Source organism: Rhinatrema bivittatum, chromosome 7 (assembly GCF_901001135.1).
Source record: "Rhinatrema bivittatum chromosome 7, aRhiBiv1.1, whole genome shotgun sequence".
In the NCBI taxonomy this organism is placed as follows: domain Eukaryota; kingdom Metazoa; phylum Chordata; class Amphibia; order Gymnophiona; family Rhinatrematidae; genus Rhinatrema; species Rhinatrema bivittatum.
The window spans coordinates 262,955,146-263,027,234 of record NC_042621.1 but is presented as its reverse complement, the minus strand read 5'-3'; the positions used below and the strand labels follow the sequence as shown (position 1 = coordinate 263,027,234).

The 72,089-nt window shown below is 45.4% G+C and overlaps 1 protein-coding gene across 1 annotated transcript; it reads right to left on the bottom strand.

Moving 5' to 3' along the window:
• Positions 1–18,233: 18,233 nt before the first annotated feature.
• LOC115095879 (neurotensin receptor type 1-like) lies at positions 18,234–37,218 on the bottom strand. Its single transcript, XM_029610171.1, has 2 exons — positions 36,177–37,218; positions 18,234–18,796 (listed from the first exon to the last, which is right to left on the bottom strand). Exons 1-2 carry the CDS (start codon positions 37,081–37,083, stop codon positions 18,339–18,341), a joined length of 1,365 nt encoding a protein of 454 aa, XP_029466031.1. The 5' UTR covers positions 37,084–37,218; the 3' UTR covers positions 18,234–18,338.
• Between the last annotated feature and the right edge of the window lie 34,871 nt (positions 37,219–72,089).

Here is a 72,089-nt window from a genome sequence, read left to right as displayed (position 1 = left end):
TGTGTGTGTGTGTACTTGGGGGTGTGTGTGTATGTGGGGGGTGCATGGGGGGCGTGAGAGAAAGCATGCGTGAGAGTGCTTGGGTGGGACAGAGCACACCTGAGGGTACTTGGGGGGGGGGGGGGGGACAGAGCATGCGTGCGGGTGCTTGAGTGTGGGTGCCAGAAAGAGGGATCCTTTGTGAGGAGATTGTGAAGGATTCTGTATATGCGTGAGAGATTGGGAGCTGGTGTGTGTGAAAAAGGGATTGTGTGTATATGTGAGGGTGCTTGTTTGTTTGTGAGAGAGGGAACCTGTTTACACAGGCACTGTCTGCCCCTGCTGCGGCTGCCTCACACTCATACCTGGGAACTCTCCATATTTGGCCTGGAGTCTCCAGAATTCTGAACAAATTAACAGGTCTCTGGGCCAACATCCGAAAACTCTGGGTGCCCTGCTGCAGAAAGGCAGAAGAGAAAGGGCCTGGAGCAGCACGTGCTCGAAGGAGGAGCATCAGCACCCGTGCCCCCCGGAAGAAAACGTGAAGCCCGGTGCTGTGCGGCAAGAAAGCCGAGCAGGAGTGTCACCCTCCTCAGTGGGAAACAAGAAACTGAAGGTGCAGGAGGAGGAGCAACAGTGTCAGGCCGCACGCTGAAAATAAACAAGGGCAGAGCAGGCCGACGCTACTGGTGGAGAGAGAGGAGGAAGTGGAGTGCATTTCCCGTGGACCTGGGGAAAGAGGAGGCTCCTGCCGCTAATGAGAATCGAGGTGAGAAGAGACAATGAGAGTGAGTGTGTGTATGGAGGAGGGAGAGAAGTGAATGAGTGTCTATGTGTCTATGCACGTATGGGTGTGTGTGGAAAAGTGAGGGGGGGGGGGGGCAAGGCGGGCACCATCTCATCCCTCATCTCAGGCAGCAGATTGCCTTGAGCTGTCTCTGTGAAAGAATAATGTGCATGAACTGAGAGAGGGACCTTGGGGTCATAGCTCTGGTGATCTGAAAGCGGCAAAGCAATGAGACAAGCCAGAAGAATGCTGGGCTGCATAGAGAGAGGAAAAGGAGGTGATAATGCCCATGTACAGGTCCTTGGTGAGGCCCCACCTGGAGTAATATGCTCAGTTCTGGAGACTGTAACTCAAAAAGATAGAAACAAGATGGAGAAGGTCCAGAGAAGGGCGACCAAAATGGTGTGGGGTCTGTATTGGAAGAGTTATGAGGAGAGGCTGAAGGACCTGAATATGTACACCCTGCAAGAGAGGAGGTGCAGGGGAGATGTGATACAGGCCTTCAGATACCTCAAAGGTTTCAATGATGCACAATCCTCGAACCTTTTCCATTGGAAAGCAAAAGTAGAATTAGGGATCATGAAATTAAACTCCAGGGCGGATAACTCAGAATCAATATCAGGAAATATTTATTCACAGAGAGGTTGGTGGACACCTGGAATGTCCTTCTGGAAGAGGCGGTGAAGACGAAAATAGTAAATGAATTTAAAAAGGTAAGGGACAAACGCTGTGGATCCCTAAAGGCTAGAGCTGGAAATGAAGAAAAGAGTGGAAGTAACATACATGAAGCAGCTGCTACTACCCTTAACAGAAGGAATGGGGATCACTACTCTTAACCAATTAAGTTTCATGGTTTTGATGCAACTGAAATATTGAGCTGAGCTCCGCTTCGACAAACTGGGGGAAAAAAAGGGAATTGGATTCAGATGACAGCGCGTGCTGGGCCCTGACTTTTATGGTCCCGGATAATGATATGTTGACATTAAGAAAAAAGCACAGGACTGCTTCCGTGGCCAAGTCCAAAAGCAAAGCACGTTCAAGCAGCATTGTTTGAATTATCAAGAAGACAGCTCACCCTGTAAAAATGTTGCTAGTAGTAATTTTGTATGTGTAGGTCAGTTGCTTGGTTTTGATTGTTAATATTACTATCCTTATAGGTAGATTTTAAAAGCGTTGCTTGTGCAAAAACGGCCCCATACATGCGTATTTAGGCCGCATGTAGGCAATGTGAATTTTAAGAAGTTGGGAAGTATGTGTGTCACTTTACTACTAGTCCTGATAAGGCATAAGTCTGGAGATTTTGGGTCAGAAGGATCCTGAATATTGGGGGGGGGGGGGGGGGCACTCTGTCAGAGAGACGATCTGACACTCTATATATCTCCCATTGTAAGAGGGGCACTTTCAACTCAGGGTGGGTTTGTTTGTTTGTTTTTATCGGGGAGGCGGTGTTACACTGGTCTGCCTAGGGCACAAGGGTCTGTAGATCCTTATAACACTGCCTCCCCCAAAGCCCACCCTGACTTGAAAGTGTTCCTTTTACAGTGGGAGATATATGGAGTGTCAGATTATCTCTCTGTCTCTCTCCACCATTTGGTCTTTTTTGGCAAGGCTTCTGCAGAGCATAAGAATAGCATGAGCAACTGAACAGTGATCTTGAAGGGATTTATATAGTGAGTGCACTCACCTTTTATTTCAAAATATGGAAAAATATGAGAAATAAAATACATAAAGGAAAAAAGGATTCCTAGAAATGAGACTAAAGAAGGAAGCGAGAGCCCCAACTAATGGGAAATCTGATATTTTTGAAGAATGTAGGCAGAGGAAGAACCCAGGCAGTACTCTCAATAACCATCCTTCCTGGCATAGAGTGTGATGGCCCTAAAAGGAAAAAGCATCATTACTTGTTAAAAAAAACAAAACAAAAAAAACCTGAAAAAGTACCTTTGTATTTTAAAAAAAAAAAAAAATGTTTAGTGTTATTCATTTCATCCTATAACAAGTAATTCCAGGACTTGAGAAAAGACATGGAAACATTGCCATACGTTGGGTGTAAAAGCGGAAATACCCCTTTTATTCCAGAACAAAAGTATCTTTATGTCTGAGCAAAGTTAGCAAATAAAGCAACTTGGATTAGTTTACCAGGTAGCCTGAACCTTGACCTGAAATTGTTCTGTGATTTGGCCTCTGTTGAACTCCGCCCCCTTGCACCCAAAACAACACAATGAAATCAACCCTTTGAGAGCATCCCAGAGCCGCTGAAGAAAAGGCACGGCTTTTTGTTTGCCTTCCAGGCAATCAGCAGGAGTTACTGCAGAAACTCTTTGGCATTCTAACAGTGCTGCCAGGAAGAAAATATAGCGAATCCTGTAAGGATACTCAAATGTGATTGCTACCCCAGGACACGGGTTGACTCCTCTCATCTGATCTTTTAACAAGAAGGGCTTTATTTATTACCTCATTCCACACACGCGTACAGGCTCCTGGAGCGTAGACGTACCGCTGCCCCCTTTTAAGTTGGGTACATTTTAGCTCTTCCCGATGTGAGGATTTATAAGTTCAGAAACCCTTTTATTGTCATTGCTTGATTGTGCGGAACTAATAGTATGGAAGAGAGCCGAGTCTTATTCAGGCAGGTGTTGTGCAAGTGCCTGCACAGCTCACTGACATCCCAATCCCCTCCCCCATTTCTCAGCCACATCGTCTGCCTGGTGAGTCCTAGAGTTCTGCTGAGCAGAGGCCAAATTGGACAGTGGTTTCCAGATATGTTTCCTAGGCAGTAGAGCTAGCACAGAAAAGAAGGGAGTCAGTATTGAAATGGCTTGGCTGGCTTAAATTTCCCAAGCTAAACTATTGATTTGCACCTGCAGTCAAGTGCAAAAACATTGAGGGCAAACTTGAACCAGCTGGATTTCAGCCTGGTTCAAGTTTCTTGGGAAAATCGGATTTTCCCCAAATCCACTAGGGAAATCTGAAACAGGTCAGCAAAAAAAAAAAAAATTGGAATCGGAGCCAAAAAAATCGAATGACATCTGCTACCGGTATTCCAAAAAGCTGGAGCAACTTTCCAAAGATTCAGCACAAAATAATTTAAAAAAATGATCAGCTTAAATCTACTGTTAAGTATGAAAATTGTTCAAGCTTACACATCTAATTCTCAAATCCAAAAAATGTATGAGCAATCCAGGGATATTCCATTGAACCTGTTTTTGAAGGACCTTTGCTGGGATGCACATTTCCGCATGCCAGCAAAAGTGACTCCTTACTCTGCCTCCTTAGTATTTGTATATGTTTCTATATTGCAATGCCGTCTGGTGTCATTTTGTGATATTGCACAGCTTAGATTCTTGGTATGTTATTCTGATTGGTTATTGTTTGAATGTTTCTGAGCTCCTTATTGGTTGTATTCCTGTATTGCTTTTTTCTGTCTCTGTTCTCTTGCCGCTTCATATTGGTTCCTTGCCCCAAGGAATGCCCGGGACAGTTCATTTCCTACAGAGATTTTCAGTTTCCAATGGTTCTTGGCAATCTAACTGCTCCGCCTAAATTCTTCTCTACAGATTTCTTGCTTAGATCATCACTTTTAAACTTATTTATTCCTATCCCACTACTCTTAACTAGTATCTACAGCTTCTACTATAGACGCAGAGACTTAACAGCTGAACCAGGCATTACTCTCTTCAGGGGCAGCGGAACCCCTTTTCTGTTGAAGGCGGGGGGGGGGCGCATCCCCTTCAAGCTCCACCCTAAACTCCACCCCAAGCTCCGCCCACATTCCTACTGCCAAGTTTTTACTTTACATTTGCTGTTAATTATTCTGTCATATTCTTTGCATTAATCAGGGCATATAATTAATTCCCAGACCAATTAACTGCTCGAAGCTAGAAAACCAGACATAATTGTAAAGGAGACAATAACAAAAACAGCATTACTAATAGAAATGTCAGTGCTAAGTGACTATTTGTCATCACAGACCAGCCCCCAACATACACCCACACAGCCCTGTAACAATGAAACATAGAAACATAGAAACATAGAAATGATGGCAGAAGAAGACCGAATGGCCCATCCAGTCTGCCCAGCAAGCCTCACACATTTTTTCTCTCATTCTTATCTGTTACTCTTAGCTCCTTGTTCTATTCCCCTTCCACCCCCACCATTAATGTAGAGAGCAGTGATGGAGCTGCATGCAAGTGAAATATCTAGCTTGATTAGTTAGGGGTAGTAGGGGCAGTAACCGCCGCGATAAGCAAGCTACACCCATGCTTATTTGTTTTACCTAGACTATGTTTACAGCTCTTGTTGGTTTTTTTTTTCTTCTCCCCTGCTGTAGAAGCAGAGAGCCATGCTGGATATGCATTGAAAGTGAAGTATCAGGCACATTTGGTTTGGGGTAGTAACCGACGTAACAAGCCAGCTACTCCTCGCTTTGTGATTGCGAATCCTTTTTTTCTTCACCCCTGTCGTTGAAGCTATGCAGGATATGCGTGAAGCATCAGTTTTTTGTTTTTGTTTTTTTTTTCCCCCTGCCGTTGTTTGTTGTTTGTTTATTTTTTTTTTTTTTTCCCCTGCCGTTGAAGCAGAGAGCTATGCTGGAAATGCGTGATGTATCAGTCTTTCTCCCATGCCGATGCAGCAGAGAATGCATGGAAAGTGAAGTATCAGGCACATTTGGTTTGGGGTAGTATCCGCCGTAACAAGCCAGCTACTCCCCGCGTTTTGAGTGCGAACCCTTTTTCTTCTCCCTTGCCGTTGTAGCAGAGAGCTCTGCTGGATGTGTGAAGTATCAGTTATTCTTCTCCCCTGTCATTGAAGCAGAGAGCTATGCTGTATATGCATTGAAAGTGAAGTATCAGGCATATTTGGTTTGGGGTAGTAACCGCCGTAACAAGCCAGCTACTCCCCTCTTTGTGAGTGCAAATCCTTTTTTCCATTACCTCTTGCTGTTGAAGCTTAGAGCGATGTAGGAGTCACAGTAAGCATGTGTATGTTTATTTAATAAGGGTATTGTGTCAATAGCCATCATTCTGGCGAGTCACCCACTCTTCATTGGCGGCCTCTTGACTTTATGGATCCGCAGTGTTTATCCCACGCCCCTTTGAAGTCTTTCACAGTTCTGGTCTTCACCACTTCCTCCGGAAGGGCATTCCAGGCATCCACCACCCTCTCCGTGAAGAAATACTTCCTGACATTGGTTCTGAATCTTCCTCCCTGGAGCCTCAAATCGTGACCCCTGGTTCTGCTGATTAGAATAGGATATTTTCCCCCTACTCCTCATCATAGAAAACATTATGATGTCATTTAAGTAACAGAAACAAATTCCCTCCACTACCAGGCACATTGTGAAATAACAGAAAATCCTGGGGGGGCCAGGGGAAAAACAAAACTCTGCACATATGTAGCAAACCTGCCGTACTACAGCAGCCCTGACTCACAAGACTCCAAAAGCAACAACTCTACCTATGATTTGGCAGCATTGCAAATATTGCACCGGCCCCTAGAACACCAATGGTCCTCCTGTTGGGAAAACAAAATGAGCAAGACCCCTGCAGATCCCTACACACAAAAAAACCCACAACATGGTAGCAGAATACCTCACCTTATTCATACATTCAAAATGACCCTCAACAAACACAAAAGAAGTGATCAGAAATTAAAATACAAATATGCAGGCAAAAACTAGAACGATAACCTCAAGAAGCCAGGCTCTGGAGCACTGGAAACAGACATGCAGTTCCTCCTAGACTAGGAGAGAGCCCACTCATTCTTCTTGTGGGGAGTGAGGGCTGGTATGTAACATAACTCCCCTCACAAGAAAAATGTCAAAGTCTTGGCACCACCCACATAATATGATATTATTTTGGGCCTGCTGAGCCTTTGTCATTTTTTTTTTTTTTTGTGGGAGATGGGTAGGAGGGAGAGGGTTGGGAGCAGGGAATCGGAAGGGAGAGGAGGGGGATAGGACAAGGGGTGAGAGAAGGGAGAGGGAGTAGAGATGGGGGAGGGAAGTGGGGTTCTGAAGGGAGCAGGAGGACAGTGACATACCTAAAGGGCGGATACTTCCTTTGGCACCCTATATATCATTTTAAAATTTAGACACACAGAAAAAATACTATAAAGTCTGCAAGTAGATTTTTAAATAGTACACCAAGTACAATACTGTCATAAACACATTGGAAATATGTGTGGCAGGACCTCTGGTCAGCCACTGACTCTCTCCTCCAGTGGTGTGCCCTCCAAGTTAGGCCCTGGAAAGAGAGAGAAGCAGAAGGATTTTTGCAGAATTTTCATAGCTCTGACCTGTGATATTGCCGGTCTGCATGAGGAGAGAGAGAGGGAATATGACACTTTATATCTCCCACTGTAAGAGGGACACTTTTAACTCAGGGTGGAATTGGGGGGAGGGGCGGTATTACATTGGTCTGCCTAAGGCACAAGGGTCTTTAGACCCTTGTAATACACCCCCCCCTCCCAAACCCACCCTGAGTTGAAAGTGCCCCTCTTACAGTGGGAGATATATAAAGTGTCATATTAGATATAAAATTAAGCGTATTTTTGCTTGTGCCAAAACACGAGTTAATGGGCGCATGCACGTTCCTTTTAAAATTTACCTGTGAGTTTTTAACCACCAAAAGGGAAGGAAGTTGTTTTCTGCCACCCTTCCTTGCCCTAAGCTGCAAGCTGTAAAGACTGCTTTCAGTGGCCGGCATTTCCTCCAGGAAGACTGCTTCTGTCTTTTGAAGAGGAAATGGAGGGAGAAAAGAGGAGAAGGACATCTGGAGACCCACAACGGAGTTTCCACCTCAGGACACAGGACACTGCCAGGTACAGGATTCTTCGTGGACCTCAGGTACTGGGTAGGGTATCTATCACGGTTAAGACCCCCCGCCCCCCCCCCAGGGCACTTATGGAGGATAAGCCAGTCTCAAGCCCCTGCCTGGAGGGACACATCCACAGAGGTAGAGATCAAATAAATCCTGTCTCATGTAACTCTGAGGAACCTGGTTGTAACTGGACATTTCATTTGTTGCACCTCTTGATTATTTTGAACTCAATCCAAGTAAACTTTAATTTGAACACCCATCCAGAGAGTCCTGCCTGGTTTTTTAAGTGTACCTGTCCCGAAGAGCCAGGGTAACTACGGAACCCTGTCTGGGCCAAGAAGGTTTTCCTTCACCCCCACAGAAAGGACCCACCACTTAGGGAAATAATGTGGGGTAAGAGACTGAGGAGCTAGCCACGGTTAATAAATTCTTTGACGGCCCTTTGGAATTGCACACATTCCCCGGGAAAAGGTTACATAAGAAAAATGCAGGGAAACAAAGTAGAATAGACGCCCGATGTCCGAACAGAATCTTTATTCTATAGAGACGTGATATTAAAATAAGCCCGACTCTGGCCGAGTTTCGCCCCTTGTTGTTTTCTTGGTCCATCACTTATAAGAAAAATGCAGGACATTAATAATTCAGTAAACAGGTACTACTACATATGTAGCTAAAGATGTTATACAAAAGTTTTTAAAGTTACATAGGCCCTTTCTTCAGATGTTAGAGAAATTCAAATCTAAAGATGGGTCCTACATTGTCTCAATAACTTTACGTACAATACTTTTGGATAATATTTACATAGCTCCAATAAAAGCTATCGGAGCCTGCTAAGTATATAGTTTACCCCAAGAGGCAAATCTGCTGTATCAAGCCTCAAACAGCAACAACCCTACTCAGGAAAGAGCAGCATTGCAAATATTACAACAGAAGACCAATACACCTCCTATTGAAAAGAGAAATATAGAATTTACACAAAAACTATACACTCACAGAATCCCTCACCTTGGTCACACATACAACACACAGACAGACCAACAAACAAGAAAATCAAGAAAAATAAAACATCAATCATAGTAAAACCATACTAGTAAATATAATTAATGTTTCAAACCAGTAAATGAAGAGAACATCCAATAATTAAAATCTCATGAAAATGTTTATACATTTATAATATTTCAAAATAGCAGATACATCAAATAACATTCAGTAATGAAACTAATAAGGATTAAAAAATTTGCCGCTTTCCATATCTAGGATTTTTTATTATTATTATAGTTACCCTGAGATTGTCATGGATTAGGAAAAGGGGACCACACAAACTTTATCCTCTCTTTCTCTCACCCACACTTGCTCTCTTACACCCTCTCTCTGTCACACACACCCTCCCTTATCTTTCACACATACCCCCCTTTCTCACTCACACACACACACACAGCCCTTTTCTCATACACACACAGACTCTCATACATACCCTCATTCTCACACACACACATATATACTCACAGGCTCTATCTCACACACATAACCTCTCTTCCTCATACACACAAAGGCTTTCTGGCTCTCATACACATACAAACACACGTGCACAGACTCTGACTATCATATGCATACATACAGGCTCTCTGGCTCTCATACACAAGCACATACAGACACAAACTCTCATACATACCCTTACTCTCACACACACATATATACTCACAGGCTCTATCTCACACATATAACCTCTCTTCCTCACACACACACACAGGCTCTCTAGCTCTCATACACAAGCACATACAGACACAGGCTCTCTGGCTTTCAATCACCCATCCCCTGCATTCTTGCTTATCAGCCCCCAGAAATCTTGTTTCCCAGCCCCCTCTCCCCAGCATTCTTGCTCCTAAGCCTCCTCTCCCCTCTCAGCCTCCAACTCCCCAGCACTTTTCGTCCCAAGCCCCATTTCTCCTCTCAGAGCCCTCAACCTCTAGCAGTCTTGCTCCCCTCTCCCCTTTCAGACACCCCACTTGCTCTCCAGCACCCTTTTCTTTCTCCTTCCCAGTCCCTCCCCTCTCCAGCAGTCTTGCTCAACAGCCCCCTCCCAGACCCCCTACTTCCCAGCAATCTTGCTCCCCAGCCACCTTTCTCCACTCCCCTCCAGATCCCCTTCTTCCCAGAAATTGTTCCCCAGTCCCCAGCAATCTTGTTCCCCCTCCCACACCACCTCACCCCACAATCCCCTCACTCACCACAGGTGGCCAATGCATTATTTTCTTTCGGCTGGCGTTGCTGCAACCCCCCTCACTCACCCTCCATGCTTCAAACATTCAGAGGATCGCGGCCTAGCAGCGCGGGCTGCTTCTTCCTCCTCAGCTGTTGGCACCTGATGACGTCATTCAGGCACCGACACTCGGGATGGAGGAAGCAGCCCATGCTGCAAGGCTGCAAACCTTTGATGCTTCAGGCACAGGGAGGGCAGGTGAGGGGATCGCGGCTACTCCGTGGGGATGAGCAGCAGAGAGAATAATGCACCCTTCCAATGCCATCAATGAGGCTTCTCCTGTTGTTGGCAAAAAACCGGGGTGGGCATGGCCCCTGCAGCCCCTGCCCCCTTTTCCGATGCCTATGGCTGCCTGTATGGCTATTGTTAATATCCTGCCATCCACAAGAGTTTGAATCGTTCAACTTTCTAATAAATGTTATTTGGTGTTCAAGAATTGAGTTCTCTGGTATTTGAAGCTGGGAAAGGAAAAAGATTTAACTGTTTAGCAATTCGAACTAATTCGTTTTCTCTTATGAGCTGACTGTGTCAATGTCTTTTTATGTTTTTTTATGAATGTTCTTTTGTTAAACCGCTTAGAAATTTTGATTTGCGGTATACAAGTTTTAAAAATAAATATATAAGCAAAGGTATACGAATTGCGAGAACAAATACACTCCTGACATTTCCTGCATATTGACCTATCACTGCAGGCACCAGCGGGCTGACTCTTTAAACTTGCCTAAAGCCTGGAAATGTATTTTCAAAGAGCCGCTGGAAATGAATGCCCTGACCGGAGAAATTTCCCTGAGCAACAAACAGTCGGTGCAGCCTTGCGGGATAGGAATGTCCATTGCTATTTTTTATTTGGTTCACCAAAACCAGAGCAGACCAGTAAGGACCATACAGTTACACAGACAGGGACTCGGAGGTTACATGCAATATAGTCTACAGCATGCCATGCACATAGCCCATGATTACAAAGTTGGTACTAGCACACTGTACATGTTGTAAATAACTGGAGCCTGCTGCAGTGACTGGCTTTTGAGCAGGTGCCCTACGAGGGCCTCAGCAATAGAGATGACTTGCTGAATTGGAAGCTGTTAAGATGCCATAACAACCTGTGTGCTTGCTTAAGTTATAGCAGTGCTTTACAAGGCTCAGCTTTTGCTCCTGACCTATCCCAAAGGAACACTTAGCAGTGCTTGAAAAGTGAAAATGAATTTAGATGAGGACTGGAGTCAGTGGTGGATATAGCTTCTTTCTGGTTAGTGCCTTGGAATGGCTTCATTTCGTGCACAGTAGTAGAAAAATGAAGTGCTAAGATCTGAATAATACTAAATATCTACTTATAAGAAATTGGTATCAGACACTTCCTGGGCAGTACAGAATAATCTGTTGTCTCTTGCCTGCTTTGGGCTTCAGACAGTATCAGCAGGCAGCACACTGAGTCAAGTAATTTACCAGTTTTATTTCTTATTTTTTAGTATAATCAAACCCCCAAAATGTGTAGCAATATTTATCTTCAAAATGTCACCACAGTTTCCCCACAATTTCATAGCATAGTGCTCCCACTTGAATATGCCGGACGAGGCCGATGTTTCGACAATCTCGTTATTTTCATCAGGGGTCAGCTAAAAATATCTGAAAATAAATCCAAAAAACTCCTTCATTTTTCTGCTATTGTGTATCATAGGAGGTGTTCTGCTTATGGGTGTTGAGATTTGGGTCATGTACACCATGATCAGAACAAATCTCTTAAGCTATGGTACACATTGGCTACGATCTCCATTCAGCTGATCTCCATGCAGGGTTTTTCCCATTTGGGGGTCGGGGGGACAGTTCGAGAAAGCGCACATCATTAGCAATCTCTGCAGATGCTTTAGCAGGCCAATACAATAAATTGAGCATTAAAAAATTGTGCACTGGTTTCCAGTGCACATTTTTTTGTTAACTTTTTATTTATTGACAAAATTGGAATACAAGCAAGGCCACAACATCAGACATAAGTCTCCATCAATTATAAACAAGAGACAACATCACCAAACTGCTCCCCACCAATTACATAGAGTGATGAAATTTCCAGTAGGGGTCCCAGATTATATTGTACAACATTTCTTTACCTTGTATCATATATGTTAATTTTTCAATTAAGCTGATAGCATGAACCTGAATCCTCCACTGTTCCAACGCAGGCACCGACTTCCATTTCAGAGCAATTGAAAAACGCGCCGCATGGAGCAGCTGCTGTACCAACTGTTTCTGGTACCTGGCAAAGCGTTGGCTACCCCAGAGCCCTAAGAGACAGAGCCCTGGGGAGAAAGTCACCGAGCAATCCACTATTTGCTTGATTATGTGATGCCCGCTGCCAAAAGGTAGATTTAAGGACATCCCCACCAAACATGCATATATGAGCCATCTTGCCCACAGCCCCGCCAACACAAAGGTGAAGCCGTGGCATCAAACTTACTAAAAAACATTGGGCTCATTATTAAGCAAACCAACATTTCAGCTCTTTTAACACATAAAGAAGACCTATGTGCTTTACGCCAAGTAAGTCTCCAGGTTGTCGGATCTTATCTGGACCCCCAAATCATCTGCCTAACTCTGCTCAACTTTCAAAATAGGAGAATGATTCAAGTAAGTTTGCATAATCGCCCTATACATTACGGAGCACACTTTTCGCCGAACCAAGCCCCCGGCAAGGACTAACTCGACCGCTGAAGGTCTGGACCATAGCCACCCCTCCCTCTGTTTCTTACACAGGGCTTCAAGCAAATGCTTATAATAAACCCATGTTTGGATGGGAACATCAATCTCAAATGTTCTAAGTTTGTCCTCCTCATACTGATCATTCAGGCATTGCAACTCCGCCTCCCACCAGCGTTTCGCCACAAAGCTATATGTATATGTGGACAGGGCTGGATTCTTCCATTGAGGAGAGAAAGCCAGAGGATGCTTGCCACTGATACCCAGCCCTTTACATAGAGCTCTCCAGGCTTTAACTGTACAAGCAACAGTAGGGCAACAGTGCACAGTTTTAATGCACAGGTTACTTTTTTTTTTAAACTCCTGATGCAGTAAGCTTGTACGTTCGCCATTGGCCGAATGCACATTTTAAGTCAGGAAAGTGAGGGGAGGCATCCTAAGGACAGAAAAGATAGCTGCAGTAATTAGCTTGCTCCTACCCCTTTAAGATAATTAACACCATATTGACTACCTTAAGTGCAATATTTAAATGAAGGGAAAGGGCAAAGAGTTGCAATAGCAAGACAATTTTCAGAGCCCAGAGACATTACTTGTCTCTGGGCGCCTGTTCTTTATCCTGGTAAACTGCAGCAGCTGCTGCCACCGCCGACCCAGATAAGCACCGATCTATCCAGCTATCTGGCAGCGGCAGGTACCAGCTATCTGGCTAAGTGGCAGCAGCTCACCAATAGCCGGAGAGATCAGTGTTTATCTGGGTAAGTGGCAGTGGCTGCCGCCACTTAAGCCAGCTAAAGTCAATGCTTATCCACAAAGTGTATTTGTCAATTAAAAAAAAAAAAAAGTTTTTGTTTTTTAACCTATTTTAAGTGCCAGTGCAATAGTAACTCCATCTCTGACCTGGAGTAAAATTTCCAGAGCTAAGGAAATGCCAGCCAGCCCAACTCATCGCTCTGCATCGGGGAAGTAATTTGTATGGGATTTCCATGCGAGGGCGCTAAGTATTATTACCATTTTAGAACGCTCATTTTGTGAGGGTAAAACTTCTCACTGCATCAGCAGGAAAAGTTTATGCTCACAAAATGAGCGTTGAATTGCGAGCAACGCACCGCAGCTTTCCACATTGGCCCCTTAGCGAGTCTGACTTTAAACAGAAAATATGGTTGGGGTAGTGGGGAGGGGGGTGGGAAAGGGGAGTGTAAAATAGAGCACAGACTTAGTAGATGTGTTGTTATTTTCTCCTGGCCTAAACAGCATCATGGGAACGCCTCTTTTTAACCCGACATCAGGGACGCATGCTGCGGAAGCCCACACGAACTTTGAGCAGAGGAAAACTGTCAGCCAAGTCATTTATGTGGGAAAACAGGGGTTTTACCGACAACAGTGGGCTGTTTGAAACTGACCCCTGCGGTTAAAAGTAGCTGCACTGCTTGCAGTGTGGCCAAAAACAGGGGTGGGGTTAGGCTGGGGGGGGGGAGGGGGATTTAATTTGGAAAGCCTCACATTTTTTAATTTTTTTTTGTGGGTACTTTTGCAGCAGGTGAAAAGCACCCGCTTTCCTGCGGCTGCCTGCATGTTCAAAGGGGAGCTCTGAGGGCGCTACAATTATTGCCCTCTTACAGGCCAATGCAATATCATGCGCATAAAAAACGTGCGCCCAAAGTGGATGCGTGTTTTTCGAATGGGCGCACATCCACCGCTCCTGGGCGCTCAATGCAATATGCAAATGAGCTGCCGCACTAAAAGGGATGCGCAATGGATAATTTGTGCGACCCCAGTGCTCTGCATGGGGCACCCAAGAGAAGTGGCTATGCGTCCACAACAGCCTAGCCAGAGCTCTCTCCCCTCCTCCCCCCCCCCCCCCCCCCCCCGGCAGGGCTGTTCCTGATTGGTCCTTTTTACTGATACTTTGAAAGGACCAATCCCCTTTCAGGACAGCTTTCTGAAAGAGGATTGATCCTTTTACTGACATGTGACAGTGAATGGACCAATCAGCAATAAGTGAAGCAGTGAATAAATTAATATTAAGTGCCCTGTGTGCAGGTTACCAAAACTGACGCTCAATTTATGAGCATCCATTTTATCCCACAGCAGCTAATTTACTGACACAATACGCACGCACAATATACACAGACCTGAGCGTGTTTATTGTGGATGTATATTGTGTGCCCCGAAATTTTTTTTTTTATGTCAAGACTTTTTTTGCAAGGTGCATGGCGCAGTTCTTTTGTTTTTAAGTTGAGCATTTGACACGTGGGAAGACTTTACGCCTGCTACCCAGTAAAATTTAACGGGTTAAAAAGTGCACCTCTGGCACCTGGAGATTTTTTGCATCACGGGATAATAGCTTGATAGCCACATCTACGTGGAATTTACATGTGATGAGTGCTATTAGCTACGTGCAAGTTTGGATGCACTTTTTGGATGCACCTATCCCCATATTGCAACGGAGGTTATGGACGCATGTCCAAAATGAGCATCCAAGCGCTCATTAACCTGTGCGCTAGGCTCAGTGCACGATATTGCATCGGCCTGTAAGTATCTTAGTCCATCTGGCCCTGTGTCTAATTCATTGCGGGTTCTCCTCTTTCTATTTGCATTGTGCCAGAGAAGATATTCTTCTGACGTTCAAAGTCATTTTGTGGAGATTGACTTTTTTGTTTGTATTCCCAAGTTGACGATTTAGTACAAACACTACTCATATCTGGCTTTTTTTTTACAGTTCTGCATAATTTGTACATACAATATTTTTCTGACTTTTTGCCATTTGACCGTACATTGTTGACCAGCACAGATTTTTTTGGGATTTTTGGTATGGGAATGTCTCATTTAATCACAACATCTCCATTCTTGGCAGTTCCATCAGCGTTGCATGTAAAGTGTTTTGCTATGCGGTCTTAGGCCTTCTGACATGAGCATGGTGCATTCACTATTGAGACGGGAGACTATCTCCAGTTCCGTACCACAGAAACGGCATTTCTCTGTTTTTCCCTGGGCTCGACTGGATTGCTATTGGCGATATCTCATCAATAGATTTCATTTTTTCTTTCCTTATCCCGTTTATGTGTCGGGTCTCGGGCTGTATGAGCTGCCGAAGCCACTGTTTTGTATTTGCCACTGCAGATGTGGTCTCTCCACTTGTGTTTCCCTCATTTGCTGGTGGATCTGTTCTTCAGCAAAATTCTTCTGCTCCTTTTTCCTCATGGGTTGTCAGAAACTCACTCTCCCTCAATATGGTTAAAAGTGTGCACGTTGCTGCACAACATGTGCACTTTTCACAGGAGACCTTCCCGGGCGCAGGAATGGATCACCCGGAGCTTGCCTTTTCCACGGAAAAGTAAACGGCAGCAGGCAGGCATTGGCATTTTCACATGCACCTGCGCTGTTTTTCCCCCAGTCCACCATCCGTGCAAATAGAGGTGGGATCTTAGTACCTTACAGTTGATTCTCAAAGGGAAATTATCTGGGTCATTTCCCTGGGAGAAATTAGCTACAAGGTGCACACATATCAAAGTGCACGCACACCTGGCAACGCTGGGAGCTATTCCAAACTCCTCCCCATTGTATATAGTTTATTTCACGGAGGTGCATACCTCCTTCAGCCTCAGCAGGCACATATTCCGATAGATCAGCAGGTGAGCTGGAAGCGTTTTTATGTTCTTACATTCAGCTACTTGAGATATTTCTAGGGCCAATCTGCATGAGAGTGCAGTGATTGCAGGTTGGATAATAGCTTGTATTTTTTTCCCCCCCATGCTGTTAAAGTACTTTTCGGTATTAATGTCAGCCCTCTGGAGTGCTCATTGCTTTCTTTCTCTTTGTTTTGCGTTGGATTGTAGAACCTCCATCCACCCCCACGGTTTCGCAGAGAATCTTCTCGGTCAGGTTGTCGTGTGTCCCTTTCCTCAGTCAGAGAGATGTAGGATTGTCTGCGGGCAGGAGGACTCTGCGACGCTGTGTAGGAGGAAGGAAGCTTCTGTTTGCGGTGACAGGCGAAGGGCCAGCCTTCAGGGAGAAGGGGAGGAAAGGAAGGGGGAGGCTGCTGGGCAGGAGGGGGGGGGGGGGAGGAGGGAGAACGTGAGAAGAGGATGCTAGGGGGAGAGAGGGGGGGGGGCAAAAGAGCAGGGCAGATGGGATATTGGAGTTGGGTAGAGGGTGGGAGGCATTGGGATGGGGATGGGTGTACTGTGCCGGAGTCACCACCACTGCCGGAGTCACCACCACTGCCGAAAGAGGGAGTGCTGTTCTAGAGAAACCACCAGTATGGGGGGGCCGGGGGGGGGGGGGATGGGGGCACCAATTTCAATTTCCGCACAGGGCGTCAGTTAGCCTAGAGCTGACCCTGCTTTCTGTCTTCTTTCGTCTCCTCTTTCACATTCTCATTTTTTCCCTTATTTTCTCATTTTCCAGTTTTCTGTCTTACTGTCTCATATCTGTCTCTTTCAACAACAGCAGTCCACCAAGGTAAAGTAGCCTGGGTGTTAGAGGAGCAGGCTGAAGTCCAGGGAAGGCAGAGTTCAGCTCTCCTTCTGACCTTTGGCAAAGTCCCTTCATCTTCCATTGCCTCACATACTAACTTAGATTGTGAGCCCTCTGAGGCGAGAAAAATCTACCTTACCTGAGCGTAACTTGTCTTGAACTTGAGCTTGGGCTTGGAAAGGTGAAATTATATCTGAAATCCAAGGTGGGGTTAGTTGGATGGGCAGTATCTGAGACAATACCAGAGAAGGGTGACTATTTACTAACCTGCGTTAAAACAGCATGTTAATGTGCCATTTAAATAAAAGCTGCTTCCTGTAGGATGGACTAAACTGTGTGTCACAGTCAAGAAAGTATAGATGTTACCAGCCATGGCAATATGCACTCCTGGCCCCCCGGGTCATGATCTTAAAGTGGCTGTTAACGCTAAGTGATGCCCTGCCCCACCGCAGATGCCCTCTTGAGGCAGCCATGCGCCCAGCTCCAAAACCCTCCCCATGACACAGAATTGTAGTCCTTACCACATTGGCCCCCTCTCTCAGGTTGTAATGAGGCAGGAATGATTCCCAGTCTCTCCTGTCTGCTGCTGTTCTAATTCAAAATGGTGCCAGCTAACCCAAGATCCTTCCCAATGCCCATCATGTGGGTCACCATTTTGGATTACTGTGACAGCAGGGTAGAAGCAATTGGGGTTGGCTCCTACCCACTGTGACCTCAGAGGTAAGTGGTATCCCAGGGGGGAGAAGGGGACCATGAGGGAACTAGTGCTGGGGGAGTCCACAGTTTTTCTGTTTAGTGGATGGGAGATCGGATTTACAGCTAGGGAGCAGGCTTTAGAGTCAGGGGCATGGCAGCCTTCAAGTGTGGAAATGTACTTTGGGGTTATTTGATGTGTGGGAGTCATTATTCATATATGTAGGAGCATGGGAATGGAGGAGCCATGAATTGGGGCTAGCCACTCTTTTAGAGTTCTGGAGGTAGGGCCCCAAGAATATCAGCAGGTGATATTGGCAACACTTACATACATAAATATTCGTGATCACATGCATTAACGTGGTTGTAACACATGTTAAATGCTGAATTCAACATTTAACGTGCATTATCGCAACTTAGCAAGCAAGCTTGTTGTACTTGGCTATAGGGAATGAAATATCATGATAGCCAACGAGTTTTATTGAGCCAGGATTATACAGATGTCATTGAGAATTTTTTGTAGTGTAAATCATCCATCTGGAGACTGCGCTGTTTTAATACTGCATTGTAGCATGCAGAGGCTTTTGCTATCACACGGTATACTGTCACCTACAACTATTACAAAATACAATCTTTAGGGGATGGAGTAGTTGCACTCTATCAAGGTCAAACGCCTCAGAGACAAGAGTTGAGGGTCGCTGGCCCATGCATGTCCTGCAAATTCTTTTTGCTCCCCTTCATTGGAATTCAATGTCCATGTAGACCGAGTACTTGGTGCTGACACTAGGGATGACCCCGCTGATTTTACAGAGGACACCTGAAATTTGTTGTCAACCCCACTGAGAGATTTGTCAATCCAGGGGAAAAGTGGGACCAGGTTTTCCCAGCATGCACTGCGGAAAGAAGTAGAGGAAATGCAAAATAGGATTGGGTCCAGAGCACTGTTGAGGTACCAAAGTGGCAGAGAGAGATAAGTCTTTAGCCAGGTGTACACTATGTAGACATGTGCATTCCAATTATCAATATAAATCTGCATGAGCGATGAAGCAGTGTCTGGAAAATTGCAAAGGAAAAATGCCACCACCACGGCACCTGAAAGGAAAAGAACAAAGCTGTTGATTATCTCCTTAAGTCATGAAATCCAAATCATTCAAACAAAATTCAGCAAGGTTAGGATGCTAAAGGCCAGTATATGTGACAGGTCCATTCAACGGAGAAAAGTCTGTATTTCCAAAACCCAATAGTAGTTTTTGTTGTATTTATCTATAATTGATAGTTTATGTGAAGGGGGGGAAGCTTAGTGAACCAGTCTGTCAATCGATTGTTATTACTACCATAGAAACAGAAGATATTGGCAGAAAAGGAGCTCTTGTTTCAACAGTCTGCCTGTTTTTGCTTCCCTACTTTGCGTCCCCTGGTCTTTATTTGATCTGTGGTCTTCTCCCTCCCTCTGCTACTAAGATACCTTTATGTCTCTCCTATGCTTGCTTGAATTCTGCCATTGTTTTAGTTCCTGTAATGTCCACTGAAAGTCTGATCAACATGTTCACCACCCTCTCAGTGAAAACATGTTTTCTCACAGACCTTTTTAAATTACCCTCCCTTCGGTTTCATATGAAAATCCTTATCCTTGAGCTTTTCCGTCTATGGAAAATGCTTCCTTCTGGTACTTTATAAGGGGCCGATGCAATAAGGGCGCATAGAAAGCGGGTGCTGAACAGTCAGCGCCCGCTCTCTTAATGCATGCATGGTGCCCCAAAGGGGGGGGGGGGTGGGGGCGCCATGCAATATTTAAAATAGGGGGTTGCGGCTGCCTGTCTGCTAGTAATGAAAACGGCCCCCAAGTTTTCATAACCTACCAGTAATAAAAACAGCTGCCAAGTTTATCGGTGGCCATTTTCATTATTGGCAGATGGCCGGTTATGAAAACCGACACCGAGTTTACCGGCGTTGGTCTTCATAACTTGGCGGTCTGCCGAGTTATTTTATTTATTTATTTATTTATTTAAGCATTTTTATATACCAAGTTACGTTGGGAACATCACCCCGGTTTACAGGTAACTTAATGCAGCAAAAGGCTTTACAATAAACAGGTAACCTAATGTAGCAACAGGAGAAAGGGCATAGATAACTATGTAGAAAGGGCAAATATTACAGGCATGGGGGGGATGGCGAATAGTATTATACAAACATACATGAGTTGCAATGGCTTGGTGAGGATATGTACAGGAGGATAAACATGTTCAAGAAAATCCTCTGTGACCTGAAGGGGGAATGTACAAAACAGGGAGGAAGACATTATGGGTTTTAGAGATTATATATTAAAGGTGAAGTTACGAAGGGGTATTTACAGGGGGGCAGAGAGGAAAAAGGGAGGGTAAAGTATGGGTTGGTTCAGGTGTAGGCCTGTTTAAAGAGCCAGGTCTTGAGGTTCTGTTTGAATTTCTTTGGGCACAGTTCCTGGCAAAGACTGGGGAGGCATCTTGTTCCAAAGGGCAGGCCCAGCGATGGAGAGGGCACGTTCTTTGGTAGACTTAAGTTTTGTCAGTTTAGGCAAGGGTATATGCAGCATCGCAGGGTGTTGTGTTCTGGTTGGTCTGTCAAGGGTACAAAATTGGAGGTGCTCTTTGAACCAGGGCATGTCATGGTTGTGAATAGATTTATGAATGATGGTGAGGTATTTGTACATAATCCGTGAAGTGATTAGCAACCAATCTAGGTGTTTGAAGACAGGGGTGATGTGGATCATATCGGTGGGCATCCTGAAGGGGCTGGAGGGCATTTTGTGGGAGGCCTAGGAGGATGGCGCTGCAATAATCAACTTTAGATAAAATAGTGGCTTGGAGGATTGTGCGAAAGTCATTAAGATGAAGCAGAGGTTTCAGTTTTTTTTAGCATGTGAAGCTGAAGAAGCCGTCTTTCAGGGTAGAATAATTATTTTTTTAGGTTGTAGTGGTTGTCAAGGGTGTGACACCAAGGCTGCGAACTTGTTGGGAGAAGGAGGTGGTGGGGGGTGGTGTGTATAGGTATGGGAGGGTTGGAGTTCTTGTAGTGGGGAAAGATGTATAAGAGCTCTGTTTTAGAGGTATTGAGCGTGAAGGTAACATGAATAACCCCAGAACCCCTGTTTCAAATAGTGATATAATCTTATGAAAGATGATACAAACTCACCAGATAGCATACCCGAAATAGATGCAATGAAATAGCAAGTTTTTTTAATGATAAAATTGCGAACCTGAGAACAAAATACCTAAGACACCCAAACAAGAGATTAAAATGTGCAAGAGAGACCTGACACCATGGTCCGAATTTGAGGAAATACAATCAACCAGGTCGAAACCTTGATCAAAAAACATAAATCCCGCCCCTCACCAAATAGATTCTCTACCCATTGTAGAAATCAAAAACTTACTGAAATCACCACCCCAACTTTTGCAAAAATCATAAACTTCTCACTAGAAGAAGGGTACTTACCAGACATACTGAAAGGAGCAATCATCAAACCAATACTCAAGAAGAAAAACTTGGATCCCCAAATACTAGCAAACTACAGACCAATTTCAAACTTACCGCTAATGGCCAAACTAATTGAAAAAAACAGTACAAAAACAGCTATCTGAACACTTAGACAATAACAACATCCTTTACCCATCTCAACACGGCTTCCGCAAACACTACAGCACTGAAACACTCCTACTTGCACTAACAGATAACATACTAAGAGGGTTCGATAGCGGAAAACAGTATATCCTGATACTGCTAGATCTATCAGCCGCCTTTGACACAGTGAACCACAGTATTCTAATTAAAAGGCTTGAAGAAATAGGACTACATGACAAGACACTCACATGGTTCAGATCATTTCTAAATAACAGAGCCTTTCAAGTCCAAATCAAAAACAACCTATCCGATAAAATCACCCTAAAAACTGGTGTCCCACAGGGGTCAGCACTATCTGCTACTCTGTTTAATATATACCTACTGCCACTATGCCACCTTCTTGCTGGACTTGGAATCACACACTACATTTACGCCGATGACATCCAGTTAATCCTACCAATTGATGAAACCATTGAAAAAACAATAGGCTTAGCCCTGATGTACCTGGACATAATAAAGCAACTACTAAACCAAATGGAGCTGATAATCAACATTGACAAGACCGAATTCATACACTTAGAAAGGAAAAGCATGAATATTTCACAAACTCCAATATTTCCCAATCACACCCAAAAAATTGACTTAACTAAGAAAGTTCGCAACCTCGGAGTAATTATTGACAATGAACTAAATCTCAAACAACACATAGCACTAAAGGTAAAGGAAGGATACGCAAAACTACTGACACTCAGAAAACTTAAACCATTACTATCCCTGCCAAACTTTCGCACTGTCCTTCAATCCCTGATATTTGCCAGCACAGACTACTGCAATGCATTTCTACTAGGACTTCCCAACACTACACTAAGACCACTTCAGATTCTACAGAATGCTGCAGCCAGAGTTCTCTCTGGAAAAGGCAAAAGAGATCACATATCCGATACACTTGCCACCCTACATTGGCTACCCATAGAACAAAGAATTCAATTCAAAGCACTATGCCTATTACACAAACTCATCCACGATGAAAAAGCAGAGTGGCTTAACACCACACTTAAAGTACACGTCCCACACAGAAATTTAAGGTCAGCAACAGAGCACTCCTACCTATTCCATCTGTAAAAACAGCAAGACTTACCCAGGTGAGGGAACGTGCTTTATCTCTAGCCGGTCCCACATTATGGAACTCCATGCCCCTTGACCTCAGACTTCAGAGCAATCATAAATTTTTCAAAACACAACTCAAAACCTGGTTCTTCAAAAAAGCCTTCAAAAAGGAGAACGACACAGGCAACTAAAGAGAACAATTTAAGGCTAAGTGGCTCAAAGCACCCAGCGCCTTAATTCCAGCGCTCAATGGAATTAGTTTTCAACTTATTTTAACTGTAGACAACCAGTAAGATGAATCTCTATAAAACACCCAACCACAATCAATGTCGCTTGATATAAACTCTTATATGTTACCGATTTCTAACGGCACCACCCATGTTATTTATGAACTATATTTACTTTGTTATAGGTGCCCATCTGTAAACCGTTATGATGGTGTATTACTTAATGACGGTATATAAAAACTCTTAAATAAATAAAATAAATAAAATTGTCGGAGAGCAGGGAGCTGATGGCTGTGAGGGCTGATTCCCAGGTCTTCATGGCCTTAGGTAAGGTATCAGTTATGGGTATGAGGATCTGAACGTCATCTGCATATATGAAGTGCGGAAGACCGAGCCTGGATAGGAGATGGCAGAGGGGAAGGAGGTATATATTGAAGAGGGTGGAGGACAGTGAGGAACCTTGAGGAACACCTTGCGACAAGTTAATGGGTTTTGATTCACAGAGCCCACTTTTTACTCTGTATTGTCTGTTAGTAAGGTATGATTGAATCCAGCAGAGTGCGGAGTCGGACATGCCGATTTCTCTTAGGTGCTCCATTAGGATGTTATGGTTAACCATGTCAAATGCAGAGGATATGTCCAGGAGGGCCAGGATGTATGATTGGCCTTTGTCAAGGGCTTTCAGAATATGGTCAGAGAGGGAGATGAGGAGGGTTTCGGTGCTGTGGTGTCTGCGGAACCCGTATTGGGAGGGGAAGAGGATGTGGTGATCATCTAGGTAGTTTGTTAGTTGCCTATTGATTATTTTTTCTAGGATTTTTGAAATAAAGGGAAGGTTGGAGATTGGACAATAGTTGGCCGGGTCAGATGGGTCAAGGGAGGGTTTTTTAGAATAGGTTTTATTATGGCTTGTTTAAGTTGGATTGGTACAGTGCCAGATGATATAGAGCTGTTGATGATATTAGCAATAGGCTTGAAGATAATGTTAGGGATGGTGAGGAGGGTTTTGGTGGGGATAGTATCTGAGGGGTGCACTGCAGGATTGATTTTTTTAAGGATGGATTCTAACTCAACGTGTGTGGTGGTCTCGAATGACTTGAGTACTGCAGGGATGTTTACTGCCTGGGATGTGGTGGGGGTGGGCGGAGTGGCGGTGGGGTTAGTAGTAGGGGAGTTAGTGCATGTGGGAGAAGGGGGGAAGCGTGCCATGATTTTTTCTATTTTGTGGAAATATAGGGTAAGCTCTTCGCATTTAGTTTTGTGATCGGTGTCAGGGGAGGGGGTGGGAGTAGTTCTAGTTAATGTAGCGACAAATTCAAAGAGGGCTCAGGCATTAAACTGAAGTTGATGGATCCTTTGGGCGTAAAAATCCCTTTTAGTCTTGTCAATGGCTTCCCGGTAGGTGTGGAGTTGGGATCGGAACATGAATTGTAGGGCTGGGGATTGTTCCTTACGCCATCTTTTTTCTAGTTTCCTGAGATTGTGTTTCATGGTTTTAAGCTCTGGGGTGTACCAGGGTTTCTTTTTAATATTTGCAGGGTTAATTTCTTGGGATTGAGTAGGGCAGACAGTATTAGCTACAGTGTTGGTGAGTTGATACCATGAGGAAAGAGCGGACTTGGCGTCAGTAAGGTCTAGTTTGGAAAGTTCACAGGAAAGGGCTGCGATGAGGTCATCTGTTTTGCATGGTCTACGGAAATTAATTGTTTTCTTGGAGAGTGTGGACGTGAGAGTGTTTTTTATGGAGCAGGTAGTTTCAATGTGGAAATGGTTGGACCAGGGGATGGGTTTGCAAGTGAGGGGGTCGGGTTGGATCAGGGAGTTGGTAAAGATGAGATCCAGGGTGTGGCCTGCCTTGTGTGTGGGTTAGAGATAATCTGCTTGAAGCCTAGGGCATTCAAGGATGAAAGTAGGGAATCGCATGATGATAGGGGTACATGGAGATTAGGATCCCCGAGGATAATCGCAGGTGAGTTTATGTCTAAGTATTTGGTGATGTATTCAATCAAGGGGGAAGGGTCGTTCTCAAGGAGCCCGGGGGGGGGGGGGGGGGGCGTAAATTAGGCAGATTTGGAGGGTGGGCGATTTAAATAGACCAATTTTCAGTTTGTAAGGGGGGGGAGATAGGTTGGAGGGTTAAGTTGAATTTTTTTTGGCGGCAAGCAGGAGGCCTCCTCCTCTTTTCTTGAGTCTGGGAATGGAGAAGATGTTATATAGGTCGATTGGGAGTTTGTTTGTTTGTTTATTTATTTATTTATTTATTTATTTATTTATTTAAGTGTTTTTATATACTGGGATACGTTGGGAACATCATCTCGGTTCACAGATAACTAAAAATAGCAACAAGCTTTACAGAGAACAAGTTACAACGTGTAAGTTAATAAAGGTAACAATGAAAAGTTTGAACAAGTAACACAACAGGCTTTATAGCGAACAAGTTACAAAGTGTAAATTAATAAAAGGTAATCATGAATAATTGGAATATGTAACACGATGAGCTTTACAGTGAACAAATTGTAAGGTGTAAGTTAATAATAGGTAACAATGAATGATTGTAACAAATGACACAGGAAATCGTTGGTTTGTTAGGACTGAGTCGGAGTTCTTTAGCCATGTTTCAGTGATGGCGCAGATGTCAGGGCTATCGTCAGTGAGGATGTCATTGAGTATGATGGATTTTTTGACAATGGACTGCGCATTTAGGAGGAGGATCATAAAGGTTGTGAGGCCAATTAATTGGGTGAGGGGGGAGGTCATCATGGGGAGCAGTGATCTGCGGTGTTCATAGGGGGCATTGGGCTGGAGAGCACAGATTGTGGTGGCGTAGTGTTTGAGGATGGGAATGGGGGTGGGACAGCATAGTAAGAGGGAAGAGAGGGAGGTGTTCTTTAGCCATGTTTCAGTGCTCCAGTGCTCTAGGCAAGCATTAATATCTGAGCGATAAATGTGCGTCTGAGACGACATTTATCTTTTTGCATTGGGAGTGAATGAGGAATAGGCTCATTCACATGCATTTGCATGTGATGAGCGCTATCTCATTCACGCCACATTAGACGCGCGTTAAATAGGCGCTAATCCCCTTATTGCATTAGAGAATTGATTGGAACCTATTTTACCCTCGTCTAATTGCTGGTTAAGAGTGCGCTAGGGATATTACATCAGCCCCTAAGTCTGTTAGATGCTTGAATATTTGTTTCATGGCTCCCCTTTCTTCTATCTAGAGTATATATTTAGTGCCTTTGTTCTCTCTATGTATAACTTATACTGAAATTGTGTTTTTGGACTTGTGGTCTCCAGAACTGAGTGCATACTCAAAGTGGGGTCTCACCAGAGACCTGTAGAGAGGTAATATTACTGATAAAACAAGAGGGTAGGTTGTCTAAGAAAGCCGTTTAGGCAATAATGTAGATTAGACACCACGGAATGTCCAAGTAAAATCTTTGAGAGCAGATGTATATTTTGTACTTGTGCCCGACTCAGGACCCTTGTTATTCAAGAGCAGAGACTGAATTGCTTTATCGTCGTATTTGTACCAAAAGAGTGTTCATATTTTGGCGCACTTAAGCTAAACAATTTTTTCTGGCTCATTTAGGGATCACCTACACACAGCCCCTGAGGCAGCCCCTGGTGAGGCGAAACTCGGCGTGAGTCGGGCACAAGCACGAGAGGTAATATTACTTCACAGTTTCTATTAGTGATATCTCTTTATACATCAGGATATGATATTAGCTTTCCCAACTGCTTTAATACACTGACTGGCTAACCAGGTGATTAGAGACGACGATCCCTTGGCCTGTTCCTTGTTTGCTGGCTTCTAGGTCTTCAGCCTGCAAAAAGGTATTTGGCCTTTGGATTTCTGCAGCCCAAATGCATGAATATGTATTTTTTGGATTAAAGCGTAGATGCCATTGGATTCCCTGGTGGACTTTACATCTAGGCAGGCTGTTTGATCATTGCCCCCCAAATGGGAAAAACCCTTTATACCTCTGCCTCCCAAATTAAATTGGTTGACTTCAGATTACGTTTTGAAAGATCTCTAATGGAGAATACAGACTATAGGTGCTCTGCAACTCTTCTTGTTTAATTACTATCCGTTGACTCTGTTTTGTAGATGATACTTTTATATTAATAAAAACTGTCAATAATAAAAAAAAAAATTAAATTGGTTGAAAATAGAAAATAGTGGTGATTGGTTAATGAAATTATGCAATTTCTGCTCTACAGTCCATAATTAAACATTATTAAAACCAGTGCTATCTTTCTGGGGGGGAAAAAAGGTGCCAGTACTCACATGCAGGATGCATGTTATTTTCAGGGACCACAGACAGAGGAAAAAGATAAAGTAGGTGGAGGGAAAAGGTGCCGTTACTCAGTACCGGCAAGTACCCCCTAACATTAAAACTGATTACATCTCCAGTTGTAACTGTTAGAGACGATTATGTACACATTATTTGGGTTTGGTTAAAGAGACTCAGCCACAAAGTCTGAACAGGAACAGTGAATTTCTTCATTTCCCAGGGAGCCCTCTGGTGCCCTATAACCTTTGCTGAGAACTTTATTAACATAACCTCCGGATGATCATTACCCTTTCTGAACTACTAAACATTATATGCCGCATTATAGATGGGGCATTATTTAAATATATTGTTTTCTACTCATGTTTTTATTATTTATGTAAAATGTAATTATTGTGTAGTGTCTGTGAATGTTTTAATATTGCTATTACCCGCCTTGAGCATTTGAGTTCTTGAATGGCAAGGCGAATTAGAAATCTTAAATGAACAAAAAGAAATAAATAAAATACAGTAATTACAGATTGAGAACAAGATAATGATCCTGTTTAAGGCAATGCTTACAGATTATAAAATGTAGTATTTGAAGCACTATTGGTCAGAGAGAGAGGATGAAGCCAAGGAGCAGACAATACTGCTATAAAAAAATGAAACTTTAGGCATAAGGGAAGGTTAGAATGCAGACAGGTACTTGGGAGAAGAAGATATGATCACATCGGTAAGCAGGGGTTCTTATTTCTAATTGCCAAACATCATAAATAATAATAATTTGGATATACAGAAGCAGCTTCAGAATGAATCCAAGTCAGCTTTGCAATTTAACGCCCCATGCATGCAGCCCCCATGACTAGGGTGGAGAACTGGACTGCAAGTCTCTGGTACCTTGGCTAAATGAGGGCTTTTGGAAGAGCAAGGAATGATGGGAAAATGTTTTTATGATTACCCAATTACAGTCAGATAAGCTGAGATGAGTGAGATAAAAGTTTCTTTACCAAAATCACACAAACTGTCAGTGGCAGGAATGGGATCTTCAGATTATAGAGCCTAGTGGTTAGACCATGACTCTTAGTTGCATGGTCTAACCTCTAGGCTCCATCTACTAGGTGAAGTAGGTGGTAACCTAGAGCGTCAAAACTTTGGGGATGGCAAAATCTCATGATGCTTGGGGCCACTGACAAAGCCCATTCCATCAAGGAAGCAGCTGTGGACCTGTTGGCAAAGTCCATACTGCCAGAGGCAGAAAAGCAGGAAGAGGCCTTTGCGTGAGGCAGCTGGCAGAGCCCATTCCACCAGTGGTTTAAGAACAGGTTGGTAGCTGCTGATGGGGTCCATCTCATCAGTGGCCAAAGAAGAGAAGAGACCTGGGGCTGCAGCAGAACTAATCCCATCTGGGCTTGAAGAAACAGAAGCAGCCTGGGGCAAACGGAGCTTATCCCACCGGTGGAAGATGAATACAGAAAGAGGCTGCATCTACTACAATAGGAAGGGGAAGAGAGAGGGAAATTAATGCTGGGTAAGTGTAGGGGGTGGGGTGGAGAGAAGACAGAGAGAGAATGGCAAGAGAGTGTGCTGGGGAGGGAGTGGGTTAGCAAGAGAGTGCTGAGAAGATTGTAGAAACAGAGAGAGGACAATATTCAGTAGGCCGATAACAGTAGCCAGATAACTTGTCCAGTATATTCAGCGGGATAAACATCCCGCTGAATAGACTCATTTAAAGTTATTCGGCTACATATAGGGCCAGCGGCAATGTTTAAGAACTTTGCAAGTTTCAAACTTTTAAACATTCAGGGCAGGTTTTGGGTACCACGAGTGGGGAGTGAGGTAGATCCATGTGGTGATGGAGGGCGGGATCGAGCTGGGAGGCCTACGACATATGGGGTGCTACTTACCCGGATTCTCTGAAAATATCTGTGTAAGTGGCGAGTTATCCAGCCACACAAGGCTGGATATACCCGATATTTGGCTAGGTTAGGCAGATAATGCCACTAATCCCTGGATCGCTCCTGAAAAGCCCCTTTTTTATCCGGCTAAATTCTAGCCAGCTAGAATTTAGTCGGATAAAGGCTGAACATAGCCAGGTAAGCCATTTATACATATAACTATTATGTTATCTGTCTAAATGGCTTTTGAATGTGGACCTCCCAGTGTATACTGAGCAGGAGGGGCACAGAATGCGAGAATCCTTGTACATAGTTCTGTCATAATTGTTATACAAGTAGTTGATGTTTTTACTGATTACATTTCTTTGCTAATTCTCTGTTCCTTTCTAATCCCTCCCCTGATACCTGTTTATTGTAATTTCTACCTGCCGTTCTGCTGTAAACCAATATGATGTCGCTACTAATATCAGTAGAGAAAAGTTTATAAATAAAAAAATAAATAAGGTGCTGAGTAGTTGGCAGGGTGGAGAAAGAAAAGGTGCTGGGCAGATGAGAAGAGAATGCTGGCACTGTGGAAAGAGGGCAAAGAGATTGGGATGGTGCTGGTATCCTGGCATTGGAGTGGAGGGGAAAGAGGAGAGTGCTGTGGTGGGGGGTGGGAGGAGAGAGAGACAGGACAGGGGGAGAGAGCAAGAATTATGGGCAGGGGGGCAAAAAGAAGAGGGTGCTGTGCCAAAGCCAACGTGCCACAAAAGAAAGGAGCGTTGTACTGAAGCTGCCGCCCTCGGTAGGAGGGAGCGCTGTGCTGGAGTTGCTGCCGAGGGTAAGTTGTTGGGGAGGGGAGTGCAAGACTGAAGGTTTTCCTAGATTGCCTAATACCGAGGCACTGGCCCTGCTCTGTATATGGAAACAAAGCATTGACCCTTGGTTTCCTCTGACAAACAGTATAACCTCATTGGTGCACACGTTTGAAACCTCAAATCAACAGTCTCCCGCTGTATCCCTAGTGTCCTTTTCGCTTAGCATAATTCTTTATTTTAGGCGGAATATAACTATTTCAAATACATAAACATCTTTATGCTTTGCTTCTGGGAACCCCACTGCAAGAGGAGAGTAGTTGGATTTCTGGAAGACTTTCACAAGCCAGTCTTCAAAGCACTGCCTATCTTGAGAATCGTTGGTCTTCATAATCTCCCTTCCTGTCCACTTAGATCTTCGAAAGCGACCCCTGATATGATAGTTCCCACAGTGAAACTGGCTAGCCTTCCTAAAACTCACTAACAAGCTTTTGGTTGTTTAGTACTCGGCCTGTAATTATTTACGCTGATCTTATGGCCATTTTAATTTTATTTTGTGAGAATGAATAGCATTTATATCCAGTTAAATGTTGTTGATAGTTTTTGGCATCAGATGCTAGCATCTTGTATTTATATCTCCTGTATTTATTTTACTGGATCCGAGTTCTTTGTAACCCCTGTTCTCTGTAAAGCTGTTATGCTATATAGGTTTCACTGTAAACCGATGTGATCTGTAATTGTGTACATGAACGTCGGTATATAAAAGTTCAAAATAATAATAATAATAATAATGTAATTTATCCCTTTTAAAAACTGTTTGATGGTATTTTACTTTATGCTTTATTTAATATGATGATTTAACATGGCTTTTAATTTGTTGTACCGTGCCTTGAGCACCTCGGGGAGAAGCCATGTAAGAAAGAAATTGGTAAATGATAAGCCATGTGGAGTGGTGGCCCAACTGACTGCACTCACAGTAATGCACCAAGTATTTATATTTGAGGCAAGGAGCAGGATCTTCAATCTTTTCATGTTTTTTTTTTTTTGGTAAGTGCCTGCTAGGCCTTCCATAATGTGGAAAGTTGTGGAAAGGTGTGGTAATAGGAGTATATTAATTGACATGGTCCATCCCCACAGGAGGGAGATCTTGCTACAATTTTATAAATACTCAAAGAGAAACTAAAAAGGTGAATTTTAAAAGCCCGGCAAGCACATTAATTAGGGGATGTGCGAATAAGTTGGGCTTGCATTCATCAACTGTATTTTAAAACGCGCCCAGATATGCGTGTTAATGCAGCGGCGCACACATCTCAAAACTTTGCACAAAGGGGCGTGGCTTGGGTGTGCCCTGGCAGGGAACGGGCATGTCGGGGCCTGGCCAAAAGATGTGCACGTGAATACTTATGCACCCCAGCATATGCCAAGGTCCGCTGCTGCATATCTTTACTTCTGCCTTGGATGGTGTGTAAATTATAAAGAATAAGATCGAGCCATTTCAGAGGAGTTTAAAGGGTCTGGGGTAATTGGGGAAAGTACAAGCTATCAAGCCAGGTTGGGTCTGGAGGACTTAGCTGTTAACTAGGCGAACTAGTGGACTAACTAGTAAACTAGTAAATATGTCGTCGTACACCCCTTTTAAAATCCCCGACTTATACGGTAGGTGTCGGATTTGTGCATCCACTTAAAATTTTGCGCATATATTTGCACGCACCCAAGCTATTTTATAACATGCACACATAAAATGGCCCCGTCCCTGGGTTTGAGCCGAGGTATGCATGCCAATGTGTACCCATGTGCCGTTTTGAAAGTTACCATCTTAAGGGCCAGATTCCTTAAAGCTTTTCTCCCATTTTCAAGCCGATGCAATAAGAGGTGCAGGAGAGCCAGCGCTCCAAGTCGAGCACCCGCTCTCCCGACACGCGCCCAGGCACCTCTCCTGGACACGCAATTTTGTATTCAAATGAGGCCACGCGCTAATAAGGAGGCACTAGGGACACGAGCGCGCCCCCTAGCGCCCCCTTATTAGCGGAAGCGGCAGCTGTCAGCAGGTCCGACAACCGACGCTTAATTTTACTGGTGTCAGTTTTCGAACCCGCTGTCCAGCAGGCAGATTCTTTTTGTATTTTATTTTATTTTATTTGTATTTTTGGGGCTTCCGATTTATTATCGCTATGATATTAAGTCGGAGGGTGAACAGAAAAAGCAGTTTGTTCTGCTTTTCTGTACACTTTTCCCCAGTGCTTTCTAAGTTAACGCCGCACATTTTACTTTCAGTATTCCGGGTGAATAACTAATAGGCTGCATGTGATGAGCGCTATTAGTTTCGGGGGGATTGGCCATACGTTTTCCATGCACAATTACCCCTTACAGTATGAGGGGTAATAGGAGCGTGTCGAAAACTCTCGTCCAAACAGGTGTCAATCAGTGCGCTCGGCCATGCACACTGTACTGTATCGGCCTGTTTGTGTTTATGGGGGAAACCCTTAGTGAATCAGGTACTTAGGGAGGAGACGTGTGGAGTTAGGGAAAAGGTAGTGTGCTGCTGGCTGTTTCTCTGGGCCGGGAAAGGAAGGGAGGAGAACTGGATGAGGCTGGCTGATGACGCAGATTGCTGTTGTGGTGGTTGAAGAAGAGAACCTGCCATGGTAGTACCAGGAAAACAGCCATCCCAGTCCGAGGAATAAGGGGACCCATCCAGAGCACTGCTGCACCAGCCAGCCGCCATGGGGGACGACTCTGAGGGGGGAACAAAAGATTTCTGTGTGACCTTGCCAAGGTTTGAAGAGAAAGGGAGACCTTTTGTGAGCTGTAACTGCCGCAACTTTTCTCAAGTGCCTTGAGGAAATGGGCTTTGCAACTTTTTGTCTATTGAAATTGCCAGAGTGCTTTTTTCCCCCCCTGTGTCGAAACATTGATCCGCCTAGTTCTGTCAGTAAATGTATTTTTGTTTGAAGCATCCTTTTGTGTGAGGACTTTGAGTGACTGAGCTACTGATCTCCTTAGGCCTAAGAGCAAGTGCCTGATGGTGGTCCCTTCCTTACACAAGATTTAAGGCCTCCAGTGGTAAATTGGCCATTTTCCCATTATTATTGCAGCGTGATATGTCGTATTTGTCCTTTGAAATGTATTACTAAGCAAACATGAGAAGGGCATTTTATTCATTTCCCGCTAATGTGTGAGCTCCATATTCTCTGTGCAGTGGTCCTAATGGATATAAATGTGTTTAACTAGGAGACATATCCATAGAATGAGTGATAAACTCTCTGGATTTTATGTTCCATGTCCTTTCTCTTCTTCATGAATTATTTTTTGTAAGGTAATTTCAAGCTTTTTTTTTTTCTTCCACATATCAAAAAAGAGAACCTTTCATCTGTTTTTGGTTTTTTTTTAAATAAATTATATGGTTTAATGTCTTTCATGAAGGACCTTTACCCTTCCCAGCTTCATTGGTCTTGATTGCCCGAGATGGAACCATTTTAGGTGATTGGGGGGGGGGGGGGGAGCCTCAGGCATCTGCATAATTCCCCATCCTCTCATATTATTTCTTTGTAAACTGCAGCTCTTTTGCCAACGTTAACATAATCTTTTCTGGGTCACTAATAACAGACGGCCGAGCCCTTCAGCACAGGAGGAGCATTTCCCTCCTCCCCTTTAGCACCTGCTTGCCCGTCGGGTCTGTTCTCTGTACTGGCTTTTAGCCTGCTGTTTGGTGATCCCACAAACCTCATGAGTCCATAAATTGAAAACGCACTTTCATTAAAAAAAAAAAGAAAAAAGAAAAATATAAAACAGCGACAAGCCTCTCTCTTCCCCTTCCCTCCCCCCCCCCCCCCCCCACTTCTTAAAATGAAGAACGTAGCGGGGTGAGGCAAGAAGCGCGTTCAAGGAGGCATTCGTGACAGCACAGCTGCAATTTATCTGGCTTTATCTTGAGCCTTCTCCTTGGCCCTTTTTCCTTTGCTGTCATTACAAGTGAATTCTGATGGCTGCACAAGCAAGGTTAGGAAGGAAGTGTGGGAGGCAGTGGGGAGAACTCCCGTGGTTCTCTTACCGTTGCAGCTCTGAAAAGAAGCTGCAAATAATTTGGAATTTATTGGTAAATTAACTTTTTTTAATGGACTGTCTTTGATCTTAGTGAGGAAATTAGCAGAAATCATTATTGAAGACATGCTCTGTTTGATGGGTTTTTTAGGTTCAGTTCTGTACAGATTATACTGGATGTCTGTGTTGGTTCCAGCTGGTGTTTCGATTATTAGGAATATAAACAGCTGGGTGGCTGGTGGGCGTGAGGATCGCCTGGTAACATGCCTACCTGGTGCGAAGGTGGCACACCTCACGCGTCACCTAGATAGCATTTTAGACAGTGCTGGGGAGGAGCCGGCTGTCGTGGTACATGTGGGCACCAACGACATAGGAAAATGTGGGAGGGAGGTTCTGGAAGCCAAATTTAGGCTCTTAGGTAGAAAGCCTAAATCCAGAACCTCCAGGGTAGCATTCTCTGAAATGCTCCCTGTTCCACGCGCAGGTCACCAGAGGCAGGCAGAGCTCCGGAGTCTCAATGCGTGGATGAGACGATGGTGCAAGGAAGAGGGATTCAGTTTTGTAAGGAACTGGGGAACCTTATGGGGAGGGGGGGGGGGTGTCTCTTCCAAAGGGATGGGCTCCACCTTAACCAGGGTGGAACCAGACTGCTGGCGCTAACCTTTAAAAAGGAGATAGAGCAGCTTTTAAACTAGAACAAAGGGGAAAGCCGACATTCGCTCAGCAGCGCATGGTTCGGAGGGAGGTATCTTTAAAGGATACTAATGATGCATTAGAATTAGGGCATCCCGACAGTGAGGTTCCAATAATAAGAAAAGTAGTCTAAGTGCCTGTAATTAAAAACTCACTTGAGCTAAAAGATTCCAATTTATCCCTATCAATTAAAAAGCAGAATGAAAATACAAACAAAAACACACTTTGAAATGTTTCAATTAAGTCTAAGAAGTAAGATGGGAGAATTAGAATGTATAGCAGTGAATGATGACATAGACTTAATTGGCAACTCAAAGACATGGTGGAAGGAGGATAACCAATGGGACAGTGCTATACCGGGGTACAAATTATATTGCAATGACAGAGAGGAGCATTTAGGAGGCAGGGTGGTGCTTTATGTCCGGGGTGGCATAGAGTCCAACAGAATAAACATCCTGCATGAGACTAAATGCACAATCAAATCTTTATGGGTAGAAATCCCTTGTGTGTTTGGGAAGAATATAGTGAAATGCCTTGAACTCTTACAACACACAGTGGTTAGAATTTTGGTAGGAGCTAAAGCAACGGACCACAAAAGGCCCATTTTACACAAACTAGCTACTGGTAGAAACCAGGATAACATTCAGAACCCTGTTCTTTATCTTAAATGTGTGAATAAACAGGCCCCAGGGTATTTCCCCCTTCTTCCTGCCTCTTACACCCCTATTAGAGAACTCCAGTTCTCCCAAAAGACACTTCTACCCTCCCTCTCTCTACCCTCAACTTCCATGAAACTGTCCTGCACAAAACTGCAAGCTTTCATCTGCTCTGCACTCAAAATCTGGAATGAGGTACCTCTATCCCTTCACTTTGAATCATCATGCTACCATACTTTCCAGAATAAAGCAAAACATGGCTGTTCAACCAGGCCTATCCCCAGGCCATCCACTATGCCTGGATATTTATGCAATGATGGCTACACACAACTCCACAACAAATGTTACTGCTAATGTAACTGTTAGTCTATTGTACTTGATTGTAATCCACTTTGAGGCCATTTTTGGAAAAAGGTAGAATAACAAATGTTTGTAAGTAAATAAATAAATAAATAAATAGGCCGCTAGGAAAAGTATGAAAAACAACATTGTTTTAAATTCTGAGGGGGGGAATGGGCCCCCAAAATATTTGAATTTTTTAAACAAATTGAATGGAATTGTATATTAGTTAGTTGGGGGTTTTTTAACGTATGGTGATTCGGAAGGTGAAATCAGGTTTCTGATTTTTTAAAACTAAGGTTTCTTCAAAATTGGGGGCTAGCACCAAATTAGCTTTTGATTTGAACATTATAGATTTTTTTCTTGAACCACCCACCATCTCCAATTACACCAAAGAAAAGAGAAAATTAGTCAGAAGAGTGGAAACAAGACATCAAAATAGGTAATGTGTTCATGCTCGGATATTTCTGCCATTGCTTGCTAAGAATATGAAAACCAGTTTCAGGATTCCCTTATGCTTGGGAAGATAACAATCTGCAAATAAACTCGTTATGTACCTTTTTCTCTTTCTTTTTTTATATGTGAGTTTCACAGATGACCCACTTGCTCATCAGTAATGCATTTATGCAAATAAGAAAAGTTTATTTTCATCAAAGTACAGTTAGCACCAGGAGGAAAAATACATTTGCTACTATTCTGTTGAGATACACCTTGCAAAATTATTTTCAGTAAGCTCTCTTTTCACTTTGCAGTATACACAAATATCATGTCTTCTTTATCAGCTATAATAATTATATATCATCCAGTATTCCATTCAGAGGTGCAAGACATGCTACTTACCCATGAGTTGCTGTGCCTTTTTCTCTGAAAGGGGACGACTTCGTGGCTGGTTCTTATGGGTAGAAGAGCAGCGACCTGCCCACGTCCCATTCAGGCCAATCTGCTGCCGTTGACGGTGATTCAGGTTCAAGTGGTGGAAAATGAGCATGTGAAAGATGATAATAGTGACCAGGGGCATGACAAAGCACAATATGCTGCGTGTTTGCACTATGCTCTTGTAGATGATATAGGGTTTTTGTTCCAGCATTTCACACACTGTAGAATCAAGGACTGCTTCTTCCTGAGTAATAGCAGTGTAATCCAGGATACAAGCAGATGATTGACCATACACTATAGCAATGGGTATGGAACTGATGAAAGACAGCAGCCATATAACTGCCAACAAGTATGGCTTGCGTGATTGCTGAAGGCCAGTAATGGACCACATGGGATGACATATGGCAATGTATCTTTCAGCTGTAAATGCAATGATAGTCCAGCTGGTGGCAGTGCAGTACACTTGCCGTATCATGAAGTACAGCTTGCAGACTGGGTTAGTGAGGGACCAAGGGTAATACTGCCATAAGTAACGGTACAGAGTGACAGGGATGGTAAGTAGCAACAAGATGTCAGCCAGGGCCAAGCTCAAGAGGTAAAAGCGGACAGCGCTCACTCTCATGCGTCCATTTTTTAGCAGGGTTAGGATGCTGAGGCCATTGGCCAAGATGCCAAAGATGAAGAGTATGCTGTAGAACACAGTGGCAGGAATAGCAATATAGTTCGGTTCCTGACGTTGGGCACCAATGAAGAGACGGTAGAGGCTTGCCTTTGTCGTGTTTGATACCATGCTTTCATTCCATGTGGATTCATTGCCAAAAGTAAGGTGCCTCATGCACTCGTTGGAATAAGGGGTGCTGGATGTGTTCATGTTGGATTTCAATGCTATTCTAAAGTCTTTGAAGATGGACTGCCAGTGCCACTTCGGGAACAGAAGGTTGAGTAGTTATAACACGGTTTAAAATGTTTCTTTACTCAAGTAAATGAAAAGAAAGAAAGGCCAGTTCAAAACTATCCAGATTATTAGGACGCTATCTGGTTGCTCCAGCAGTTGGTCACAGCATGCACAATGCTTGCATATCACATCACTTAGGAAGTTTTGATGTTTCATTCATTTGTGGTTTGTTCCAAATTCCAGTAATCTTTGCCAGACCAAATCAACGGGTCCTTTAATTGCAAATAACAAAAACAAACCAACATTAGCATCTTGTCTCCAAAAACATGTTAAGTTTAATGGCTGCTGCTGTTTTTTTAATCTTCTAATCAGTAAACCAAAAGCATCAGAGTATGACTGGTGGTTCTGTTTTGAACCTGCTTCCCAGGGTGCTCATATTCCATAGAAGAGCTATGAATGTAAAACAGATTTTTTGGTAACTTCCCCTCCTCATTTTAAGGATGTTACCCTTCTCCCCGCATTATACGTGTTTTTAGAGTTCAGTGTGATGTCCCTCCAAAATATATGAATTATTTCCTTGCAATGCTGAAATTTCATTTCTTCCTTCAAAGATCACGAAATTAGAAAGTCCAGCTCAGTTTGTGATGGGAAAATCTTTTTTAATTAAATATCTGACTCACTTATTATGCCCCTAAAAGGATAGGAAATAGATTTTATATTGCCTGATTCCTACAAATTATCAAAGACAGACAAGAGGAAGTTACCACTACGTTCTGTATAAGGCTGAAATTAAAAGCAATTATTTGTATTGCAAAGTGGATAAAAGATTAAGGAAAGCAGATAAACAAGAAAAAGAATGTTAGCCCATCTTTCCAGAGGATACAACTGGCAGCTTACAGCATTATTAGAATTCAGGTTTAAGTAGCCCCTGACCTAAAGAGCTTACACTGTATGTGGGTACCTTAAGCAATGGAAGATAAAGTGACTTGTTCAAGGTCACAAGGAGCATGAGCGGGAGAAGTGGTATTTGAATCCTGGCTTCCCCAATTCTGAGACCATTGCGCAAACCACTAAGCTACTTAATAACTACAAGGTAATTGAGTCACTTTCTCAAGGTCATGTGATGGGAGACTGTGACTGGATTTTTATTTGGGATCCTAGATCTCACTGTTCTGTTCTCTAGTCACTAAGCTACACTACATTCCAATGGCCCTGTTATTTCTCTCAAAGAGAGGCTTATTTCCAAAGCATTGCTTGCACTATTAGAGTTGCACAAGCTTTCTCTAAGCACACAACAGCTATGTTCAGTTTGGTTACTTGAGTACACAATGCAGATCACATACACAAGGGAAACATGGTATTGGAGGTGTTGCTGTTGTTAAAAGTGCATGAAATGTATATTATCTTATTTGAATAGCAACTGATAGAAACCAATACATGGCAGGTTGTGGTGTGGATACAAGGCTCTCTTGTGGCTATATTATTTGGTTCCTGGGACCATGGAAGCAGAACAAGAAAGAGGTTCTCAAACTGGCATCCCTTCCGCCTACTATCAATTCCTGTAAAGGAGATAGAAATTCCTTCACTGTTGCCTCATATTTTATAAACTTGATGAAACTCTGGATTTTCCACTTCAGTGGATGTTAAATCAGATTTTTGACTACATACATACAGTACGTGTCCTGCCTTTATGTGAATTGCAGAAGACTGTACAGGAATAAGAAGCTTGATTTGCCATTTCAGTAGACCAAGTTAACCAATTTTCTTTTCAACTTGTGTGTGGTGAGGTGCTTTATTCTGTCCCTTACTAACAGTTGTTGCCCTTTAAAGGAATGGCAACAGGGGCCTCAGCAGGTCTGCTTGCCAGCATTGTGAGTTAAAGGTCTCCATCCAGAGTCTGCCCTGTTTGTTTGTTTGTTTATTTATTTATTTATTTAGGTGTTTTATATGCCATCCTTCCAAAAGAAGATCACAACGGTTTACAGTAACAGCATTCAAATTCATGGTCTACAGTCATATACTTTGGGTCAACATTCATTTTCTAATTTAGCATCAGAGCAAGTACATATTCTAGTTCATAGTCATACATATTATAGGATATCAAAGAAGCTCCTATATAATTTAGTTAATATTGATACTTTTCTAGGTCAACACAACAGTAAATACAAATTCTAATTCTACCAGCAATACTCTTTATATCTGTTAGGATTCTGTAAATATCAGTTGGTATGTGAACCCTGGGCCGAAGTGAGAGGTGGTACCGCCCACGGGGCAGAGCCCCGTGAGCCTCCCTATCTGGAGGCGAGGTCTCAGCTGGGGATAGACACGGAAGCAGTCTAGAGTCTTTATTAAAGAGATAGAAGCACTACCCGTGGAGCGGGGGGTGCCAGAGAGGAGGTCACACAGACCCAGAGACACAGGGTCAATGGAATAAGGAGTGCCCAGAGGGAATACCTCCATAGCGTCGGTAGAAGTCCGTGGAGCGGGTGCACATAAGAGGACTCCTGTAGAGATGGTAGGTGGCCCACGAAGCGGGATATACCGAAGAGGTCTTGGTAGAGATGGTAGTGACCCGCAGGGCGGGGTATTATTATTATTATTATTATTTATTTTTTATATACCGACATTCGATCTCAATCGAGATCTCACACCGGTTTACATTCAGGTACTGTAGGTATTTCTCTATCCCCAGAGGGCTTACAATCTAAGTTTTTGTACCTGAGGCAATGGAGGGTAAAGTGACTTGCCCAAGGTCACAAGGAGCGACAGCAGGACTTGAACCAATAGTGTCCTCAGTAGAGATGATAATAACCCGCAGAGCAGGGGGTCCTCTGTAGGGATGACAGCGGTCTGCAGAGCGAAGTGCACAGTCGAGACCCTAGTTGGAGGTGGCAATGGGCCTTAGAGCGGGGTACACCGGTGAGGGTCCTCGGTAGAGCTGGTAGCAGTCCGTAGAGCGGGTACCTCTGAAGGAGTCCTCTGTAGAGATGGCAATGGCCCGCAGCGCGGGGGACATCAGAGAGGCACTTGGTAAAGCAGAAAGTGATCCGCAGGGCGGAGTACTCACGAAAGGGCAGTGTTGGTTCCAGGGAAGCCCCGGGGAATGGGGCAGGCAGAGTTCCAGGCATCAGGCCCTCCGAGGAGTGAATAGCCAGGACGAGAGAGAGAGGCCCCCGAGGAGCAGGTACCTGAGACGTCCACTTCGGAACAGGAACTGGAACGCAGGGTCCTCAGGAAGCGAGGCGGAATTAGCAAGGATGAGACTCGTTGCCAAATCGTCTTGGAGCAGGGCCAGCAGATTTAAATATCCAAAGAGAATGATGTCATCTGGAGGGGATGCCCCCGAGGTTCCCGCCATGACGTGGATAAGACTGGCCCATGTGCGCACGCGCGCCTAGAGGGACCTGATGGCAAGATGGCGGTCGGCGGCTTCCGTGCCGACCCAGGAGGCCTGGGAGCGATAGGCAGGTCGGCGGTAGCTTGCAGAGGCTGCCAATCTACCCCATGGAGTCAGGGAAGCAAAGAAGGAGGTGAGCAGTAGTGGTCGCAGCCGTCTGTGACCGACAGGCATAACAATATCATTCATTATATATTGTTTGCTCGTCTAGCATTATGTCTGGTACTGTCATTGCAATTATAAGCATATTGGCTTTTACATTAAATCAAATGCCCTTCTAAAAAGCCATGTTTTCAGTTCACTCTTGAAATTCTTTCTGTTATCTGCCGTAGTGGCTCTGGGAGTGAGTCCCACAGCTTGGGGCCCTCTATTGAAAACATTCGGTCTCTTATTTGTGTTAGGTGAGTGTTCTGAGTGGAGGGTACCATTAGAATTCCTTTGTTTTTGATCTTAGGTCTCTCTTTGTTGTGTAGGGTTGAAGTGTCACTCCTAATAAGCATGGATCAATATTGTTGATGATATTGAATATTAGCGAAAACACTTTATAATGAATTCTGGATTTTATAGGAAGCCAGTGCAGGGTAATCAGCAAGGGAGTGATGTGTTTGAATTTCCTTGTCCCCAGTAATAGTCTTGTGGATGCATTTTGAGGTAACTGTAGTGGTTTTAGTAGACTTGAGGGGAGGCCTAGTAAAAGTGAGTTGCAGTAGTCTAAGTTTGAAAATATAAGTGTTTGTAATACAGTGCGGAAGTCTTGTATAGTTAAAAGAGGTTTTAGTTGATGAAGTATTCTCAACTTGGAGTATCCTGTTTTGATTAATTTACTTATATGCTTCTTGTTAATCTGAATTCCTATGTGTGACATCAGTATAGTGAGATATGATAATGTAGTCTACCACTCCCTATTGGGAAGGACTTGAGAGCCAACAAAACTCCTGTGCCCATGTTCACAGGGGGTTGGGAATTCATCACCAGTCTTAGCACAGGGCTGAGGAACCAAGTTTCTCTCTTTGCAAAGGATACTTGATGGGCCTTGTCCCTCCACAGGGGAGATCTGGGATTTCAGGGTACCAGAAGGGAAAGCCCAGAAAAAGGAGTCCAGAAGGGAGAAGTTCTGGGTGTTGAAAGAAGAGCTTCTGAGAGAGTATCAGATTCTGAGGAAACCCACAAGAGAAACACGGAAACATAGAAAATGATATGTGTGCCTGAGACCAACAGGTCCATCCAGTTTGCCCAGCAAGCTTAAGGTAGCATCTGCCATGCCATACAGGTCCCGTTCCCCCCCCCCCCCATACTTAGTATCCCAAATTGTCAAAGTCAGAGACCTTGTTGGCTGCTGTCTGAGTCCAATTCCCTGTTACCTCTTGTCGTTGAAGCAGAGAGCAATGTTGGAGTTGCATCAAAAGTATCAGGCTTATTGGTTAAGCGTATTAACAGCCGCATCAGCAGGTTACCCCCATGCTTATTTGTTTTCTCCCCATGCTTATTTGTTTTCCCAGACCATAAAATTCAATGTCCTTGTTGGTTGCTGCCTGAATCTAATTCCCCTTTTCCTCTTTTCCTCCTGCCATTAAAACAGAAAGCAGTAATGTAGTTGCATCAGAGAGCAGTAATGGAGTTGCATCAACAGTATGAAGGCTTATTGGTTAAGGCAGTAACCACCACACCAGCAAATTACCCCCGTGAACTCTTTTCTTCATTTCCATCCTCTAGCTTTTAGGGATCCACAGTGTTTATCCCATACCCCTTTGAAATCTTTCACCATTTTTGTCTTCACCACCTCCTCCAAAAGGGCATCTAGGCATCCACCACTCTCTCCATGAAGAAATATTTCCTGATGTTGGTTCTGAGTTGTCCTTCCTGGAGTTTCATTACATGACCTCTAGTTCTATTGATTTCTTTCCAATAGAAAAGTTTTGTTGATTGTGCATCATTAAAACCTTTCAGATATCTGAAGATCTGCATCATATCCCCCCTGCACCTCCTCTCCTCTAGTGTGTACATATTTAGGTCCTTCAATCTCTCCTCATAAGTCATTTGATGGATACCCCTCACCATTTTTGTCACCCTTCTCTGGTCCGTCTTCATCCTGTCTCTGTCCCTTTTGAGATAGGGTCTTCAGAACTGAAAACAATCCTCCAGGTGAGGCCTCACCAAGAACCTGTACAAGGAGATTATCACCTCCTTTTCCTTATTGGTTATTCCTCTCTATACAGCCCAGCATTCTTCGGGCTTTAGCTATCGCCTTGTCACATTGCTTCACCATCATCAGATGTATTTATTTATTAGCTTTTATATATTATGCCGGTTTACAATATAACTGAAGGAGGAAAATACAAAAAACCAGGGTGGGGAGGGGAGCAGATAGGAAGAGAGAAGGGGTGAGAGAAGAGAGGGAAAAACAGGAAGAGGAGAAAAGGAACAGTACCTGATGGAAAACAACAGAAGAACATAATGTTAGAAAAGCTCTGGGTTAGAGCTGGGAGTTAGCAATCTGTTATCTTCGGTGTGGACAGACTGCTTGGGAGACAGCAGTCTGTAGGTATTTGTAGGTGGATCCTTGGACCAGTGGCAGATGACCACGCCCTCGAGGGAAGATCCCGAGAGAAACCACCGGTCAGGCTTAGAGTAAGGAGGCAGACACACACTAGTTCTTTTATTAAACAGTATACCGAACCATCAGAGGTGGCAGTAGTGAGCTGGAATGCCCAGCTGGGCTGTAGTCCCTCAGATACTGGAACAGCGATCCCTGGAGGCTGAGCTGGAGAGAAACTGAAATATAGTGAGTAGACAGCGTATGCAAAGTTCATGTACCGAACCAGATGGTAACACTCACACAATGTCTCACAGAAGCCCAGGAGCTGGAAGGTATAGGCCCTCGAGGAGCGAGTACCTGTTCCAGGGAAAGCTCTGAGAGAGCGATGGTAACTCACTGAAGTAGTTTGGCAGAAAAGACTTCTAGGCAGAAGGGAATTCAGCAACACGTCCGGGAACATGGGCCCTCGAGGAGCGAGTACCAGTTCCAGACTGACCTGAAAAACAAGAAGAGAGCGAGGCCCCTGAGGAGCGGGTACCCCTGGTAAGTCCAAGGAGGCAGAGTAGCTCAGAAAGAACGAATCCTTATCCTTGCCCTTGCTAACTCCATGTGTTAGCAAATACTGAGACCTTAAATATCCCTTGCGGGTGATGTCATCTTCGGGGGACCCCCCGAGGTTCGCGCCATTGCTGGTACTTCTGTCTGGGCCGCGCCGCGCACCCCCCTAGGCCTCTCAGGAACATGGCGGTTTGCAGCGTGGAGCCGATCCGGGGACGCTGGATGACCTCGGCAAGAAGACGCCGCAGCAGCCAATCTTCCCGCGGACGAAGAGGGAGGCGCCAAAGAGGTGAGGAGGGCGGAGAGAGGGCGTCGGGCACCGACCGACATAGCACATAATATGTAACATTGCAAATTATACACTCAAAAAGGGACTGTGTATAACCTTATACACTGTGGATAACCTTATACACTATATATAAATTATACACTCCAAAAGGTATTATATACAATAATATACATTATCTTTAACTAGTACATACAGAGGACACTATATATGACATTACAAATTATACGTTCAGAAAGGCAACTATATATAGTCTAGCAGGATTGCTATAGGGAAAGATAGGGTTTAAGGACAGGGGAAGGGGGTATATAAGGAGGTGCAGAGATATGGGAGACAAATCAGAGTACAATTAAAGGAATAAAGGAGAAGGCTATAAGTACGGTAATGATTGCTAGACACTATCACTCCAAGGTCCTCTCTTGCTCCATGCACAACAGCCCTTCATCCCCCATCACATACAGCTCTTTTAGATTACCACACCTCAGATGCATGATTCTGCACTTCTTGGCATTGAATCCCAGTTGCCATATCTTCGACCGCTGTTCAAGCTTCTGTAAATTCACGTCTCATTATCTCTACTCCTTCTGGCGTGTCCACTCTGTTGCAGATCTTAGTGTCTTCTGAAAATAGAGAAACTTTACCTTCTATCCCTCCGCAATGTCGCTCAAAGATATTGAACAGAACCGGTCCCAACACCGATCCTTGTGTCACTCCACTTAACACTGTTCTCTCTTCAAAGTAGGTTCCATTTACCATCACACACTGTCTTCTATCCGTCAACCAGTTTGTAATCCACCACTTTGGCGCTCACTCCCAAGCTTCTCATTTTATTCAGAAGCTTCCTATGCAGGACCGTATCAAAAGCTTTGCTGAAATGCAAGTAGATCACATCGAGTGCTTTTCCTCGATCCAATTCTTTAGTCGCCCAATCTAAAAAAATCAGATTTGTCTGACAGGACCTTCCCTAGTGAATCCACGTTGCCTCAGGTCCAGCAATCCTCCTGACTGTAGATAGTTCACTATCTTTTCCTTCAGCAGAGTCTGCATTACTTTTCCCACCACCGAGGTGACGCTAACCAGCCTGTAGTTTCCAGCCTCCTTTCTGCTACCACTCTTGTGGAGCGGGAACACCACTGCTCTTCTCCAATCTTTTGGCACCATTCCTGTTTCCAGGGATCTATTGAACAGGTCAAGCAGTGGACCCACCAACACATCTTTGAGCTACCTCAGTATCCTGGGATGAACCTCATCAGGCCCCAAGGCTTTGTCCACTTTCAATTTTCCTAGCTCTTTCCATACATTCTCTTCTGTAAACAAAGTTTCGTCTACTCCACCCCATCCACAGTCTTGTTAGCGACAGTTCTTCTCCAGGGTCTTCTTTAGTGAACACTGAAATGAAGTATTTGTTTAATATTTCTTCCATTTCTTCGTCTCTTTCCACACATTGATCCTTGTCACCTTTCAATTTCACTATACCACTTTGGACTTTTCTTCTTTTTCTGATGTATCTGAAAATGTTTTGCCACCTCGCTTTACCTCTTTGACAATCCTTTCTTCTGCCTGATTTTTTGATTTGATTACTTTTTTCATCTCCCTCAGTTTCACCAGATATTCTTCTCTGTGTTCCTCTTTTTGGAATTTTTTATATTTCTTGAAAGCTGTTCTTTTTGCTTTTAGTTTTTCAGCCACCTCCTTTGAGAATCAGATTGGTTTCTTATTTCTCTTACTTTTGTTTACTTTTCTAACAGATTTGTTGCCTTTATAATTTCTCCTTTTAGTTTGGCCCACTGTTGTTCCACCTCTCCCATTTTCTCCAAGTCTTCTAGTTCTACCTTCAGGTTCGTCCCTATTTTGACAAAGTCTGTTTTTTTGAAATTCAAAACTTGGGTCTTCATGTGGCTTCTTTGTATCCTATTTACGACGTCAAACCATACTGTTTGATGATCATTGGTGCTGAGTGTTACGCGTGCCATCAGCGGCAGACCCAAGGCTCACTCCTTCACCTTCTTACAAGGACTCCAGCTCCTGGTTCCTCCTCGCTAGCGGTGGTGGGCCACCAGCTCTGACCTCGGGCTGCCCCCGGTGCCTCCAGCTCTGCCATGGTCCCCAGTGTTGCCAGTCACGATACCAGTGCTCGTCAGGCCTCTCCGCGTGGCCTGCAGAGAGACGCCACCACCCGCGCCACGCCCCTCCCTAGGTGCGCGCATCGCTAATCCTTTTGAAGGGCCCGCGGCAGGAATCTGGCCGCAGCCCCGGATGATGATGTCAGACTCTCCAGTGCATTTAAGCTCAGGCCTCGCTCCATAGCGTTGCCTTTGCAACAGGACTCCTCGTACTCCAAGTACTCGTTGCTGATAGAGAATCCTCTCTATTCCTTGTTCCTGACCGTCATCGTTCCCAGTTCCTGTCTTCTTCGTTCCTGCCCTATGTTTTGGACTGACTCTACGGATATCGACTTTGCTTTGTTTGACTACACTTCTGCCTATCTCCAGACCTGGACTTCTGTAATGCCTGACTACTCTACTGCCTATCTCCAGACCAGAACCTCTGCTGCACCAGAGTACTCTACTGCCTATCTCCAGACCCAGACCTCTGCTATGCCTGACTACGCTTGACGTCTCCGTGATCAGACCATCACCTTTATTGACTATGCTATAGACTTCTCCGTGTTCAGAATTCTACATTGTTTGCCATGACCTCCGCTTGCTGCCGGCCCTGATCCAAGCCTGTCATTGACACCTCTCCTAGCCTACTCCTTGGACGTGGACTTATCAGGCTTCGGCCTATCTTTGCTCGAGCGCCTCCAGCTACTCTCCGTTCCATTGGCGCCCAAGTTCCAGTACTGAACCCAGTCCAGGATAGGACAATGCCATCTATTGACTGCTGTCTCTGGGCTGAACCAATCTCTCTCACAAACCAACCTTGAGGCCCACCTAAGTCCTGCCGGCCCCGGCACCGAAAGTCTCAACCCGCAGGGAACGAGGGCTGGTATAAGTGAAGCTCCAGCGGCCTCTACCTTCAGCCCACTCCACCTGCCGATAGTGGGGACCCGTAGGTCTTCACCTACGGATTGCGTCAACCCCACCTCGGCCCAAGGGTCCACCTCCAACGCAACATTGAGGTGGGCACCCAACCAGACATTAGAGATATTATCTCTGTTAATGAGCACAAGGTCGAGTATAATTCCCTCCCTCGTGGGTTTCATTATCATTTGTTTGAACAGAGCACCTTGAAGGGCATCCACTAACTTTCTACTTCTGGTAGATTCTGCAAAAGGGAGACTCAGTATCACCCAAAAGTTACTGGGAGGGCCCAGGGAGGAAGGACCCCTGCCAGTGTTCTCCTGCCCTCATTTCCTGAGCCCAGGGGAACAATAAACTATAACCCCGGTGATGAAGGCAGCAGAAGTGGAGATCTCTGCTGGTTTGATAGGGAAACATCTGGAAGGAATCCAGAGTAGACGAAACCCACTTCTTCCCCTTCTTATTCATGAAGGGGCTTTCCTGGAGGAGAATCCATTACCTCAGGCTGAGAATCCCAGTCATGGTAGTGCTTAAGAAGAAGATCATACTGGTATGAAACTTGGAGCAGCCCCTCTATGAGGGAAAATTTCCTCCATCTTAAGACAGGAGAGATTCATATCTCCCTCCTCAGTCTTCAGTGCTTAAGACTGAGAAATTTTCACTAGCTCTGATAACTGAGGGATTCTGGGTCAGAGTTAGAGGAGAGACATCCTCTTTAGAAACCCAGATTGGCTTATCCTCACTTAATGCTGTTCAATAAAATTGAAGAGGACCCCAGCATCATGTCAATTTGGCCTACTGTGCAGGCAGCAGGCTCCAAGGTGCTTTGCACCAGCCACATCGTCAGCTCTCATCAACCAGTGTCTCACTCCATAGAATATAATGGTAGCACCTTCTGAACTATGATGCTCACTGTGGAACTCTGGGATTTTTGTGCCTAAGTGCCCTGCTCCAACACCAATGGCATGGTGGTTTGCCATGCTGAGCGTGCTGACTGCACCTTAGAATATGATCTCCATGCTGATGGCCCAGATGGCACTCTTTTTGGCCAGGTAAAATAAATGACTTGGCACCATGGGGATCTTCCATGTCATAAAAGACAATGGGAACAGTTCCAATGAGGGTATTTCTCACCTCAAAATCAAGGAAGGGCCCACTCTGGTGGAGCCCTGCACCAACAGCACCATTCTTCTCTTTGGCTCCAAGGGGGATGGCCCCAAAGGGGTTCCCCATGTGATTGGGCGCTCTTCTTGGAGCTTCGTCCAGCACCGCAGACCTCTGAGCCACACTCAATCCCTGACCTGAGACAGATCCTGAGGCCAGAGCCATGGGAGATGCTTCTTGCCTCAACTTCTTTTGCTGAGAGTCAGACAATGCTTTGTTCTTAAGTAAGGAGCGGCTCCAATGCTCAGCCTCGCACTGAGACTTTGGGCTCTTACCTGCTGGTGCTTTCCTTAGGGCATCCATCTTCCAGGTACCCTCCTGCTGCACCCCGGGGGACATCTGAGCACCGTTGTAGCAGTCAAAAGAGTCATGGTCAGGACTCAAGCAACAATAGCAGGCAGCAAACATATCCATGGACATCCGGCGCCCACAGATGCAGGCATTGAATCTGCTTACCGCAAGCTTTTTGGCCTTAGACTTCTCCATGCTCTTTGACATTCTTCTTATGATTTTTGTTTGAACTTAAAAGATCTGTTTGAGGGGGTGTTGAGGCAGCAGTATTAAAATTAGAAAACAACAAGGCAGATAAAAGCACTAGTCCCCAAAAAATAGAAAAAAAATTCTAAAAGAGAATCTGGAACACATCCATGCCGTAGCTTGGACAGAGAAAGACAGAGGGGCTCACAAGTCAGTGCACACTCACAAGTCAGTGCGCATATGCATGAATTCCTGCACAGGCTCAGTAAAGTCTTTACTGAGCTCTGAAAGCTGGGTCTGTGTCAGCACATTGCACAATGTCAGCCATGTGTTATGGCTAACTCATGCCTCTTTGTTGATGGAGAAATGCACGTGCATACAGGTGGGTCAGTTTTCAAATGCACTGCTTTACCCACATAAATGCCTTTGAAAACTGAGCCCTCCCCCCAATTCCCAGTTTGGATAGAACCTAAGAGTTTCTCTCCAAAAGTGGTACCGACTGAATAAGCAATTACGTTGAGGGAAAGAAGGGGCATGTATCGCTCACTAATCGCATTGCAATGCCAAATTCAAAGTATTATGGACTTATGCTGGACTTATATTTTTGGCTTAAGTATGCTGTTTTGTTTTGGAACACAGTACTAGGTGTGGACTGAGTTATTCTTTTAAGAGTGATACAGGATGCATGTCCTCCACCCTGCAACAAGTGGGTCAGTGCTCAGCAGGGCTTGGAAGTGTGACACCTCGCCGTCCTACCCCCCTTGTTTAAAAGGTGATGGGAGTTTGTGTTGGACCAGGAATGGATCCCCAGATCAAAGCAGGTAAGCTGACTTCTCCAGCAGTCTTTCTCCTATTACCTCCGCTGTTAGCCCCAAATTTCAACAAGTAGATAAGTGTCAGTGATGTCATCAAAGGGCAGGGCTTGTCTCAGCGGCGGCACCTAGACACCGAGCTACATCTAGCCACATCATTTGCTCTATTTAAACTCAGTGGAACTGCACTGTTTCCTCACTGGATTGACGAGGGCAGGAGAATTCTCAAAAGCTCGTCACTGATATATTAACTTAGTCCAATAAAAAGATGTCGCCTACAACTTGTGTGTTGACCCCTTTATTTCTTCAGTTCCGAATTCAGACATTTTTTTTCTGGAAGGTGAGAAAATGATGGGTATTGTGTATGTTCCACCTTTGTTCACAAAGTTGGAAAGTAAATAAAATATTAAAGCAAATGCATACAAATCAAATTTGACATACAAAGTAACATAACCCCCTCAAAAATGGAAAATACTTAATTAAAAAATGTAAAAAACAGATTAAAAATGAATGGCATTAGTGCTAATGGGTTGCTGAAGTATTTTTTTCATTTTTGCCATATACATGTATTTTTTTAATACTGTAGTTTGCCCAAATTGCATTTTACACTGGGGTTAACTGAGGGTTCCAGATCATGCAGGACAGGTTGAACAAGTCTACAGTATATCTAAGCAGGGCCGCTGCAAGAGTATTTGGTGTCCTAAGCGAACCTTCGGTCATGCCTTACCTATTGCCAGCAGCGTCAGCATAGCAGTCCCTTCTTTGGCAAGTATTGGCTTTCGCCCTCTGGGCCTCGTATGGGTGGGATTTTGTTGCCCCCAACATTTTGGTGCTCTAGACACAACCCCCTAGTTTGCCTAATGGAAGCACCAGCCCTGTATCTAAGAGAAATAGCTGCTTCTTGCATCCCCACCGGATGTTCAGGACGGGAGGAAGGACGAATGAGTGCTTTGATATGTAATTACAGCAAGCCGACAGCTTCTCAAGCAGTTAAGCTGGAGCGCAGCTTGAAGCCAGCACAACCCATCCGGGACGTAAAATCAATTCTGGTACTCAATACAGGACTCAAGAGTTTTCTTCTCCTATATATAGCACAGAGAATACCATGTTAATGGGGCCGGTCTTGAAACCGTTCCCAGTGTAACAGGACTTCCTTTTCATCTTCAAATTATTTAAAACACTCTGATTTGAAGGGTGGCGAGCTTCCTCAAGCAACAAGATAGTTGTATTTCTAACATACTATACTGCCAGATCACACACCACGGAGCAGCTCCTGCCATATCTGCTTATATTTTAGGAAATGTGTCTATGAGACTTTTCAGGCTCCCCATGAAGAAGCCCTTAGCGGCAAAACAAGGACCTCGTCGGGGCTTTACACATATTCATCCAGAACCCTACACATTGTAGCATGATGGGTATATGGAAGATGGTTGCATGGTAATTAAGGTGGGACGTGCGAGCGTGTTCATGCAGGTAGTTTTGTGTTTTACGTCACTTAATATGACTACATAAGTTTCTTTCATAAACTTTACAATTGTGTACTTGATTTTGTTATGAAACAGTTTGTGTATTGATTTTGTACAATTTTTGATTTCTTACATTCAATATACTAGGTGCTGTTCTTTTATTTTAACTTTTGAATATTTAAATAAGTTTTTTAGATAAGCTCAACAGTGCTTCTTTTTTCTGTGTTTTCTTTTTATTTAACAATTAAGCACTTTTGACTTTTGCCTAGTTTCCTTAAATATAACATCTGGTTTTCACAGTAGTCACACTGAATATTCATCAAGTATATCTGCATACTTAGGGAAGCTGAACCAGGATCATTTGCATAGATTGAACATAAAACATAACATAAGATGTGCCATACTGGGTCAGACCAAGGGTCCATCATGCCCAGTATCCTGTTTCCAACAGTGGCCAATCCAAGTCTCAAGTACTTGGCAAGTACCCAAACATTAACATTATAAACATAAACATTATATATATGTGTGTATGTGTATGTGTGTGTGTTAGAGTTGTACTTTTGTTTCAAATGAAATAGGAAATATCAACAACATTTATTATTTCATTCAGTTTTGTTTTGGAGTGAAAGAAAAACAAAATTTTGCTCTTTTTTTAGTTTCATTTCCAATCCCTACCCCTTCCCCTGACCAAACATGCCACCAAAGTTATAAAGAAAACCCCCTTCCCTGATGTTTTATATCTTTTATTTCTTTATTTAAACATTTATGCCACATTATCTAATATTCTAAGCAGCTCACAGTAAAAAAATCATCCATATTCAAGAAGATACAACAGCCAAAATAAGATATTACAATCAAAACAGCATACATTTACATCTTAAACAAGCACTAAAACTTATACAAACAAGTTAAAAGCTTTTTAATACTTTGCATTTTCCTGTGTAATTAATTTTACATCTCCTTGATTTTCATGTAAGAAAAACGATTAATCAAATGAAATAAACTCCCCCTTCTCCTCCCCAGTGAAGCATCTTACCCTGCCTGTGTGGTCAATTTGGGACAGGAGCAATCCCCAGGTGCTCCTGCCCTGCCAGGGCCATAATTCAAAATGGTGCCAGCCTCAGGTCAGCGGATTCCATTTTAGACTGCGGCACCAACTGGGAAAATGCTCCTCCCCCCATTTCGACCCCGCCCATGGGAACAGGATTAGATGTGGGAGGAGAGGGTCCCAAGGAATTGGTGGGAGATTGTTTGCAAGCTGGAAGGAGCAGAGCGTCGTTTTTTAAAAACTTTGGTGGCAGGGAAGAGGTGATAGGGCTCGGACCTGACATCATTTTTACTTTCACTTTGGTTTTTTTCTTTATATGTTTTCATTTCATTTAAGTTTAGTTTTAAATAAACCCAATAAACCAAATCTTGTTTTTACCACTGTGAATCTATGGGCTCGTATTCCCACTTCTCTTAGAAAAAAAAAGGAAAGGCAATAGAAGGGATGGGGAGGGGAAGGATGAAGATAATCTAACTTGTAAAGGTTAATCTTCAGTTTATGGCTGAATATCCAGGTGGAGGTAGCAGGGAAATAATGTGCTCTACTTAGATATCATTCTGAATTGCAAACATTATTCTCAAGAATATAAGGCAATGCCATTAACTTAATGGTGCCTATTACACAAAGAGCCTATTTTATGGAAGTATTATAATTGAATACTGCTCCATACTGGATCTCATAGTTACAGTAAATTAGTGATAAATCTCAGATCTTCTTTTCATTCATGATTTGTACTTTTTGTGTGAGTGGATATTGAAGCAGTGGGACCTTCAAGGGGGCTCAGATTCTTGTGAACTTGAGCCTCTCTTACCCGCGAGCCGAAAAAGGAATCCGTACTCCTCTATGAAGCTCATTAGTCTCCCCATTCACAGCCTCAAATTAAAAAAAAAAATAAGTACTTGCATCCCTTACATATGGTCGGCCTAGCCACTTCTGGCCCTAAGCAATACCCAGAGCCATAACCTGGCACATAGCATCATTTCACAATCTGAGCTAATCCCACCAGGCTCTAGCTTCCATCTGTTTTCATTTATATAATCATTAGAGGCCACTGTGCAGCAAAAGCATGATAGGCACTTAAATAAATAATAGTAGCAAAGAGTTTATAGGTTCTGGTTTATAGGAGTTGGAAACAGCTAAAATATGACCAGGCCTGAGGACAATGGCAGTCTAATCGAGCAAAACAACTGAAAACTATTTGTACCATTTTTTTTATGTCTAAAATTGAAGTTTCTGGGCAGTGAGCTGGGCACATAATGAGAGGTCTGAACGGTTTTCTTAAAGATACACATTACAGAAGAAAACAGCTGCTCTCCCTGGCCATTTTATTGCTTGAATTATTTTTTCACATTAGGCGTAGCTTATTGGAAGGCAGTTCTGGAACGATCTGGGAGGTTTCTTTCCCCGTGATGAGCAGGTATAGGAAGGTACTCCATCATCACAGGCATCTTCATTCTCAGTGACCACCCTAAATCACATCCTTCAGCGAGCAATCATCTCCTGCGGACCTGTTCTAAAGATTTGCAAAACGAAATTTAGCTGGCGTTCGGGTTGTTGTCTTTTTTTTTTTTTTTCCTGGTGGCTGTATGAAAAAAGCATTTCCGTGTTGAACATGCCAGCAGTTCTGGGACAGTGGGTACTGAATTTCTTGAATTTCTCTCTAATTTTTTCTACTGGGATCAAAATGCACTTCACATACGCAGCCTCTGAGTTGATAATTGAGCAAAACCTGGAGGGGGGTCTCTTTTTTAATATTTACGGCACTATTTTTATTTTTTTTTTATATTTAGGTATTGTTTCTTTAAATTGTACATCACCTTGTTTTTTCTTCTGCACCATTTAATTCAGGAGTTCTCAACAAGAGGCACAAACATCTGGTTTTCACAGTAGTCACACTGAATATTCATCAAGCATATCTGCATACTTAGGGAAGCTGAACCAGGATCGTTTGCATAGATTGAACATAGAAACATAACATAAGATGTGCCATACTGGGTCAGACCAAGGGTCCATCATGCCCAGTATCCTGTTTCCAACGGTGGCCAATCCAAGTCTCAAGTACTTGGCAAGTACCCAAACATTAAACAGATTCCAAGGTACTAATGCTGGTAACATGTAGTGGCTGTTCCTTATTGATTAACAGTTTATAGTCTTCTCCTCCAGGAACTTATCCAAACCTTTTTTAAACACAGCTACACCAATTGATAACCATAAAAGCCAGATCTGTTTGGAGCCCTTAAGGAGTCAAGCTTAGATCCCCTAATTTAGTTGAACTTTCTATTGTGTTACTTAGGGCAATGTTTCCCAACTTTTTCAAGCTCAAGGTATACCTGCGTTAGCAAAAATGGTTTTTTTTTTTGGCAACCAGCCATCATGGAGATGCACATGAATCCATCACAATGGAGCAGAATTTTGAAATTAATTGGTGTGGCCTAGTAGCTAGCGCACTGGGCTGAGGACCAGGAAAGCTAGGGTTCTAATCCTGCTTCTCCCACTGACCATTCAGTCCTTCTACCCTCTTACCCTCCTTTGCCTCAGCTACAAACTTAGATCTTAAGCCCTGCTGTGCCTGAATGTAACTCACCTTGAGCTTGGGTTTGTAAAGATGAGTAATGAAATCTAAACTCCAAATCCAGACATGTCTGTGCAAGAAGCCCTGGCAGCTGCCAGCTCTATCGGTTACATATGCATAGAGTCAGAGAGACATGCATACCCACAGTGCACAAATAACTGAGGCTGGGTTTGTTCCTCCAGCTGTTACACATGAATTTCCCTGCTGTCTCCGTGGTTCATTTGGCACTGGAGAATGAAGTGCAAGTTCCACTTGTGGAGTACCCACAGCTTCAATATGTTTTTCAGCAACATTTTCTTGGGCTTCAGCTCTCAGCTGTCTTAACTTTGTCCCATAGCCCAAAGGCCACGGCTCCTCACCCTGCAGATACTCCTGCAACCTCTGCTCTTCACTGCTGCAGACCCCAGCTCCTTCCCTAAACTCAGTTCCTCACTATGCATGGACTCCCTCTCTCTTTACACCATCCCCTCAATTTTTTGCCATGAGGGGACCTCCCCACGCCGGGCCCCCATTCCCTCTACTTGTAGGAGAATGTTGTGGTTATACTGTTTTAGTGGACCCTTGGGCTGACCTGCCAGAGACTATGGTAAGATGGACTATTGTCTCCGAAGGAGGGGGAGCAGCTGGGAAGCGGACCCCAGGCCGGGTGAAGGAGGTGGCCTTCACACCGGGTGCCCGTACTCCCCAGGAGGAGCCTGTGGGAGTCGAGGGATAGGGCTAGGTGTACTGAAGAGGTGTCTTCACCCTGGAAGCAGAGACTCCCCCGGGAGGAGCCCGTAGGAGCCCGGCTGCTGGGACTTAGGAGATCAGTGGTGATGACTTCACCCTGGAAGCCAAGACTCCCCCGGGAGGAGCCCGTAGGAGTCCAGCCGCTGGGACTTAGGCGAGTAAGGATGCTGAGAAGGTGAACCAGGATCAAGCAGGTATCTTGGCTGGAACTGAGGCAAGGCATGGAAGCTGGAACCAGGCTGGGACTGAAGCAGGGTACTGAGGCAGGAACCTGGCTGGAACTGAAGCAAGGTAATTAAACAGAGGGAAATTCTTTTTACACAACTCTCTGGTGTCCTATAAACTATAATACTTCACAGAGAGACCACATACATTATAATATAATTTATTATTTATTTAGAAAACACAAGGTGTTCACCTATCTAGACATTTTAAAATCTAAACTCACACATTCAACCACCATTCACACGTCAACATATACTTTTTATGTTGACGTGTGAATGGTGGTTGAATGTGTGAGTTTAGATTTTAAAATGTCTAGATAGGTGAACACCTTGTGTTTTCTAAATAAATAATAAATTATATTATAATGTATGTGGTCTCTCTGTGAAGTATTATAGTTTATGGAACTGAAGCAAGACACAGAAGCAGGAACCAGGCTGGAACTGAAGCAGGATACTGAGGCAGGAACCAGGCTGGAAATGAAGCAAGCTACAAGCGAGAAGTTAGCGAACTCCGAGGCACACAGCAACTAGGAACCGCAAGGTAACCTCGTTGCAAGGCGTCTGCTAGAGACAGGCGCCGACCTTACATACCCGCCGGCGTCTGACATCACGAAAGCGGGTGGAGCAGTGAGTGGCGGGAAAGGGCCTATATTGTTGGCCTCTTTGCGCGCGCGCCTAGGAGGAGGGCAGCTGGCTTGGGTGTCCCAATGGCCCCCGCGGGGACGCCACCGAACAGGCCCGGAACCCGGCGAAGCTCTCCAGCGAGACTGGACCCGATGCCAGAAGCCAAGAGGTAAGGCCCCGGTCGCGAGTGCCGTGACCGGGACCGCAACAGAGAAAGCAGAAATCTGTGCAGTGCGAGCAACTGGCTTGGTTAGCTACCTTGGATGCTGCATGTGGCTGCTCCCAACACTCAGAGTGAGTCACATTGCATGCTCTCCCCATCTCACTAAGGCCAGGGATAAGACAAAGGCCGGAAGGACTCAAAAAAAGAAAAAAGGCTCAGGAGGGGAAAGATGAGGAGATGCTGAATGCCATGTGGCTGCTGCACAAAGCAAGCCCTGGCTAGCCACGCCCTGCATTGCAGGGCTCATACTATAGCTAGGAAGGAGAGGCATGCATCATCATAATTATTTTTTATTTATGATAGGCTTTTCCAGCTGGGGAATGCAAAGCAAATTACAGATATAACTGTTCTATATGATGCATATATATCATGCTAATGCTACAAAAGCCACAAATAGAAGAGTTGCAGGTATACAATCAATTGCAATATATACTATAGTTCAAACTAGCAAAAACAGTGTGGGTAGTACATCAAAATTAGTTGAGTACAGTGAAGACTACTAATTAGACTTCAATACAGCACACATACTAATTAGAGTTGAGTACAATATACTAGTATAAAAAGTTCAGCATGATACTGCATTGGTTAAATAGCTAGTATAAAAAGGTTTCATTTGGTTAAGTCAGGATTACATATAAGGATCTTTATGGCTGAGCGGTAGATCATTTGGGTGGGTATTGTGCAGAGGTGTTATAAATCATTGGCTGGTACTGAATGCAGCCTCAAAAAGCCAAGATTTCACCAGAATTCATGACTACACATAAGCTCAAAAGAGAGCTCTTGCACATTTAAGAGCCACTGCTGGTGTCTCTTGTTCCTGCGAGATACTGAGAGCAGAGCTCAGGTGCTGATCTGTTTTACTGTGGAACATTTGATTAGGTCTGGAGGCACATCAGTGTGCCAGAGCACCCTGGTAAGGAAACACTGCTATAATCTATTCATGAAGGACATGGTAGGAAAAAAAGGAGACAAAATGGCACAATTTATCAAAATAATAATATTAAAACAATAGAACTGTAGGGTTTACAAGGTAAGGAGAAGGCATGGTGGGTTAATCTGAAAAGAGGGAATGGAACATCTATTTATAGAGGTATGATATATAAACCTGCCTTGCAAGCAGAAGAAATGGATGGAGGTTTAACTGCTAACATTCAGAAAAATGTTATGAAAGGGAAGGTGCTATAGCTAGGTGATGTCCAAGCTGCAATTTCATTAAGAAGCAGGGTCATCCTGGATTGTCTGCGAGAAGAACTTGTTACGATTGCTTCCCATGGAGGTCCACGAGTGGCTCACTCACTCCACCCCCCCCCCTCCCCCATGCCATTGGTGAAGCCTTGGCCAGAGTGCTGCTGACTTCTGCTGCTGTACGGCAGGGAGTTGCCACCTCTTCGTCCTTGGGGCGGCCTGGAAGGAGCCCTGACGCTGCCACGCAACTGCTCCCATGCGGCGCTGTCCCCACCGCCGTTACTGTCTCCTCTTCATGGTCTGGATACCACCAGTGATGTCTCCCTTCACAGTTGAGTGCCGCTGCATGCCGCTTTGCCTAATGTCCCCCTAGGCATGCGTGCACACCTCTGCTGGTGATTTAAAGGGCCCATGGTGGGAAAAGCCCTGCGGCCCCTATTGATGATATGGTCTTGTCATGTCTTCAGCCCTAAAAAGGGCTTCCATACCAGATCAACTTTGCCTTCAAAAGAATCTTCATGGTTGTCCATGGTGTCTTTGTCCTTCAAGGTTTCCCAAGGTCTTGCGTTTGTGATGATGGACTTCATGTTTTGGTCTTCTCAATCTTCATGTTCCTGGTCTCCTTGTTCTTCATTGGAGCTCCTTCATGTTGCCTGTTCTAGGTTCCTGGTCTCTTGTCAGTTCCTCATCCAAGTCTTCTGAGTCTTCACTTCGTCCAAGTCTTCTGAGTCTTCGCTTCATCCAAGTCTTCTCTCAAGTTCTGGATGTTCCAGTCCTTGTTCCCAATTTCTGCCTTCCAGCTCCTCTCTCTTCCTTCCTCCAGGCATGCCAACATTGTGGTCCATGACCAGCCCATGGCGGGTTGTGTAGGGTGCCTCCTGGTACAAAGCCTGTTTCCAAGTCCATCTTCACTGGGTCAAGTCCTTGTAGGCTATCCTTATTTTAGAGTTCCAAGTTCCAAGTCAAGTTCCAAGTTCCAAATTCCTAGTTCCAGTCTTATGGAGCTTGTCTAGCCAACAGATCTCCTTTTTCCTCATCCCAAGCCATGTTCCTTGTTCCTCACCATGTTCCTTGTTCCAAGGGATGTCTTGGCTCTTGTCCATGTCCATCTCTCAGTCCAGAGATTACCCCGCTCCCGGCATGGTCCACAACCAACCCGTGGCAGGTTGTGTAGGGTGCCCAGTGGGACAGCGTGGTTCATGACCAGCCCTCAGGCTGTGTAGGGTATGCTATGATGCAGTACCCATTAAAGCTGAACTTGAAACTGCTCCTTAGCCTTCGTCCATGTTCCACATCTCCAGTGCCTTTGTCCATGTTCCACGTCTTGTCCTTAGTCTTTGTCTGTCCTGATGCACAAGCTGTTCCCAAGCAGCAGGTCTGAAAGGGCTATAGAGTGGCCGTAGGGCTACCCAAGAGACCAGCATTGCATTGTTTGGTCTCACCCAGTGCATGCAGGTTCAACATAGGCCTGGGAGTTACATTCTAAGTCCAAGCTATGTTTCAAGTCCAAGCTATGTTACAAATCCCGCCCCTGCCTGGATATGCTCATCTCCCATGGTGCCTAACTTGGAGCCTTGTCTGAGGTTGTGCTGTGGTCCAAGAGCTCACTTTCTCTCAAGCAAGCAACCGCATCCTGCGCTTGTAACAGAACTGTTCTGGCAACTGGTAACAGAACCAGTGCATAAGGGTGCAACAGTTTTCCTGTGCTCAAAAATGGGGAGAGTGTTCTGATGTCATAGTGGAGGAATTACTTAAAATCCAGGAATCACTGGATGGCATGGTTCAGTATTAGAGAACAGATAATGGTGGTTCATTCAAAGATGAGGATCTTGGAATTCTGGAAATCTAATTTTGTTAAGATAGGGGAGTACCTCAAGGAATCATTAACTGGATGGGATAGGCTAGAGGAAGTAGAAGAGTAGTGGTCAAAACTAAAAGGTGATATTCTATGGGCAACAAAACTTTCTGTTAGGAAAGTACATAAAGGTAAGAGAAAAAAAAAGAAGCCACTAAGCTTTTCTAAAGAAGTGGCTGAAAGGGTAAGGGATAGCATTTATAACCTACATGAGATCACATAAGAGTGAAAGGACCAATGTATAAAAAAAAAAAGCTAATAAAATAAAAAAGGAGGCTTAGGAAAAAGTGGTGTCTGCAGCAGAGAACTGGAATACTTACTGGTATACTTCTCCCAGAGCCCCAACAGAGGACACTGAGCTCTCTAGGATTCAGCTTCCACAACCCCCACAACTTTTCCAGTAGCAGAGAACTAAAAGGCTCATTTGCATACTTTTCCCAGCAGCCCCAGCAGAAGACTCCAGAGGATACAATGAACCGTTTATGTTTCAGCTTTCACAGCCCCTGCACTCTTTCTAGCACCAGAGGACATGAAGGCTCATTTGCATACTTGTCCCAGCAGAGGACTCCGGAGAATATTTTGAGTTATCTAAACTTAGCTTCCATAGCCCCTGCACTCTTTCCAGCTGCATGGACCTAGAAGGCTGTCTGCATACTTTTCACAGCAGTCCCAGCAGAGGATACTGCAAGTCTTCTAGGTTTGAGCTTTCACAGCCCCTGCACTCTATCACCAGAAGACCTGGAAGCTCATATTCATACTTTTCGCCGTAGCCTTATCAGAGGACATGTGAGCCATCTAGGTTTTGGTTTTCATTTTCCCCACACTCTTTCACCAGAGGACCTGAAGGCTTATTTGCAAACCCTGCCAGCAGAAGACTCCAGAAAAATATTCAGGCTGATTCAGTAAAGTCCACGGGAGAGCGGGCAAACACCCGCTCTCCCGGCGCACGCACAGGCCACTCGCCTGTGCGCGTGATTCAGTATTTAAATTAGGTCCGGGAGTAGAAACGGGCAAAAGGAGGCGCTAGGGACACTAGCGCGTCCCTAGCGCCTCCTTTTGGCCCGGAGCGGCGGCTGTCAGCGGCTTTGACAGCCGACGCTCAATTTTGCCTGTGTCGATTCTCGAGCCCGCTGACAGCCACGGGCTCAGAAACCGGACGCCGGCAAAATTGAGCATCCGGTTTTCGACCTGACAGCCGCTGGCCGACTTCAAATTTTTTTTTCTTTTTTTTTTTTACTTTTTTTATCCTTCGGGACCTCCAACTTAATATTGCCATGATATTAAGTCGGAGGGTGCACAGAAAAGCAGTTTTTACTGCTTTTCTGTGCACTTTCCCGGTGCCCGAAGAAATTAGAGCCTACCTTTGGGTAGGCGCTAATTTCTGAAAGTAAAATGTGCGGCTTGGCTGCACATTTTACTTACTGAATCACGTGCGAATACCTAATAGGGCCATCAACATGCATTTGAATGTTGAGGGCGCTATTAGGTTCGGCGGGTTGGATGTGCGTTTTCCGACCCTTACTGAATAAGGGGTAAAGGAAAATGCACGTCCAATCGCAGGTTAACAGTGCTCTCCGTCGGAGCGCACTGTACTGTATCGGCCCGATTGTGAGTTGATTAGGCTTAGCTTCTACAGACCCATGCTGTTTCCAGCTGTAGAAAACTGTATTAGTGGGTAGGGACAGTCTTGCAAAAGTCATTTTAATGGATCATTTGAAGGGTTAATTTTATCCCTTTTGAGAGAGAAATACTGTCATTTGATTTGCGTATACTGAATTACAGTTATTAGCATGTAGCTTTGTGCTTTGGGTTCACTGAGAAATATACTGTGTTACAGCTCTTGCTTCACAGTTGTCCCCCCCCCCCCAGCACCTCTTCCCCTAGTATGATCAGAAAATAGTAGAGAGAAAGTACAACTTAGACTGCATATTGCAGCAAGGTCAGTATTTAGCTTGTTGGAAAGTACTGAATATTTTTGCCTGAAAAGATAACGGACACACAGCACTGCTTAAAGGAAGTACAGGCTTCTGGGCTGTTAGGCAGCCCTCCTGCTCTCCCTTCATAGCCCACAATGTCCCCTCTCTAACCCTCCTTTCCCTTAACTTTAAGTCTTCAAGCTTCAAGGTCTCACACACGAAATGGAGACATGACAATTAAAAGTATAAGAACATCACTTATTTAAAGCCAGCTAGCAGATTAAGAGTTAAATCTTGACTTTGACTGCATCAGTCAAGCATAGCACAAGTAGTTTTGCAAAAGCTGAAAGCTGAAAACACCTGGCATATACCCAGATTAATTTTGGTAAAAACTTCTCTATTAAGAAGTAGATTATAGACATATGAATTGCACACAGTAAAACAGGCCCTTTGTATAGTGATTTAATAGTAGTGTTTCCATCTGATTTATTATATGATTGTTTTCATTTATACCACTGCAGATATTATGATTATAGATTATGTTAAATTTAGAGAATATGTTAGGTAGTAGTCACATAGGAACATTTATGAGAAATAGAGAATATGGATAAGAAAGTCAACAGTCCTGAAACACTCACAGTAGTTTTTCCTTATTAGTAGCTTGGCAATATTTCAGGAGAGTTAATAGACAAAGAGTTCCCCACAGCGCATGTCTAAAACAGACATATAATCCTAGCATATGGTAGGACCTATGAATTCCTGCTAAGAGCTACAGATTAGCAAGACCATTGTGGCAAAGACCCAGAATTCCCTGCACAATCCAGCCTTCCCTAGATAGATCCACTTCATTACCACTGCCTGAGGAGTTTTGGAAAGGGCTCTTTTTCAAAAAAGTGGTAGTGTCCACTAGGCCTTTGTATATAATTATTTCCCTATTAGTTGGAGAAAGATATTTACCCTTGCTTATTGTGCAGATATATTGTATATATATCCTGTTTTGTTTATTTGTCTCAGGTGTTCTCATAAACACCTGTTTTGTGCATATATTATACAGAGAATATAGCTTTTCCTACTTTCACACAAGCTGAGGTCAAAGTGTTATTTTTCTTAGTTGCATTTATGTGATCCAGACTACAGGGCAAAAACCACCATCCTTCCACCCACTACAAAAATTGGAAAGCTCATTTACATACTTTTCCCAGCAGCCCCCTGAAGAAGACTCCAAAGAACACTGCAAGCCTTCTAGATTTCATCTTTCACAGCCCCTGCACTCTTTCTAATATTGTTGGACCTGAATGCTCATTTACATACTTTTCTCAGCAACCCCAACAGAGGACTCTAGAGAACACTGCAAGCTGTCTAGGCTTCAGCTTCCACAGCCCCCACACTTTCTAGCAGTAGAGAATTAGAAGGCTTGTTTGCATAGTTTTCTAGCAGCCCTCATCACTGGTCACTGTGAGCTATCTAGGTTTTAGTTTTCATAACTCCCATACTCTAACATCAGAGGACCCACTAGAGAACTCTAAAGGATGCTGTCTTGTAAGACACTTTCTAGCAGCAGGGCTGGTGCTTCCATTAGACAAACTAGGAGTTTGCTTAGAGCGTCAAAATTTTGGGAGCAGAAAAATCCTGCCAGTGTGAAGTTTAAAGGGTTACTGTGCCAGATCTAATATTGCCAAAGAAGGGATCACTTTTCTGGATCCACTGCTGCTGGTAGGAGAGAACACTGTGCTGGAGCTGTTGCCACGAGGTAAGTTGGGGGATGGGAGGGTATGACTGAAGATTCACCTAGGGGGCCAAATACTCTTGCACCAGTCCTGCCCAAAAGAGGACACTACAAGCCATCTAGATTTTAGCTTTCTCAGCCACCTCATTCTTTATAGCAGTAGGGGACCAGAAGGCTCATCTACATATTTCATCCAGCAGGCCCAATAGAGGATTCCAAAGGACACTGCAAGCCATCTAGGCTTCAGTTCCCACAGCCCAGCTTCCACATTTCCTCTTCTCTCTAGCAGCAGAGAATCGAAAGGCATGTACCAAAACACCACGTCCTATAAATTTTCAACAATATATTTATTTGATACAATAACATGGAATCAGTTCAAAACAATGATCCATAAGGTGTGTACCCAGATAATGATAAGTAGATTAATTGTAGTCTCTGAAGGATCACTGACAAATATAAAATAAACCAATAGATTAAAAGTACTTAAGATTAGTTTGAAAATCCCTACTCCCTTAGAAATTTTAAATTGCCTACAAATGAACAAAATTAAGATGCAGACAGTAGTCCAGGAGTGCAAAGGGGGTGGGGGGGCTCTCCAGCCTTTTGTACTGGGTGCCACATATATGATAATCTACAATCATGAGAGGTCTAGAACGGGTAGATGTGAATCGGTTATTTACTCTTTCGGATAATAGAAAGACTAGGGGGCACTCCATGAAGTTAGCATGGGGCACATTTAAAACTAATCGGAGAAAGTTCTTTTTCACTCAACGCACAATTAAACTCTGGAATTTGTTGCCAGGGGACGTGGTTAGTGCAGTTAGTGCAGCTGTGTTTAAAAAAGGATTGGATAAGTTCTTGGAGGAGAAGTCCATTACCTGCTATTAATAAAGCTGACTTAGAGAATAGCCACTGCTATTACTAGCAATGGTAACATGGAATAGACTTAGTTTTTGGGTACTTGCCAGGTTCTTGTGGCCTGGATTGGCCACTGTTGGAAACAGGATGCTGGGCTTGATGGACCCTTGGTCTGACCCAGTATGGCATGTTCTTATGTTCTTACGAGTTGATGAGAGGGTGTGTGTGTACACTCAGTACAAAGAGCTCCTAGTCCCGCAGAGAATGAGTCTGATATCTGGAGGTAAGAAGGACTGGGGCTTGGGCTGGTGAGGGGTCAGACTGGACTGGGGGGGGGGGGGGGGGATGAGGATAGGCTATGCTGGAGCTGGGGCTGAATAAGCAAGAGCAGGCTGTGCTGGGGCTGGAGTGGGAAGGGCTGGCTGCTGGGGCTGGGCAGGTTGTGCTGGGACTGGGGAAGGAGAGCAATCGATAGGAGCCTTGGAGGAATTTCCATGTGTGACTGTGCTGCAGCTGAGGCTTGGGCCTGGATGGGGGGAGGTAGTCTGTGCTGCTCCCGGGCCTGTCTGGGGGAGGGGGAGGGCAGCCTGTGATGAGGCTGTGCAGGCTGTACTAGGGCTCAGAGCAGGAGAGTAGGCTACGTTAGGGCTGGGGGTGGAGGGAATTCATAGGGGCCTCCAGGGAATTTTCACAGGTAAGAAGTACAAAAGCAGGATTGTAACACTCAAGGAGGTGTGAAGGGGTGCATAACTCAGACCCCCAGAACAAGTTAAATGACTGGATCCAGCCATCTAGCCCAGTTCACTTTAAGGGACACCCAAGATGGGAACCCAGTTCAGAGGGCAGGAAAATAAAAGCCCATGCCCAGAAAGGAGCAGGGAGGCCCAGAACGGGAGGCAGGGCTGGTGCAAGAATATCTTTTGCCCTAGGCAAGCCTTCGGTCATCCCCCTCCCCCCAATTTAACTATTGGCAGCTCCAATAGGTAAATTGGGGGGAGGGGGATGCCCTCTTCCCGGCTCTGGCACAGCACCCTCAGGAATTTGCTGCCTCCCCCTCCCAAATGTTGGTGGTCTAGGCCAGAGCTTCTCAACCTTTTTTTATATCCGGGCATATTTTCAAATTTGCTCGATCCTTGTGGGGCACCAAACCAAATTTTACAATGTCACATATTCATACCCGCTGGTCACTAGTCACTGGTCACGTGACTCTGAAAATGCCAGGATATGTAATTTTAACTAAATTCAACAGCACTATGTTCCTTCCAAGGGCCAACCCAAACAGCACTCTTTCTCTCTAAACCCAAACCCCCTCAAGATCCAATCCCAATCTCCTTCTCCCCAATGCCCAGTGTTCCCTCTAAGGACTGGTTTGCTGTGTGCAAAACATTTTGCAAGTGAGCAAACGTTTTTGGTTACATTACTCTGTGAGCACTACTTTCTTTGATGCAAAAAGCCTATCAATTTTATGTTCACAACAGCCCAATCCATAGAGGGAACATTGGCTAAGTCCACCCCTTGCTTAAAACAATCGCCAAATATCTACTAACAGCAGTGAAAATAAAATGTGTATGAAAAAATATTTTCAGCAATAAAATGTAAAACCACTTTTTGCACGCAGATGAAATTAATAAAGAGCAAACTTTTCTTAAAATAGAAATGAAGGGATGACATAATGCTGAAAAAGTCAGTGATGATAAGTGCTATCATTTTCACAGCAAGAATTAAAGTTACACAAGACAGACCCTCACCAAAACAAAATGGAAAGGCCATAAAGTATAAATAGAAATGTGCCAACAAAAACTGAACTGGAAATCAAACCCAACTGTATTATGCAGTACAACAAAGGAAAAACACAAGAACTTAAGAAATTGCCATGCTGGGTCAGACCAAGGGTCCATCAAGCCCAGCATCCTGTTTCCAACAGAGGCCAAACCAAGCCACAAGAACCTGGCAATTACCCAAACACTAAGAAGATCCCATGCTACTGATGCAATTAATAGCAGTGGCTATTCCCTAAGGGGCAGATTTTAAAACCTGCACGCGGGCGCAGATTTGTTCACGCAACCCTGCACGAACAAATCTACGCCCGATTTTATAACATGCGCGCGCAGCTGCGCGTGTTTTATAAAATCCAGGGTCAGTGCGCGCAAGGGGGCGCACAATTGTGCAACTTGTGCACACCAAGCCGCGCAGCCTGCCTCCATTCCCTCCAAGGCCACTCTGAAATCGGAGCGGCCTCGGAGAGAACTTTCCTTCCGCCCCCCCCCCCGCCCCTTCCCCTTCCCCTCCCCTACCTAACCAGCCCTATCTAAACCCCCCACATACCTTTGTTGAAGAAGTTATGCCTGCCTCCTGGCAGGCGTAACTTACGTGCGCCAGCCGATGGCCGGCCCATGATCCCAGGCACAGCGGCAAATGGCCACGCCCCGAGGCTTGTGCATGCCGCCGAGCCTATGCAAGATAGGCTCGGCACGCGCAGGGGCAGCTTGAGGCAGATTTTCGGAGGTTACGCGCGTAACCCTTTGAAAATCTGCCCTTAAGTCAACTTGATTAATAGCCGTTAATGGACTTCTCCTCCAAGAACTTATCCAAACCTTTTTTGAACCCAGCTACACTAACTGCACTTACCACATCCTCTGGCAACAAATTCCAGAGCTTTATTGTGCATTGAGTGAAAAAGAATTTTCTCCGATTAGTCTTAAATGTGCTACTTGCTAACTTCATGGAATGCACCCTAGTCCTTCTATTATTCGAAAGTGTAAATAACTGATTGACATCTACTTGTTCAAGACCTCTCTTGATCTTAAAGACCTCTTATATCCCCCCTCGGCTGTCTCTTCTCCAAGCTAAACAGCCCCAACCTCTTCAGCCTTTCCTCATAGGGGAGCTGTTCCATCCCCTTAATCATTTTGGTTGCCCTTCTCTGTACCTTCTCCATCGCAACTATATCTTTTTGAGATGCGGCGACCAGAACTGTACACAGTATTCAAGGTGCGGTCTCACCATGGAGCGATACAGAGGCATTATGACATTTTCCGTTTTATTAACCATTCCCTTCCTAATAATTCCTAACATTCTGTTTGCTTTTTTGACTGCTGCAGCACACTGAGCCGACGATTTTAAATTCCCTGTACGTACCAGGACCAGTCCAGACGGTGGGTTATGTCCCCCGTCCAGCAGATGGAGTCAGAACAGAGCTCGAGAGTGGCACCTCATAGGCTAGCGCACCCTCTGCTGGAGCTCAGTATCTTTCTGACTCCAGCAGATGTGAGTTGGGGAAACCAGAGCTTCCCCAGAGTGACAGGTTTTCGGACTTATTTTGCTCTTCTTTGAGTTTCTTCCTGTCATTTCTTCTTCTGTTAACAGGTTGGATCAAGTTAGTTTGAAAAAAAAAAAAAAAAAAAAAAAAAAAAAGTTTTAAGACAAATTTTGTCAGGTTAATTTTTGAGGAGGCGTGCCTTCCGATTTCTATTCTGCCTCCTCCTGCGGTTCTTTACTCACGTTTGGGTAAGTTTGGTTTTTGTGCTTTTGCCTTTCAGCGTTTTCAGCCGGTGGCGCCGGCTTCTGCGATTTTGACTGTCAGTCCCGCGGCCCGGCACATCTCTCTCGGGCCTGGGCGCGCCGGCAGGGGTTGTTTCCCGCCGGTGCCTGAGGACTCTTCGGGCGGGTTGTGCAGGCCACTTCGGCCCCCCCGCGGTGCGATCTTCTTTCGGCCCCCCCCGAGGCGTCCTTCTCGCGCGGCGTGCCAATGCCGCGCTCTTTTCGTTGCGAGTCCTGCGGAGAGCAGGGGTCTCGTCTCTCGCGGGAGGGGGTTTGCCCGCGCTGCCTTCCAGAGGAGGAAGACGCCGCGCACGGCTCGGGTTCGCTCCCGACGCCCCCCTCCCCGCAGCCCGGGAAGCGTGGGCCGGCCATTTCCTCGCCGAGGGCGGGAATGGCGGCCATTTTGGAGGGGGATTCTGGCGCGGCAAACGCGCAGGAGGAGGATGCTGCAGCTCGGGGCGTACCGCGTCTCCCGCGCAGCTCCGAGGAGGGCCTGCCGATTCGTCTACCTCAGGAGGCCTCTACTTCGGGCGCGCCCCCCGGTCTGCCGTTTTTCTCCCCAGATTTCATTTTAAAAATGCATATGGCATATTTACAGGGTCTGTCAGATCCGGGGGGTGCTCCAGCAGGGCCTTCTCCTCCCAAGATCCCTAAGCTAGCCTTACCACCATCCGGGCCTCGGATTCCGGCTGGGGCAGTCCCAGGGACCTCTGCTCTGCCATCCCCGCCTCGTGCTGTGGGAGCGGCTTCCTCGACGGGAGGTGACCCTTCGGACCCTCCGGATCCGGCACAACTGGATGGCCAAGCGGAAGGCGACGACCCGCGCGCCTTACGAATCTTCCACAGGGAAGAGCTGCAGGATCTGCTCCAACAGACTCTGCAAGAGCTGGATTTGGATCCGCCGCCGGACCCTCCGGCACCGGTGGCCCCGGCGGTTGCTACGTGTTCAAAGAAAGGAGATCCAGTTCTAGCCGCCCTCAGGCCTCGGGCGAAGGCTTTCCCGGTACATGAATCCTTCCTGCAACTCCTCACGGGGGAATGGGACGCCCCCGAGGCGTCATTGAGGGTCTCCCGTGCCATGGAAAAATTGTATCCGCTGCCAGAGGATTTCTTGGATCTCGTCCGGTTTCCTAAGGTGGACTCGGCGGTATCAGCGGTGACAAAGAGGACGACGATCCCGGTCACTGGCGGGACGGCCCTACGCGACACGCAAGACCGCAAGCTGGAAACGTTCCTCAAGAAAGTGTTCGAAGTCTCGGCCCTAGGCATGCGTGCCGTCATGTGTACTTCGTTGACTCAGAGGGCTAGTCTGCTCTGGGTCCAGCAGCTCCTGACGTCTCAGCAGTTGCCTCCGGATGAGGCCGCCCAGGCCGACAGTCTAGAATCTGCCATCGCTTACGGGGCGGATGCTCTGTATGACCTCTTCCGTGTGCTGGCCCGCTCCATGGTCTCGGTGGTGGCCGCTCGGAGGCTGTTATGGCTTCGAAATTGGTCGGCGGACGCCTCTTCTAAGTCGAGTTTAGGATCACTGCCTTTTCGGGGTAAGTTTCTCTTTGGCAATGATCTGGATGAAATCATCAAATCGCTGGGAGAAAACTCAGTGCATCGTCTACCCGAGGATAGACAGCGACCCTATCGGGCGTTTGCCTCCACCAGAACCAGAGCTAGGGCACAGCGACGTTACAGGTCGTACCGGCAGCCGGGCCCTCGCGCAGCCCCCAGCAGGCCACAGCCTTGGTCGCGTTCCTTTCGCGGGCGGAGGCCCGCGAGAGAGGGCTCGGGGCAGGGGAATACCCCTGCCAAATCTACCCAATGATGCCAGAGCGGCCCACTCCTCCGGTCCCCCCATCGGGGGTCGACTCTCGGAATTCTTCGAGGAGTGGGCAAACATTACCGCAGATCAGTGGGTCCTGGACACCATCCAGCACGGCTACGCCTTGGAATTTGTCCGTCCGCCACGGGACAAGTTTCTCTTCTCCCCATGCGGCTCCGAGCTCAAGAGAATGGCGGTCCAGCAAACTCTGGACCGACTCCAGGATATAGAGGCTATTGTGCCCGTCCCCTTCGCCGAGGTGGGCTCGGGGCACTATTCCATCTACTTCGTAGTACCCAAGAAGGACGGGTCGTTCCGGCCCATACTGGATTTGAAGGAGGTCAACCGGTCCCTGCGGGTCAGCCGTTTTCGCATGGAGACACTGCGTTCGGTAATTGCCGCAGTGCACCGGGGGGAGTTCCTGGCTTCCTTGGATCTGACGGAAGCGTACCTACACATTCCCATACGCCCGGACCACAGGCGTTACCTTCGCTTCAAGATTCTCGGACAGCATTTCCAGTTTCGGGCCCTACCCTTCGGACTTGCGACGGCTCCGCGGACCTTCACCAAGATCATGGTGGTAGTGGCGGCGGCCCTTCGAAAGGAGGGGATCTTAGTGCATCCCTACCTGGACGACTGGCTGGTGCGGGCAAAGTCTTTCTCGCATGGACAAGCCTCGGTGGCCAGGGTCTTAGAGGTCCTGCGCTCCCTGGGCTGGGTCGTGAACCTCCACAAGAGTTCCCTCGTTCCGTCTCAACGCTTGGACTTCCTGGGCGCGACCTTCGACACGCAACAGGGCATGGTGTTCCTGCGGTCAGACAAGGCCCTCTCCTTAAGGGAGCACATATGTCAGTTCGCGTCCTTGACAGAACCCACCGCTTGGAATTATCTACAACTCCTGGGTGTGATGGCTTCCACGATCGACATGGTACCCTGGGCATTTGCACACCTGCGTCCCCTGCAGGCGTCGCTGCTCTCTCGTTGGAAACCGGTCTCACAGGAGTATCAAGTGATTCTGCCTCTTCCTCAGGCGGCTCGGGACAGCCTCAAGTGGTGGTTGGTGCCGTCCCACCTGGCTCGCGGCGTTTCGCTCGAAATTCCCACCTGGGTGGTGGTGACCACGGACGCCAGCCTCGTGGGTTGGGGCGCCGTCTGCGACCGCAGCGCCACACAGGGCCTGTGGACCTCGGAGGAGTCTCGGTGGCCGATCAATCGCTTGGAGACCAGGGCGGTTCGACTAGCGCTCCAGCGTTTTCTCCCTTTGGTTCGGAACAGGGAGGTGCGGATTCTCTCCGACAACGCGACCACCGTGGCTTACATCAATCGTCAGGGCGGAACGAGGAGCGAGCACGTCTCCACCGAAACCACTCTCCTGATGGAATGGGCGGAACACCATCTCGCCCGGCTCGCGGCCTCGCACATTGCCGGGGTGGACAATATCCAAGCGGATTACCTCAGTCGACAGCGGCTGGACCCCGGCGAGTGGTCTCTCTCCGACGACGCGATGGAACTCCTTGTTCGCCGCTGGGGGACTCCGCGACTGGATTTAATGGCGACGGCGGCCAACACCAAGGCCCCGCGCTTCTTCAGTCGCCGACGGGAGCGCGGCGCGGAGGGAGTAGATGCTCTCGTGCTGCCATGGCCAGCCGACCAGTTGCTCTATGTCTTCCCTCCCTGGCCCCTAGTGGGCAAGGTCATTCGCAGGATAGAGAACCACGCGGGCCTCGTGATTCTCGTGGCTCCGGAATGGGCGCGACGTCCCTGGTTCGCGGACCTGCTACTCCTGGCAGTGGACGGACCGATTCGTCTGGGTCATCACCCCCGGCTCCTGCACCAGGGTCCGGTATTTTTCGACCAGGCAGAACTCTTTTGTCTTGCGGCATGGCTTTTGAGCGGCGCCGCCTCCGTCGCAGGAGCTATCCGGAGGCGGTGATTTCGACGATGCTTAAGGCCCGCAAGACTTCCACTTCTGTTGCCTATGTTCGAGTGTGGAAAGTCTTCGAGTCCTGGTGTGCCACTCATGGGGCCCGGCCCACGGAGGCGACGGTTTCTCTAATCCTTCTGTTCTTACAGGATGGATTGGATAAGGGCCTCGCGTACAATTCTCTCAGAGTACAAGTAGCGGCCTTGAATGTTCTGCTACAGTCCACGACTTCTCTCCTTCTCCATCCGGACATCGCCCGATTTCTGAAGGGAGTGCAGCATTTCCGGCCTCCGGTCAGGGACCCCTGCCCGTCGTGGAATCTTAATCTAGTGCTCCGGGCCCTGGTGGGTGCTCCGTTCGAACCTCTCCAAGGTTCTACTCTCAAGGATCTCACCATGAAGACGGTTTTCCTCTTAGCGATATGCTCCGCTCGTCGTATCTCGGAACTGCAAGCGCTATCCTGCAGGGAGCCTTACCTACGTATTTCGGATGCCGGGATCTCGCTTCGTACAGTGCCTGCCTTCCTGCCGAAGGTGGTTTCTTCGTTCCATTTGAACCAGACGATTGAACTCCCGGCTTTCTCTCCAGAGGAGTCTCGGGCGCTCCGACACCTGGACATGAAGCGAGTGCTCCTCCACTACTTGGGGGTTACCAATGACTTCCGGGTCTCCGATCATCTGTTTGTCCTCTGGTCGGGACCTAAGAAGGGTGCCGCCGCGTCAAAGACGACCATTGCCCGCTGGATCAAGGATGCCATCTCGGCGGCCTACATTGGTTCTGGGCGGGACCCACCCAGGGGCGTCCGAGCTCACTCTACTCGCTCGCAGGCAACTTCCTGGGCTGAGTCTCGTTCCGTCTCGCCACAGGAGATCTGCCGGGCGGCGACATGGAAGTCGCTGCATACGTTCGCCAGGCACTATCGGTTGCACCTGGCTCCCTCGGGATCTGGCCACTTTGGCGATCAGGTCCTCCGAGCAGGGCTTTCGGGGGCCCACCCGGTTTAGGGAAGCTTTGGTACATCCCACC

Bases quoted from the DNA above. Each gene is read 5' to 3' on its own strand.
- LOC115095879 (XM_029610171.1), bottom strand. From the start codon at position 37,083: ATGAACACATCCAGCACCCCTTATTCCAACGAGTGCATGAGGCACCTT. The intron at 18,797-36,176 runs GTAAGTAGCATG...TTTTCCTTTCAG, and splicing joins AAAGGCACAGCAACTCATGG to GTGCCGTGGTGGTGGCATTT.